Here is a 60,948-nt window from a genome sequence, read left to right as displayed (position 1 = left end):
TCAGCCCCCCCGGGGAGGGACGCAAGGATCCCCAGGAGCTCCAGGTCTATGCACAAGCTCATCACCTCACAGGTCTGACCACCCTGCAAGCAAAATACTGACTGCAAGTCCACAGCAGGACACCGAAGTGTGAGATAAGCGAGAGGAGAAGGGTGACTTTTATAGAGCAAGCCCTGCACCCAGGGCTGGAAGCCTCATCCACTCATCCAGACCTCAGCACAGGGATCCTCAGAGTGGGTTTCATTCTGCTGGCAAAGATTAGAGACAAAATGCTACAGCTCTGGGACATCCTCACCCCCAGACCCTCTCCAGAGGCTGGACAGAGCTGAAATCAAGTCGTCTCATCAAATAAGTTAAGAAAATGTAAAAAAAAAAAAATCAGATACGTGTTTCAAAGAAAACTGGTTTCTTTTAGCTGGAGCTGCAAGACACCTATTTTTTGACTTAAATGCAGTGGCTCAGGATTTCAGACTGTATTTCATTCCTGGGAATCTGACTGTCTTGGAGCAACACAACTAATGTTGGTGAGCAGGCAGGGCACATGCTGGTTTGGCAATCAGGACTGCCGAAACCCCATTCCCCCTTTCCCAACATATCCTACAAAGTTACTTTCAACCAGGAGTGTTTATTCCTAGCATTTAACACATTCTGATTAAAATAGATCCAGGAAAAACTTGACACCTCCAGTAAATATTGCACTTCAAGATTAATGTGTGTGTTGATATTAAAGACTGAAAGCAGAGACTGACATAAGACTTCCAGGCATAGGAGGTTAGCATCAAGGGCAATGGTCCTGAAAAGGATTTTAAAACCAGATTAGTTACCCAAGAAGGGACAAGCCGCAAGTTTAAAAAAAACTAGTACATTTTAATGCTAGTGCTCCGTGAAAAAGTCAACCCCTGTTGCAATTCCACCACTGCTGAAATGTCTCTGTTCTCCGCAGCACCGTAAAACGCCTTCAGGTGGGAAGGATCTGCAGGAAAGACAGCAGGAGCAGAGGTTCTCTCCTAGCGCACAAACAGACAGATTTAGTACCAAATGATCCAAAAGTAGATGGTAAAGAGGTGACTGGAGCTAGGGCGCTCAGGAATTGAAAGCACACACACGCACACGCACGCTCACACTCTAACCAACCCTAAACCCCTGATTCCAAACCCCAACAGAAGAGTTACACCTGCAGGGAGTCCTTGTGATGGCTCTGCACGTGGCTGGTGTGCCGGGGTCCCAGTCAGACGGGCTCCTTGGACCTCACATTTGGAGGGCAATTTCTGTGCTTTTTGACTCGCTAATTCTGGTAGCCATGAAAGACAGCCACAATTAAACTGGCACACACAGAATATCCTCATCTGTCAGCAAAAAAAAAATAATCTCTGACCAGCCGCGTTGGAATGGGAGAGGGGAAAAAAATAAAAATAAAGAGGCTGGTTTTTACAGGTGAATATTTTTATCCCAGAACAACTGGAAGATACATCCCTGAATGTGTTGCCCAGAGAGCTTTCAAAGTCTCATCCATTAGAGATCAGAGATGGGGACCGGGAAGGGGTGGGGGTTTTGACAATGCAGTAACGCTCCACGGTTCCAAGCCGCACACGCACACACACACTACACAGCGTATCCCTGAAAATCCACGGGCTGTGAGGTACCCTCCAAGCGCTGTCCATCAGAAGCCAGAGTGAAGAATTACTCCTCAGAAAAGTCTCTGTCAATGTCCATATACGCCTCGTCGATGTAGCTAACTATGGCACAGGGGGATGTCCGGTCTGGACTGAGCAGTATAGATACAGTCTCTTTCCAGTAGGTAAAACTAATACATGAGCTCTGCGGGAAGAGACGAAGAGGCTGGTTAGTGTGGTCCACAGGCACTGACATGCAGCAGAAGACACATCCTAAAGGCATTCAGCAGGGAGAACTGAAAGCCGCTTTCACACCTCTGATTCACCATCCAGCCCACCCTCCCTGGGGCATGGAGCAGGAGGGGTGGATGATGCACCAACCACCCCTTCTACGAGCAGCCTCCCGCTGCGCAGCTGTAGGCAGGGGCTACCAGCACCCTGTGGCAACTATAGCCCGGCTACGAGCAGCACAGGATGACCACCACCCCAGCAAGCCTGTGTGGGCCAGCAGGCAGGGCTGCCTATCAGCAGTACACACACACACACACACGCCCAAACTTCTCCTTTGCCCTCCAGTTCAAACACAAACTGGGACATCACGGTGCTACAGATCAAGCCAATGCTGGCTGTACCTCCCACTCCTAGGGAAGACACAAGGACAATGCACCCTCCCTGCTCGCATGCCTCCTGCATCATTCTCTTAGGGCCAAAAGACCTCTCTGACAGCCCTACACTACATCATCTATTACCCAAAGCCTTTACACACTGGACAACTATTTTCACCCCACCAGTGGCCCAAGACACAACAAGTACTGCAGCATGCATGCACAGCACAATGCGACCCTGAAATGCAGCAACAGCAGAGCGCTTTGGTCTCAGCAGTGTGTCGCTTTGGTCTCAGCAGTGTGTCCATGGATACGTGGATGTGTCAAACCATGGCATGAACGCTGAGACACAGTGCCCGGGTGTCACAGGCCCCAACCCACCCTGCCACTCCCCAGGTCCGACTGGCTCAGCCCAGCACTGACCCAAGCGTACTGCATCAAATAAGGCTGAGAGAAAGGTGTTGCAAGTCTGCACCATTCACTGCAGCTTCTTCCCACGCAGAGTCCCTCCATTGCACTTCTCCTTTCCGGGGAACTGAAGCTCCTTATTTTAACTACTTCCAAGCCACCACCCCTCTTCAGGTACCTCGTCTGCAGAAGACCACCTGCACTGCACTCATCACGGCCGTGGGCGGCTGTGTGCTGCAGAGTACATGCACACCAAAGAAGGGCTTTTCCATGAACACATTAAAAATCTGTTAAAGCTGCAACCCAAAGCACTGAGAAGTCAAGGAAGAAACCTGTGCAACCTCACTTTAGCCTTCTAGTGCATATACAAAGAGTCACCTTCTCATCACGGGTCAATTCTTCCTCTTCTCAGTGCCCAAGTGCTCTGGAGTGGAAAGTTGCAGGCTGCTTACCACAGGGCAGCTGCCTTGTCTTCTAGCAGCTACACCAGATACTTCTCCTGCACCATTTGCCACACCAGGAAGAGAGGGGACAGCCTGGTTAAGGTGCTAACTAGTCTGGGAGTTGGATTCTGTCCTGCCTTCACATTGCTGCCTCTCAAACCCACTCAGCATTGGCAAGTGTCACCTCTGTGTGCCAGAGCTAAGACCTGAGGTCTTGTTTGCAGGGAAACTCAGCACCTGCCTTGCTGTAGTCTGATCGCTCACAGAAAGGACCTGGCTGGGTAAGGGGGTGTGAAAAGCACTGCAGAAAGTTACACTGGGGGGCAGAACGCGTTCCCTTCTTTCCCTTCACAACCTCTCACTTCCCATTTTTGCTAGGTGACTAGTAGACAGATATTGCCATGATTGATTCTTGCTATGATAAGAGGTTCACATACATTTTCTAAGCAGGTGCTGTCTTTATCCTTGTTGAGGTAATGCTGTTGCCAGAATCGCAGGAGACTGTGGAAGTTGTTCAGGATGAAGCCTGGGTATTTTTCTGTATATTCCATCTGTTGCAAAGTGCGCAGATAAAAAGGTAGCTTTTCTTTCCTTCGAGCCAGCATTAGGATAACTAAACTTGTGTTCAAACAACTGACATTTTCCTAAAATTAAAAATGACACAGTAGGTCAAACAAAAAAACCCACAGAGACATCGGTGGTACACACGCCCTTACACAACGTGCTCATGGGAAGCACGCAGAGGAGGTGCTCCCACATGTATCAAGAAGGGACAAGGGTTTCCTCAAGAGAAACTGGGTTCCTCCTGGCTCCCAGCCCACTTCATCACTACACAGTATCAGCAAGATATCGGCAAAGTTACTGTCAGCTCTTTACCTGTGTAAGTGTCTGTACATGAATAATATTAATGAGACGGAAAAGAAAGGACATTCTCATGGACATCTGGGACATATATGATAACAGGCGGCACTCTGACAGGACTTCTGCAACTGCAGCAAGAGAAAAAAGACAATCATCAGGTGCCTAAAGTTCACATTGGTCCAAGCAATACGCCAGTAAGAACTGGTGCTCAGGCTGTAGCAATAAACCTTCAAGGTGGCATTTTTCTGTCTAAAACCAGAATTTTCAAAGCCTAGACATAAAACAACCATTATCACTACCAAACACCCCCACCCCCGCCCCCTCATTTCTCATTCTTTACCTTTAGCATCAGACTGATTCTCAAATCGGTCCAGGGACAGCGTAATGCAGCGTACAAGCATGTTTGAGTCAACCAATGAACTGTTAATCTGATTTAAAAATATCTGGAACTAAAGAGAAAAACTTTTTAGTGTTGCATTAGAAGAACAAACAAGAAAATTCATCCTACATGAACACTCATGGATGAGGTCTCACAGAACAGCATTTCATACCCCCTTCAGAAAGCTCGTAGCCAAGAGGTAAACTGAGCCTATTACTCTGCTGCCACTAGGGGAACAGGTCAGGGAACCCAAGTAGGAATTACTACAAACAGGGTTTGGCGAGTAGGGCAACAGTAAGTGTTCTTCAGATTTTCAACACTGAAACGGTACAGTTCTTGAAGGTTACTGGAGAAACCGCCTTGAGTTCTGAGCACACGCACCTAAATCATACACTTCAGCAACATAAGGCTTCAAAGGCATGGACAATTTCCCCTTCCCTTCAGAAAGAAGAGTTAGGTTCTGAATGCCAAAATACTCAGGGTCATTCCCTTTTTGTAATCTCTAACAAGAATAAAAGGAGATATACACTCTCGGGTCTGCCTCACCCAGTCCAAGCCAATACTGACACTGAGGGCTGACCAAAGCAACCCTATAGCAAGTACCTTAAAACCACTATGGAACAGAGAAATGCCAAAGTCCTGGCACCACTAAAATCTCTTTTGAAAAGCTGTGTCACTTCAACGAGACCAAGATTTCATACATTTTGTTTTGAAAGAGGGAGGTGAGACAGCATGGCTGCTGGCCTCTTCTAGTTCCTCCAGCTCCGTGTTTTCCTACACTTACTTTGTACAGCAGACAATGAGGGATTCATACAGAAAGAGAATTTTAAAAGTTATAGATCAATAAATAGGAAGCACACACAAAGTATAAAGACAGATACTCCAGAATGGGTGAGCTCATTTACCAGAAAACAACCTGAAATTAAACACATCTTTCTTTTAATACACCTCTGCTTCTGTTCTCCAAGGTCTGCCAGACTGAACAGCAACCAGAGAAAAATTACAGTAACATAAGCAGGAGTATGAGGTCATTCAAAACCTGCCCAACAGCTGACGTTACATACACAAAGTGCACAAGAGCATGAAAACACTTTGCATAAAGAACAGCCCATTCTTGAACTACATATGCAACTATGTTTTATAGGTAATTACATCAGCCATGACTTCTTAAAATGTCTGTAAGCTTAAATAAGATCAAACATAAGATATGTCTTTTTGCAGTATCGAATATTAATGAATATTTTAAGTCATTTCCATGAAGAACACTACCCCCACCAAGCTCCAGTAAAAGATTTTTTGGAGCCTGTCTCAATGTCCACAACTATCAGCTTAACGCAAACCCCAGTGACTTCACAGGAAATGTTCTACCATCTTTGATCCCTGACCTTAGACCTGATCATGTAACAGGACAATGTCTTCTGAACAGCTCAGCGCTTGCCAACTCGGAACAGCTGGGAGCACTTCTGAAAACACGAGTGTATGCAGCAACACACAGGCTTGTGAAGAGACTTTGGCAGCTCACTCCATAGTGTTTACAGCACACCGAGCTCAACGATCACACCAAAAATCAGCAAATGAACCTGAGTTTTAGTGCTACGTTTGGTTAGAAGAGCACGTCATTTGACCCATTGGGGACAGCTTTTACAAATATTTACCTTCTCATCTGTGTTGATGTACTTGTTGAACCTCTTGAATGCATCAATATTGAATTTCATCAGTTCTCCCAGAAGGTCAAAGTAACTCTGAAGCACATCTCGTGATTTGCACTCACTATCAACAATGCAGTAGAGAATATGCTGGCATGGGAGGAAAACATGTTATTGCCACAGGTTAGCCCAAGCTAGCAGTACAGCACAGACTTTGATTTAATCACTATTTAAAACATTTATCTGCAGGTTTAGTTCTTAGATGGCAGAACTGAAGATAACAATTCAGATGAGCCTTCTGTTAAATTAGCTTCCCAGTGATGCAGGCTATAGAAATGGCCACCCCACATCTGGTTGCCACGAGCAGAATTCAGAAATGTTTCTCAAAGATTGCCCTATTCCCAGTGAATATTTAACACTACATTTTTACCCCCTTTTGAATTCACTACAGATTAATCCTTCTTGGTTGCTACAGAGATAAGTTACAAAGGAAGCTTGACATTACCTCCAGGAGTCCTCTCTTCAGCAGGAACATCTGGTCTGCATAGGAGGTGGTGCCTCGCAGAAAACTTTCAACTGCCCTTGCTTGCCAAAACCTAAGAAATAGAAGAAATGAGGTTTTAATTTTGGAGCAAGGGGAGTATTTTATCACAACTATGATTTAAATAAAATTTCCTGATCAGTTTCATTCCAGTCTGAAGCTGGATTCAGACCCGTTGATCCTGCGGAAAATCACTGCTTTTACTGGGTACGAGGTTCACTAAAAGCTTTGGCATTCTCCTGCACCGGCACTGTCATTATAGCCAAGTGCAATGAAGCCAGATCTTTTCACAGCTTATGATTTTGAAGCATTTTCAACCGCTGTAAACTGTACGAAAACAAACTGACTTCTCAGTCAACTCAGAACAGCATGTTGCAGTGCAAAGTGAACCCACCTGAAGGAGGATTCAGCTGGTTCCTTCTTCATGACCTGAAGCAGTCTTGTCAACAAGCCTCTTTTCCCATCACAGACAAGACTCCTAGAGCACGTGAAGAAATTACAGCATGAGTGGAAGGGCTGGCAAGCACTGTACTGTGTAGAACACTGAATCCAGTCTCTTCTCTAGAGCTTTCAATGATCAAAATCACAGTGTTAAATATACAGTACAAATATTATTTAACTTTCATTGCTAGTTCTGCCAGTGGAAGAGTTCTCCTCACTGCCTTTGGTAAACACCTGCAACGTGACTTCCACATAAATCCTAAAGAAAAATTATTCATTTCCTCTCAATTTTAATGATTTCAGAAATACCAATTCAGAGCTTGTAGGAATTAAGAGATTAGAAAAAAAACCCAACATATACCACATTTGAGCTTAGGCATGAAAGAAAAACACGCCTTTTTCCTCAACAACGGAAGCTCTAAGTTCCATTTAGGAGGCAGAGCAGTATGGAAACCTAGATGCTACACGAGGTAGCTGCCTTCTGCACAAACTAGTAGAAGTATAGAGGCTGTAGAACTGCAATACTACTTGTATTAAATAGCATCTTCAGTGGACTATCTACCTACAGTAAATTTGTGCAGAAGCAATGCCTTGATCTCCTCAGGCATCAGGAAAAGCAACATGGAAACGAAATGCTAAGGGTGGAAAAGAAACCAATTTTCGGCCAGAAACTGAGCAATGCTGCCTGTCTGGCTATACAGACCATCCTGCACAGGTAGGATAGGATGCTCCAAGTGGCACTCTTCTACTCAAAACACACCCCAGCAGGCACGTTCAGCAGATGGTCCCAGATTAATGGCTACGTGCTGTACCAGCACCTTTGCTGGGCCTACAGTAGCCGGTTGACAGAGCCCTTGTAGGAAGCGGTTTTCTTACAGCGTAATAGTCTGTTCTAACACTCGAGAGGGATGAGAAACTTTGCAGGTTGGAAAAAGCTGTGTACACCCTTGATCCACTTCCTTTCAGTGTGCTCCCAAAGGGGGAATTTTTTCCCTCTAAATACTTACACTTTTTTTTGAACAAAGCGAGAAAGGTGCCTGTGCTTAGAAGGAAAAGATCTGAGTAATACAGACACAATTTCTTCCCAGTTAGGCACAGTATTATGATAATAACTATAATGTAGAAATCCTCTTAGAGAATTCCCTTTTGAAGTGAGGTAAACCTCCTCTGCGCCAACCAAGTCCCTGCTGATGCTCTGGAAGCATCCCGAGAACTAAATTCTGCAAACAGTATTTCACCTTGTGAGGTCTGTACATCCAAACCATGTATTAAAGAGCTTATTAAATCAAAATAGTCAATCTAACAAATACTCACATTTAATTCTAGAGATTCTGTAAGTGGTTTACCATGTTAATCTAATTTAGCTTATTCTAGTTATTAGCTGCTCTTAAAATAAAGACTCTGAGCAGACACACTTAGATCTATTTATGCAGACTGCAAATGGACATTATGTGTGCACAGACTGCTCCCGAATCTCAAAACTAAAATTTATTAGTAGCAGAAATTCATGCGTTAAAGGGATCCCAGTTTACTTTCCAGGTCTGTCTGCAATGCCTGCAGTGAGAAAGGCCAGACAAACAGACCTAGCACATCATAATGAAGTCTGGGCCATGAACCCAACCCCCCCATTTTAGGTCACTTTTGTTTTTAGAGTGCCTTACTACGAGCAGAAGCACACTTTAGATTTGCTAATGACCACAAACATCATACTAACCTAGACACTTCCTGCTGAAACATGTCACTGAAATTAAAGCAAGTGAGGTGGACAGAAGGACCTCCAATGAAACAGGTGACATCAAACCTCCGATGTAAGTGCTTGCAAAACACTAGAAGCTGCTGACCTAAACCCTCTATCCCTACTCACCTGTCTGTGTTGACAACTGCATCAACTTCAGGGATGTTGGCTTTGTGGGAGATTGCACTCAGCTCATTAAGTTCTTGGCTGTTTAAAAGGAGATACTTGTTCCTAAAGCAAGACAGTTGGGGAGTAGGGGAGAAAAACATGATTAATTCAAGAGGTAGGCAAACATGCAGTTTCCTGAAGAGTAAAGCCATGTGCCTACAAGGGCTACGGGACTTGGCAATCGGCTTTCACCTCTCCAGTTCTTTACAGCCATTCACACTCCTCTCCATCACAGCACACTCCCAAGCTAGGCCAACTAGCTGCTGTTTTATAAGCCTCCTCCAAAATTCGCCAAGTTTCAACACTGACCAGCTTCGAGATACTTGCTCTTTGTTGACCTGTTCAGGATCTTATGGTTTGTTTTGTGAATATTTACTTCCAGATGGCACTCGTTTTTGAAAATCTCAGCAACATTTTGCTTTAAAGTCTGCTGAAATTCAGCAAACTTTTTCACAGCTTCCTACAGTCTTTCTCTGCTATATAATGACTATGCTCCTTATCAGTAATAAACCTCAATTAAAAAGCAGAAACTGCAAAAAGTACTCAATCATCCTGGTATTTTATTACTCTGAGCAAATTGTTCAGTCTGGAAATATTTAAAAACTTCACGAAATGCAAAAATTAAAACAGGAATGGATATAAAACCAGAAAATTTGCATTAAATGCTTTATTCAAATACTGAACTTTTCATAATGAAACCAAATTTATCTATAAAATAAATTAAATGCAGAATAAGTCTGATAAGATAGAAATGTAGTCCGGAGGCTCACTTTGACAGACTCCCTGCCCAGTGTCAGTGTGCTGCCTCAGAGCCCTCCTACTTCAAACACTCAGAATCAGACAGCAAAGATTTATTTACAGGAAACCGAAGGGAGCATAGGATGCTGTGGTGAGGGTGAGGGTGTGCAAAGACTATTTATCAAAACATAGCAACTACACACAGGATAAATTATTAGACCAGAAAGGCGATGGGGATGCTGTCTTGCGTCAAACATTATCTTCCCAATTAGTGCCCACTGAGGCTGTCATGTGAAGCTTCTTTTGATCTGGATCAACAGGTTTCTGTAATGAAAATACAGCCTCTCTCTCCATGCAATAAACAGTTCTGCAAGTTTGGTTTATGCACAATTTTACTGAAGTTAATATTAGTATATAAGTACTCGCTCTCATCCTGTCCTCAGCTAACTCAGCTTATCTGCGATTTCATAGAATGTTCACGTAATTATTTGTTTAAAAGCCCGAACCAGATTCCACACATTCCACTTGCACAAATGCTACAGCTGAAAGCTGTTTTGTGTTTAAAGAAGCCCGAGATCTTTGCAGTAATGACTTAAGCAGGAACATCATCTAAAGAGATTTTATTGGAAAACCTGGAGTGATTCCTGAGCAAACAATGTCTTGCATGGAAGGTCAGCCTCTCCCTTATGTTTACAGTACTTCCCAATCAAAAAGGCTGATATGTTCAATATGCCTGACTAACAATACTAGATAAAACCTACACAAAAATATCACCCTGGCTGTAGATAAGACCAGCAAGGCAAGAAGTCAAGGCATATACATATTTAGTATACTCTACAAATGCAGATGTTTGTAGAATAGGAAACTGTCTTGCAGAACTGAATTAGAGCAACAGGACATCGATAGAATGCTAGCTATGATTCTGCAAGTCAAAATAGAGCAACGAGTAGCTCTGTTCCAGCAGAGGAGGTGTGCTTCTTCAGTAAAAGCATTAAAAAATAAAAATAAATAAAAAATCTGCATCACCCCTCAACTACCCCAGCTGACTCAAGCTTCATAAGTACGTCTTTTGAAGGCAAACAGAAGCTTTCTTCCTATTTCCAACCTAGGTTCCCAATGGCTAGCTGACAGATAATTGTTCCCCTAACATTTTCGCATCCAGTTTAATCGGGTCTTCTCCATTGCTGGCATTTAGACAGCATTCACACCTTCCCAGCCTTTTTACAAAGGTAAAAGAGTATCGATTAACCTCTCTAGAGGTACGCTGTCACCACCCTCATCTTCCAACAGCCTTTGTTTCATGCTTGTTCCACTCTGAATTAAACCTGAACAGGTCCCCACAGGGTAGATGTGCTCTTGCGAGCGCACTGGCTCACTACCAACTCTCAGGGAGAGGACAGATAAACAGCATCATGAAAGCTGCCTCCTTATTTCTTCAGCCAGAAAGTGTTGACTCATCACATAAATGTTTCAGTTCATTTTAACATGAAGCAAAACGGTCCATTTTTAATCATCAACAGACATACTAAGACATGCCTACTGGAGAGCATATCTGTAGCCTTTTCATAGTGGGAGCTGAAAGGCACGTGAACATCTGAATTGAGTTTAAGGACAGTACAATGTTCCATTCCCATGGAGCCTGCACCGTGCCTAGGACACCCGCTGTAACTGCAACCAGGCAAACAATGCCGCCGAGCCACAATCCACCACAGCTTTTCATACTCACTCATGGTGATCACTAAAGCTCTGAAGAAGCCTCAAGAACTGTATCTTTAAAGTAATGTCCTAAAAAGAAAGAAGAAAGGTCAGAAAATTTGCTTTAGTATTCTTGGATATCATTATTTACCAAGCTGACACGAAACAGCTGAATTGAAAACCTATCCAAATCCAACCCATCTGGACAGCAGAGCAAGTGACTTGCATAAATGGAGAAGGCTGCACTTTGCAGGCTACCCAAAATAGAACAGACCCGGAGACTGCTTCCAAGCCTATGCGTGTAATGGTTAATATTTTCTTCTCAGTGCAAAGGCAAAAAAGCTCATCACTGTATTGACTGATTTAGAATATCTAGGTTTGGAAAAAACAAAACAAAATGTAACAAACAAACAAAAAAAACAAATGAGAAACCCCCCAACAAACACACAAACCAATAAAAAGCCCCCCCCAATCTGACAGCAATCCATTTTCTGTTCTGTGCCTGTCCTTGCTAGACCCAGTAGTTATCATTTCCTTAAGTTTTGGTCATCTTCTACCTTTGGCCTCCAGGGACCACAGAACTTACTCCCTTCTCAGTTCCCAGAGAAGAGGCTAAATTGCCCACATGAGGCAAAGACTTAAGTGAAAATAATAATTCACAAAAACCTGAATGCTACCATTCATTTATTCATTCAATATTCATATTAATTCAATTCATTTATTGTACAAGCACCCAGTTGCTCAATACAACTCCTCAGAATTATATGATAAGATAAAAATCCAATACAGAATTTAGAAAGTTACTCACTGGGCTACAATCACAATTTTGATTGTGTCCATGCAGAACAAGGACTGATGCCGAATGCTTTCTCCAGATCAGTTTGTCAAATAAGTTATTGAGGCCAGGAATCAGTTTGAACTCTGCTATCATTTTATGAACCTGGAAAACAAAGAGAGGTACATACTCATTTGCTGCAGCCTCAAATATGGCTACAACATAGTCTGGTAAACAGACGGGCACAAATTAGGTCATTCTCTGACAACAGAAAGAGTGAATTCTTTTATCAGACAGCACGTGTTTGTGTTAACATGCACACTAACCATGGTGTATCATTAAAGTAGTTTCCATTTGGTGGATCTGGATAGAAAACTGACATTTTGGGAGAAAGCTGTAAGCCAGTGCCTCAACTAACCACTGTGCCTCTGGAAGCAGCTTTGAACATCTGGAGATCACTTAGAGCACACTGAAAATACTTCTATACCTAACTTCTATGTATCACAAAACTAAGCTGTGAATATTCCACTGCCAGGTGTCGTCCACTGAGCGTCCTTTGCCTTTCTGGTTCACACAGCTGAAGCTGAGGTAGTCCTCTGAAGACAAACAAACGATCGATACCGCTTTTGTTCAAGTGAAGGAGTTCTGAGCAAAGCAGAGTCCAGCAGTAACAAAACCACACTGCAGTTCAAGCAATGCTCCTTCAGGTTAAGAGGAAATTGAACTTCCTTAGAGAATGCTCAGAAGAGAAGAAAATGTCAAATTACTCAGGTTTATGTACCAGTCTGCCTGCCACGCTAGGACGTGGTACATCATGAAGTATGAGATGGCCTATAGAGTTACTCATGTAAAAAAGCTAATCATTTTGGTGTGTACAGCTGTTAATACCTTCAGTCCAAGTTTTAATACTTCTGATGTGAGCAATTTGGAAGTTGAGGAATAGGAGAAGTACAAAGCGGGACGAGCTCTCATCAGCTGTAGGCTTATGACAAGCAGCATCCTTTGAGATGTAGTGCAAATGAAAGCCATGCATGATTGGGAAGCCCAACATGGTGTAAAAATTAAGTGCCCAAAGCAATAACGGACAAATTCCTTAAAATCAAGTCACGTAAACAATAACCCAGGTCATCCCTGGGATGCAGAATTACAACTAGCAGTATTTCATGCAGATCACTCCATTTTGTTCTATTTCCTCAAATACCCAAATTAATCAAAAATATTTGAAACCAACACTATTTTACTGGTTTTCATTCTTATTGTTTGCAGCATAGCTGATGGCGTTTTGCATTCCTTTTGGCTACAGCCACCAACTTTCCCATCTATATGGAAATCACATTCCCACTGCTGGGCCATCTCCTAGTATCACACCTGAGAAATCATGCAGCTCCTTCCCATCTCACCCATACCACCCTGACAGATGGCAGTCCTTTGGTGCTCCCTTACTTTACAACACTCTCGGACACTTTGATCTAGTCACAAGCCTCTAACAAAAACAGCTCTGAGGAATCCGTGCGAACAAAGCGCTCCCTGTAGTGCCCCTGTCACTTGGTGGCCAGCATGGCACAAGCACAACAGGATGAAACCAAGCGTGCGAGCTGCCTGCAAGAGCCTTGGTGCCTCACTAAATGAGGACCTCTCTATGCTCATCCTTTTAACCTGTAAATCTGCTCCTTTCCACACAGAGCATCATCTGCTGACTCCAAATGACTCATCCCTAATTTCAAATGTGTTTAGTTTGCTTAACTCTAAGTTCTCACCTGATGGAAAGCTGCATGACAAAGCTCCTGAGTCACAGTCACTGCCTTTGGATCACGCTCTCTCCCAGACCCCAAACTCATTACTACTACTCAGCCTGGGCGGCCAAGACAATCCCTGCTCTACATTCACCCTTCAAACGCCTTTCATTTTTTCCTGTTGCTGCCCAGCTTCACATGAATTGCTCTATTGCTTTCTCACTACTAAAACTATTAGGAGCTTCTCCTGCGTGTAGTTTGGTTCCCTATAGCAGAAGCGAGTAAATCAGCTGATTGCTTTTCACCACAACACAGACACGAAAGACAGCCTAGAAAAATACACAAGGAGAGCAGTTTAGGGTGTGACCATAGTGAGAAGGAAGCAAAGGCACAGATCTGCAGTGAAACACCACTGAACCCCAAGGGTGCAATCATCCCCAATGCAGCAGCAGGTAGGAGCCGAGTCGCTGCTAGCACAGTTGTCAGTTTATGCAAGTTACCCAGCAGTCAAGTTTAAACCAAGGATTTAGAGTAAGCATTCAGCAACAGGTCGAGTTTGTTAGGAAGCTGCATCATGCTTCAAGCAAACGCCAGACCATTATGCTGATTATCATAGTGGACTGAAGCAGGTTTGTGATGCCCTTTAGAAATTCTATGCAGAATTACTCCAATATAAAACCAGTAAGACCTTTGGCTGCTCAGACTGAAAGACAGGTATCACAGATCCTGTGCTTTTACTCCCCCATAGAAAAAGAGACAACCATCACACGGGTGAAAAGCTTGTCAGCGAGAGTGCTACTGCAGACACTGCCATTCCCTGCTTATTGGAGCTTTCCATGTAGAACAGCCCAGCTCTAGTTCTTAATCTGACTACCTCTCAGGAAGGGGAATGGATTCGTGTCTGCCATATGACTCCTTGAAAACTTTACACAGATTAAGGAATGAAGGATTTATCATGTGCTTCAAAGGCAGTGGATTTCACAAAGAGAGCTGGCTCTGGACAAAAAAGTGTTTGGGAATGAAGTAACTCCAATCTTTCAAGAATTCAATTCCAGTCCTGAACCAGCCCCAGAGAAAGGAACTGCGTGCCAGCTTTATCCTTAAACAGTTTCTCCGTTTGCATGGGGGCAGGAGTAGCAGAGGAAGAATAAAGACTTGTTTTTCCAGGAAATTAAAAAAAAAAAGTCAGCTTCAAAGCCAGCCATTTCAGCAGCATACTTTCCACCTTGTCGCATTTGACAGTAACACACTGGAAGTGACCCAGGAAGGTAAGGAAGCGAGCAGCTCCAGCTCCCTGAACAGACAGCAGCAGCATGAGCACAAGCCTCAAGCAGTTTCTGCAGTATCTATAAAACTGCATTCCTGTGGTGAATCAGGCAGGGATGAATTATCTGACTTGATACAATGGAAACAAAAAAAATCCTCCTAACAGATCCATGTTCTGGTAGTTCCAGTTATGTCTTGGGCTTTTTTTTTTAAAAAACTTATTTTATGCCCAATCGAAACAGTACTTCTAAAAGGAATGACAACGGGATTATGAATTTCTTATGGTAGTGACTGTGGTTTCTGCAAGAATTGCTAGTTTCCTCTGGTTACAGCTGTACAGAATCTATTTCTTTTTAATGCCGAGCATCCATTTGTAGGTTCAGAGTGAACAGGTTAGTTATGTTCAGGACTGTGCTACAATTGCACTTCTATTTTAAATTCAGATTAAGACATTTAAGAGACTGCCTGTGGCAAGTGACTCCTATAGTGGGAGGTTACTAGCAAAGAACAAAATACTCAAGATAAATTTGCTCAAGCAACACCCCCCCCCGAACACAGCTACTCTTGCCTAATACAACAGCCTTCCAACAACTCTCAACAATTTGATCCTCCCACTCTCGAGGGCATCCAAATGCCCCTGCTATTCCAAGCTGCTCTGCTGAGCTGAGCAGACTGCCAATGTTGGAAACCTGTCAAAACTGCACCAACGGATTGCTTTTCTTTTCCCTTCACAATATGCTTTTGACCTGTTTAAATCAAACTACAGCCAAGCTGCAGCGATTGGTTCTCCATAAGCCTATGTGAGGCAGGGAACAAATTATTTTTCATTTTGAAAGCAAGAAACGCAAAAGGAACAGACGAGTGGGATTTCTAGGCAGTGCCTAATGCAGACAGCACTGAAGTGTATCCTCCCAGCCAAGAGTTTAACATCACACTCAGCCAAGACGTGGGAACCTACTGCAAAAATCCCCCATTCACAAATCACCCCAGAGGATCTCCAAAAGTGAAAGCAGCCAAAGAGGGGGAAGGCTTGAAGGGGCTCAGTCCAAGTGGGTAACCAGTGCACCAGGAGGGGAAAAAAAGCCTGGCTGCAGCATCTAGGTGCATCCAAATGCTTCCTCGCACACAGAGCCAGGTTGCCTCACCCAGGAGTCATGCTCCTGAGTCCATCTTGCATCAGAGCAGCAGCTCTGCAGAGACTGACCACCACCACCCGCCCACAGGTCCATGGCTTGTGACAAGCCCTGCCCGATGGCATACGGTGCACAGCAACCAAACACTGCCTGTTTGTTTGTGCATCGCTGCAATGATGGGATTTGCCCAGCTTTGTGCCTTGAGCTTTGTCCTTCACGTTTCTGTGTCCATGACCTAATTAATGAGCACTTCGGTTTAAAGAGACATCAACTTCTGCATGTGTGACCGTTTACAAGTGCTCACCTGATTCCTTTGTCTCCCCATGAGCAGCACGCAGAGAACATACAACACCTCCAGTTTATACATAATCTCGTGCATGATCTTCATGGACTGTGGAAGCTGTGTTCGTGTTGAGGTGTTGGCCAATCCACTTTCATCCGAAGACTCTGAACAAGATGGCAAAGATGTGAGCCTGAGGCAGCTTCAACGGGAAAGGATTTGCTACAGTTATTGCTTTTACACATAAGACCAGCATGTCTGCTTGAATCTTCTTCTCAACTAAAAATACTGACATACAACAATAACCAATTTGAACGAAATGCTACAGAAGAGAAGAAAAAATATAGCTGGAATTTTTGAGGAGATGAAATTAGATTTTTTTAAAAATGATATAATTTTTCTATAATAAGCTAAATGGTATCATCTACCTAAAGTAAGTAGGATCACCTATATGAATTAATAGACTACTGCACCAAGACAAGGCAGAAAAGGTAATAAAAGTAGGGGTGAGATTATCAGAAGCATTTACTATTATTCTACTTTAATTTCATGCCTCAGTATCACTACACTCAGGCCACAGTCAAATAGTTTTCAGAGCCCTATCTAGAATTATACTAAGGGCAGAAACAGGATATAACACACCACGATTGTAAGTGGAAAACATGACAGAAATCATGAGTGACACAGAGAAAGTAAATAAGGACACTGTGAAACTTGTAGGTTGCAGTTCAAAAAGTAGTGCTGTATTGCATAAAGAGCTAAGTGATGAACTGCCCTGCCACAGGATAGCGTGAATGCTTTTTGAACCCACGTGAAGAAACAGTAACTAGGCAAACATACAAAGAAAGGAAACCATCAAAGGCTAAAAAGCATAGACACCACCTCTGACTCACAAGTCCCTAAGCCACAAGCCACTGGAGACTGAGGCAGTATTCTGGGAAAGGACATCTAGGTTTGCTTGGTAACTGATGCTGTGGGTCAAGGCTAGTTTCCAACAACTTGGTGTGTATAAAGGTATGTGTAAGATTCTGTTGGAGCACTCACATACTTCATTTTTTGTGTATTTTCAGAAGTTTTAATAATTAATTGCTACAAAACTAATGAAGCTGGATAAGGAAGAAAGTTTTCCCAAGAAGCACAGAAGCAAAGATTTAGATACCAATATTTTGGGATAGTACTCGTTCCACTACTGAATGTTTTGAGTTAGAAGACATACACTGCATTTTTGTAATACTGAAGGGTGAAGAAACAAACCAGATGTTTGCTGCAAGGTACCTTCCTATGGTTTTATTAACGCTTCCATGCAATCACCTGGAACAATTACTTTTTTCTAATTAACTTATTTAGTTTTGATGGAACTCCCTTTCCTTTTTAAAGACGGGACTGCTTGCTTGGCATGAAGTATTTGCACCTGAAGCCATCAGCCTAATTTTAAAGCAAAATGCTGGTAAAGCCACTTACCTCAGATGCGTGTATTTTCGTCACCACAGGGAAAATTAGTTCTGAGGACGTACAGCATTACAGTGTTATCTAGGTGTGCAAAGGGCACAGTTTGCCTTAGGACATTTCCTTTTGCTAACTTTAGTTCACGAAAAAAATCAGTGCTACATGAGAACAAAACTGGAGTCAGACCTAAATGCTGACAGATCCGTCTTTCACGCAAGAAAAGGGGAATCAATACTGATTGAAAAGAAAAGCAAAACATGTCAAACACTGAAGAAGTTTAAGATACGCATCAGCTAATGGTGGCTAGAGGAACATAAGCCAGATACCTGTACTGCTCTGCTCTGCCTCTTCATTTGCCACTCGCATCAGTGCATCGAGTACTAGAGCGTTGTCCAGCCAGGTGTACCATTCTTCCAACTCCTGGAGGAAGCTGGAAGTACCTGTTGTTTCAGACACTTTCCGTGTTGCCAGTTTGCACAATCGCTCAATGAAGCCTGGAATATTCAAAAGCGTAGCTGAAAAAGAAAAAAATAATTTTATTATGATTTAAGGTCACCAACACAACAGTCATGAAATCCTCTATACCACAAGGTACTAAAACATTTACATTAATAATATAGAAGAGTACACAGGAACAAATTCCATCTCATTAAAAAGATCCAAAGATGGAAGAAGTCAGTGCGCTCTCTTACTAAGGACTGGAAGAGTGTACATACCCTAGGCATAATTCAGTTGGTGTTAAACCAGTTTGTGTTGGACTTACACTGGAAAAAAGTTAGTTCTACCCTACTCTAACTGCTTGTTTCCAGCCAATTCTCTTTTGCTGGTAGAGCTGTTTTCCAGTCCACAGCAAGTCAATATCAAGGAACCGATCTGGCTGAAAATTAAGCTGGCAGAAATAAAGCTTGCAAGGGGCAGCTCCACCTCCTTCTTCCTCTCTGCGATGCCACCTCCTTAATTTTACCTCCTGTGGTGCTTGTCTCATAGCAAATTGAACTAGCTAACTTCAGTAGCTGGGAAGAAAGCTGTTAGCTTTTTAAGTACCTGAATTAGTTCATCACAGAGCAAAACAGATGGGGAACACATGACAGCAGCCTCAAGTTAAAAGGTTTTAATTGTTGTGGAACTGCATCCCTTTGAAAGAGCAGTTCAAGGACAGAAGTCACTGGTTTGCAAAATGCTTGAGGGGCTTGCGGAGGTGCTAGGAGTGGCATTTTGTACTAAAGTTTTCACAGAATAACTTCATTACAGGACCTGTTTATTATAGATACATGGCTAAGTCTTCACTTCACTACACACTTGCAGATGCAAGTAGAAAAGGAGAAAGAATTTGGCCATGAATACTACAGGAAAGAGTTGTGAGATTCTGCCCTCTGGTACCACCTCTGAAAAAATAAGCTCCCTGATAACATTTTTAAAATGGAATATGTTTTACAGCCTTACATATAGTCTTTAATTGTGCAAACAAAAAATGATTAGTTAAACATTTGCTTGGCTAAGTTCAGCTCTGTGGGATCCAAGCTTATTCAGTTCAACTAAATTAAATTAAACTTTGCACCCACACCTACGCATACTTGTTCACTGCTCTTTACAAGCAAGCTCGTGTGATCACAGGGCAGAAGACAATACACCCCCCTTTAAAGTTTCTCAGCTTCTGCCTGCTGTATTATGCTATCCATCTCTCCCTAGATGTTGTAGAGGTGGCAGTGGTTACAAATGAAGCTTTGCTGTTCATGGCTAACATAAAATGTTAGAAGACGGGAGAACCAGCTCCAAAACACTTTTTTGCACTTCCCAAAATTGTTTGGCGTGAGCCTACGCAAACATCTGCTTCAGAAGCCCAAAAGCTTCTCAGCATAGCAAGAGCTGAAAACAGCAAATCCTACATTTAAGAGTACTTGAATTTAAATCTGTTAAATTCATACTCATCCTTCTAGACAAGACTTCTGCATCTGTGAAGTACTCAGCAAAACAAGGAAATCTGCACTGTGTCCTACATTAAAGTTGAGATCAGACCCACAGATTTCCAAGGCTGGTGTGGTAAGGATGGTCAATGTGATTAATATTCAACACACTTTCCTTGTTGATAAAGAAAGACATCCTGCTCAGGACAATGTCAGACAAAATCAGAGAAGGAACTGCTCCAACAGAAACCACACTGCATGTAGTTTTAGTTCAGGAATTCTTATTTTTAATGAGGACACAGAATTACTGGGAATTGCTAAAGGGAAGGCTGTGGAAGTGACTGACGGATAGAAAACAAACTGAATTACTTTAAGCAACTTGGTTCAGCCCTCTCTGAACCAACAGAAATTAACTCACTCTATTACCAACACCATATGAAACTGAAAGCTACAAAGTAAGTTTCATTAACAGGAAAGATTGTTTCCAGGAAACTGCTTGAGGAAAGTGAATGAAGAAAAATGCTTTATAAAAGACAGAATGCTTACAGTACCCTCTAGAAACATATGCGACAGATGTGACACTGCGAAGAGGGAAACTTTACACTGCTGAGATTCCTCTGTGTTTGTTCACATCGTAACAATTACCTTGATTAATTTCTGCTCGAGAAGGACCCAAGTTTTTTTTCTGCTGGGCATTTTTGGCAAGAAGCGTGTGCTTGTCATCGCTTCCCGTGTCAAGCTCAGAAATTGTCACAGCAAGGATCCTGCAGAAGTTCGCAAGCTGCTGTTGATCAAAACTGGACACAAGGCTTGCAAGATTGGGAATATCATCCAGTTGTATCATTTCCTGAAGGAGGCAACATCAACTGAGTAAATTGCATATGATATTCAATAAGGGAACATAGACATAGCTGGAAGGCTTCAGCTACAGCTCTTCCCTGGTGAGATCCGTATGTTATTTCAATGTTAGTAAAAAAGGAAGCAAACAGGCAGCGAAAAGTGAAGAGCCTGAGAAAAACTGTGACTTACAACTGGTGTCACTTATGTTTATCAACTCCAGAAGCATAGACAGCCATCCTTTAAAGACTAAGTATTAAAGTCAAATTTTGGGGGCTGTTTTTTTTTTTATTTTAAATTAATTTAACAGACAAATTGCATTTAGGTATTACAAAGCTTCAATTCAGTTTTCTACTTCTCTCTCTGTATTCTCTTTGAAGCTCACAGATAAGAACTGAGGAAAAAAATCTAGGGGTCAGGTTTTTTTCATCAAAAGATATTAAAAATATATAGCAAACATTTTTCAGAAAAAAAAAACACAAATATTTATGTTCAGATAAACTAAGCTTGCTTCCCATCTCAGGAAGTACATCATCCTCAACTTTACTCCAAAAAGAACCCCAACAGTAACGAGTTACAGAATCCTGATCCTCTCCACAAAACGTATGTAGACACATTTCATTCAGGGTTTTCACAGGGTTACACCTGCAATATTTTATTTGCATCACATCAGGGCACTGAACTGTAATGATGCAAGTTCAAAACCCTGTTTTGTGCAGAAGACCTAAGTGCCCTGTTCCCCCAACCTACAACTGCTCAGAGGGGTGGCAAACCCCAAGGCAAGAGGCACGGGAAGCCTTCCAGATGTTAGGAAGACTACTAAAATATCTGAAGTGTAATGAGAAGGCAAGGATGAAAAATGAATTTATATGCGGCTCATTTTCTTTATTTGAAATACTGGTTGTACTTTAATGACAGCTAGGCACTCACCCCCCATCATCCTCTGCAAGCTATGCAAAAGCATTACACGTACGATACCTCATGTGTAATTTGGCTCCTGTATGAAATGTGATTGAAGTTAATGATCACTGTAAACGGTCAGGTTTCAAACAAGCTACAAGAAGTGAGAATGCTAGAGGATTATCTTCAGCAACTCTTCAAGAAAGAGCTGTCTTTCCTCTACTGGCCTGAAAAAACATACAAACAAAATTAAGAAACCAGTAACTAACCTTTTTAACTCCCAGGATATCTTCAATGAGCGTCGCAGTTTGTAGGAATGTCTTTTTGTTTGTCATCAGTGTAAACAGGAACAACACAAAGTCATTTCTTTCTGCTAGTCGCCTTGTGACTCCTTCCGTCTAGAAAGCAGCAAGAAGCACACACAGACCCCGAGTCAGAGCCCACTGTGACAAGTCGTATGCTACAGGCACATGCAGGACAGTTTCACAGATGATGTGTTACTGAATTAGCTATTTCTGAAACCAGGAAACATTGTGTTTATGGTGACCAAAACTAACTCCAGTCCCTGTCTGAAGTTAACATGACGCTTGCAAGAACTACAGGCTCCAGGATGAGAGGCTTCATCTCAAGGCAGTTGTTTACTTGCCTGAATCAAAAGTAAACACCACATGCCTGGAAATACGTCAGAGGTGCTTGTCTCGGCTTTCCCATGCAAACTGTAACCAGCTCCATTTCATGGTATGTAAATGTAGTTCCCACATTCCTCCTAAACTGTCAGCATTGCTCTCAGCTGGGCAGAGTCTGAGGAACCAGAGTCAAGCATTTGCTACTGAAGTATGAACTCGGCTTCATCACCGAGTTCATTAGGGCCAGCTTTCACAATCTGATCGCTGCTGAGAGCGCAGCCAGTCCTTTCTGGAATTAAACACAACTTAAAACTACATCCTTAATGCTTGCACAGCTGTCTATTGTATGTGACTGACATGCAACCAGTGCTCACCAAACTAGACTAGCTCAGATACTTCCCAAATATTTACATATAAGCGTAAGAGCAGTTAATATTGCGCACACATTTCTGTGATCCTGAACACTTCTCAGTCAAGATAGAGCAATAATACCGAAGCAAATTAAAACAGCAGCTAGTCTACAAATTGCAGACTTGTTTCTTGGCACATTACGCTATTCACAGTTTGCTAAAGTTGCATTAACTACAGTTAAAACAAAAACATCATGTATGTCAAGAAAAAAAGTGTTCCTTCTCTTCCCCCTCCCATGTGTACACAGACACTTAGTGATGAGAACATGATCTATTAAGATTCAAACTCTCAAGATTAGGTTGATGTCTTTGGAAAAGCTTCAAGCCAGTAACTGCCTTTTTAAAAATTTTTGTTAAACAACACTCCCTAGGTTATGACATAATAAAATGTGTGACTAAGTAAGTAATCCTGAGGATGTTTCCTGAATGCATAATCTGAGGAATGCACTTTTAGCTTCAGAATTTTAATGGTAAGGTATTTCAATAGGCCTTTAACCCCAGCATCTTCCTTAGCGCTGATCTGCCTTCAACTAAACTGAATTAATATTCAGCACATAAACTAGTTGGAGGATCAACTTAAAATACTTTGCCAGCACCATTACTGAACAAGACTGGCTGTATCTCAGGTTAGTAAGCATCCACGTTCAGTTTCAAATTTTGACAACAAAGGCTGACACAGCTTTCCTATGGAAACACAAATAGAGAAAGATCCCAACAGAGGATTTAAAATTGACAATGTAGCTAAGAAAACAGAAATTGAGTAACACATAAAAAATTACAGGTTGGTCCAATATTTAATGAAAAGTTTCAGGGCAAGTTTAAAATATGCTTAGAATAGTCTGTATGTTGTTTTATCAAGTGGCACATGTAAAACGTGACCTACAGACCACCCTTCCACAGTAGTTGTACTTACACATATACACGTGTTGTACAGTATGCTTAAACAGTCCTTGATGAGGTCATCGCTTACTGCAAAGGAGAAAACAGACATTCACTAGCTATACATTGCCAAGGAACACTAAATTCCACAGTAGTGATGTGAATAGCTATAAAATGGGAGAGAATTTCAGGCTAACTGCTACCTCAGTTCATATGTGGAACTGCCTTGGAGGGCAGAAACCAGAGGAAGAAACACTCTATACCCAACCTGTTCACATGATTTCTTCCAAAACTATCAGCACTGCCTAGGACCACAGACAGAGGTGTACTTGTGGTCTAGTGGACTTCTTAGTCACACACAAAAGGAAACAATAGGGGTGTAAAGAGTATTTTAGCAAAAAAATCACAGATCAGCCCAAAATTTGTCCATGTGAGAAACTGCTGAGACACATATTAGTTTCAATTATTAAGCGGGGGGGGGGGGGGGGGAGTTTTCTCCAGGCAGTAGTATCAGGAATTCATAGTAAAGCTTTCTATCTGATTTACTCCAGCATTTCGATATTTAAAATGTTTTCAGTACAGACATACAACAGCTGCCTCTAGCTCAAGTTCAAGTTACTTCACCTTTGAAGTTCCCTGGCTGGTGGGCATAGAGTGTACTGTGACATTTCCGTTCCTCAGAAGGGTTGAGGGAACCAGCAGAATCACAGGCAGAAGAAATGAAAACACTAAACTAAAGCTGCTCCAGCAGGAAAGTTGCACTGAAGCCACTGTGCCCCACTGGCAAATTCTCCTTATAGCGACTTGGAAATTAGTAATCACTGTGACTAGGGCAGGAAAACAGCATACTTTTAATTATCTCACAATCTCTATAACTCCTATTACATAAACAATGTTTTGTGGCTCATTATTAATAATTGTGAACCGTAACTATAGCCACGGTAACAATAAAAGTTTCCAGGGACTGCAGATTTACTGCATTGAGAGAAATATGTTATGCTGAGTGCATGAATACTCCTGAGCTGTGCTTTGCAACAGGTGACCATCCTAAATCCCATCATGAATCAGTACAACAGAGAACAAAGAAACCAATGATTCATTTAGGAACAGGAAATTGCTGGTATGGAAATACAGTAACAGAAAAATAGAATAATTTCTGTCTGAATAAGGACACAAGGCAAGAATAAAAAAAAACCAAAACATTAAGCACCTCTACTTACTTTTCTGTTTCTTTTTCTGTGTAATAAGAGTTGGTCTCATGAGAATTTCTACTAAAAGCTGTAACAAGAAGATAGAGAATTATCATTGGGATGCAAATAACCAATTATTTTGTCAGTGACAAATCCAAACTTAGTCCTGTCTCTGCTGAAGTCACAGAGGCGAATAATGGAAGCTCTACAGTCAAAAGCCCACTGGTATCAAAATCACATTGACAAAAAGTAGTTGTATTTACCCTGAAGAAATAATAACAGTTGAATAAAACAATCTCTCACTGGCAAGTTTTAAAGAATTTGAGTCTGCAAAGAACACAGTTTCATATGCATCCAGATAACATCAAGGATGGCTATCACACATCTCCCAAAATAATGAATCTTTAGCAATAATCTGCAAAGAGATGCATATTTTGCAAAGGCTCTCCCTAAATCTTGCTGGGCTTCAAAATACATTTCAGGTCCAGACGTAACAGAACTTAGTTGCTCCAGACTTTAATCTCATCAATAAAGAGCAAGCCACTGCTTGTGTACCTGTACCTTGTACATATACTTACATATATATTTACGCATATGTGAAGTGTTGTCTCATTTTCTATTTAAGGAATGTAACAGTCAGCTTTCCAAGTCTAGGACTATGGTTCTGACACACGTAGAACTGAACTTTTTTAGTCGTTCTAGCCTATACCACTGGTTTATTTTGAAACGTTAAAAAAAAATAGCAGTTTATTTAAAAATTAAGAGTTATCCACTAGAAGGAAGTGATGACTTCCGCAAGAAGTATTGCAAAAAGCACCTAGTTTTAAAATTCAGCTTAAAATTGTTAAGAGCAACGTAGGCATCACCCGGAGTCAAATCACTCCAACTGACAACATACTTAGTTTTACAACTTGCTCTGTCTATTTGTCCCAACTTAACTTTACCCTTCTTTTAATGAACTACCTATCCAAACACAGAGGAAAACATCAGATAGCACCAGAGGTGCTGCCCACATTTTAAGGGCTGACGAATAAATAAATGGGCAACTTTAAAGAGGAATATCCATTTTCCAGTAATACTTGTAATAGTAGCTGTAGCATCAGTAGCGTAGAGAAAAATGTCTGCAGCAGTAACGTAGTGCTCATATTAACGGCTTATGTCTTAGGAGAAGAATGCACACCTCAAGGCTCGGTACCCGAGATAAGCATCCAAAGATACCCCTATGAACTCGGGATGTTGGCCACCTGCTCTTCTCCTGGGAAAGAACAGCTACTGCAAAAGACTGTCTTTTAAGGGTGGCTGCAGTCATGATCGCTCCTGCCTTGCCAGAGTGGACCTTTTCAGCTAGTATTCATTTTTTCCTGGTCAATATTATAACCCACCACGTATTTATCACCTTATTCTTGCAGAACTGGTATGCTCCTCACATACCCTCCAGGGACTGGACTGCAGTGGTGTGAGACACTCCTTGGAGAGGGCTTTCTTCAGCCATCCTACTGAAACTGCAACAGTATGCAGCAAGAAGCAAAAGAGTCCAATGGCAGAAAGAGAACAGGTAAGAGGCTGCCTCACCAGAGGCAGAAGGAGCAGAAAGGGAGTTATGAGATCTTATTTCTTGGAATGGGGTTGCAATCAGGTCCAAAGTCCACGTGGCTCGTGTATCATTTCATATGTTTGCACTCTCAGGTAATATTTTACATGTATTCATATAAAGGGAGGAGACACAAATGTGCTTTTGTTCTTCCTTGATGCAAAGGCTGTCAGAATCCAAAATATTTTAAGGAATATACTATCACACACTATAGCACAGACTACACTGCAAATTTAGCATCCTTCAAAGTTACTCATGCTTCACAGTTCAAAATACTGCAATACAGAATCAGCACATGGCATACACAGAACCAGGAGATTAGACTACTTCCCTTTCAAGTCCTAGAGTAGGATTTTCAAAAACACATCGCACTGGCTTCTACCACTGCCTTTAACCAGATTAAACTCACTTGTATCAGCCAAATTTCTGGCCATAGTACCAGGTAATTACAGTGCATCTCAAATTCACCATCTGCAGCCCAAGGAAAAAAAAAAAAAAAACAAACAACAAAACCAACCAACAAACCCCAACCAAACAAACCAAAAACCCCACCCCAACACACACTTATTTAAATATGAAATGTAAAGCCATTTTCTGTGCATTCTTATGTTAAAAGCACTTCTACAGGAAGTATCACTATTTCCCTTTAAAAGCAAGGGAGATTTAGAACATTTTCATACAATGTTCTAAATTGCTTAGGTAGCTGTAGACTTTTGTCCTCAGCTGATAGAATACCAGCAATTAAACAAGTGCTAATTTCCAAACAACATAACCTAAATATAAGTTTTACTTAAGTAAAGGCAGCACGCTTAGTGTAATAAGAGAGAAGTAGCAAAGACACTGTTTAGTTAGATCAAATTATAAAAAAAAAAAAGGAAGAAAGTGTCGATTAGTTCACTGGAAAATACAAATCATACATTTCTAATGAAAGCTGCAATCCCAGAGTCTGTCACCGTAAAACTGATCAAACTTGGGTATTTGTGTAATGTAGAATTAAAACAAATAAACAAAAAGATAAACTGCCAGAGCGTCTACAGAACCCTTGCAGTTCTGTTTAAAATTTTTTCCATAGATGAAGTACTCTGCACTGGATGCCAGCAATAAACACAGACAACCTGGCTAAGAGAGTGCCCTAATGTGCTTAAAAAACCACCACATATCCTTCAGTGGTACATGAAATTCCCAGTGCTCCAGTACGAACTGTAGTATTTAATCTCACAACTAGAAATCATTTGAAACTGTTTTCCTTGGGAACCTAGAGGTCACACCTTTTTAAAGTTAAAAACAGACTACCTGAAGAAACAGACAGATCTTCTATATCAAAAGCATCTCACTTTTGATGATGTAATTAATACCTTGGAAAATACACCCTTTTCACATTTTGGTTAACAGAAACAGGCACAATACTAATGCTTAACATCAAATTGGTAAAGTCATTCTGTAGCCTACATTTAGAAGCTTTAAAGGTCTCAAGACCTCACTTACGGATTTCTCAGTGGTATGACTACCATGCAGAAAATCTTTTGATATTCTTGAAAAAACACACTTACATCGACTCCTCCAAATAAGTCAAATGTGTATGTGTTTGGGAAAGTGGACTCTTGAGCAGCTTTTCTATCTTCTGTAACAAATGCCATGGCTTCCATTGAAAGAAGTGGAGAAATTTCCTGCATACAGTAAAAAAAAAAAAAAAGTGGTTCAAAAAAAACACACCCAACTGTTCATCAGTATAAACACAATTGTCTCTGACTATCAGTGTGATCTACTGACTAATCAATTACATGAATTCCCAGCTCTTATCTACCGGCCAATTCACAGATACTATCATACAAACAGTTTCAAAAATTAGTTAAGAGTATAAAGTAGAGTTTAAAGAAAGCCACAACAAAATAACCCCCAGCTTTCAGGAAGAACAGTGTAGACGGTACCTTTAAGATGCTTTGGCACTGGGAGAAATCACTGTTTGGGTGGCTATGTTCATACAGCTTTTGCAACAGTAAGGGAATCCCATTCCATTTTGCTTGTTTATCTCTTTCCTTTAACAAGGCCTCTGTGATCTGCAAAGGAAGAATATAATTCCCCTGTGTCTGATGCTTCACAACCAGGAAAACATCCTTATCACCCACCCAAAAATATCAATATCAGAATATCACAGAAAAATAGTTTATTGTAGAGAGTACCATTACAGAATCCGGTACCTCTTTCCATGCAGCAATTTCTCCAGGACTGGTAGCTGCAGAATTTTACAGATGGTCAAAGTATCTTAAGCAGAACATGGCTTAAAGCAGATGTTATCATTTCCACTACTTAATCTCATTCCATATTTTTATATTGATCATGTATATAAGAACACATTAGTCTCTAAATAATTCCACTAGTAGAACTCCAATTGGCAGGTCAGTGAAAGAGGAAATGGGTGCCCTTGACACTATCAAAAATTACACTAATCTAAGGTAGACAGAACATTGAAGATGGAAAGGCTTCATTACTTGTCACATTCAGCTAGCAATGAGTATTTACTCAGCCAAGTCCCTGAAGCCATTATTGGTCATGGCAACGACCCAAACCACTAAGATTTACAAGCAGGTTCCAGGAGAACAAATCAAAGATACAGTAAAAATTTTCTCTTGGGCTGGTTATAAATTGAGACCACCAACTAAATCAGTAGAACAGCACTGGCACTGTCCTCTGGGAAGCAAGCTGCAACCACAAGAAAGAACACCCTAGCATTTGCTACTACATTTGTGCAAACTTTCTCCAATTTTCCTCTTCCACCCAAAATATAAAAAAAAAACAAAACAAAACAAAACTCAATATTCACCACTACACTTTACACCTGAAAAGAAATGAAGTAACAGCACAAGACAATATTCCACTTAGAGTCCACAAAAGATGTTTTGAAGCCTGAACACTTCCAGGTTACTGCCAGCAGATGCTGTAAAGGAGCAGCTCTTCATTAAAGTTCACCATCCGGTTAATGCAGACCAAAATTTAACCCCATTCCTTAACAATGCTTCAGACCAACCTCAAAATAGGGGCTTACCTTTGTACAGAAAGGTAAGGCAGACAACGGTAATTATAGCCAGCAGGATTTCTGGCTGGTTTTACAATATTTGTATGTGCCCTCCAAATAAAACAAAATAAAACAACCCTAAACCTCAGGCCAGCAAGACTGCATCTCAATGCAGCAGCACTTGTGGATTTTCTCTTACTCCTAGGTCTAAAGCTCCAAGCTGCTCTCATTCTGTGTAAGTCACTCCCCGAACCTTCCTGTGGTTAACTTGCATTGTTTCCCTCCAGCATCCTCAAATGTTCAATGTTAATAGTTAACAGCCAGGAAATCTTGCCTCTTATTGTTTCAGCCAAGACATCCTTCTCCTGTACGATTCTAAAGGGCCATTCAGTTCCCGATTAGACAATTATATGCAAATATACTCCAATTTCTGACTGAGAATTTAACCCTTTTCTCCGCTTGTTAGACAGCACACAGGAAGACCAGAAAGTGATGCAAGCACATGAAAATTCAGACCAGCAATGTTAGCTGCTACGGATCCTCACCCTTCTTCTAAGCTTCCCAGATACTTAGAGTTCTTTTCCTGATGAAATATCCAAACTTGTACATAACTAAGAATTTCAAGGCTCTTGAAGTATCAGGTTTTCTTGCTACAAGGGGCGACTGAAGAGGCATGAACAAACCTGTGACATGAAACTCTCTCCAGTTTTTAACTTTTCTCTGCTTTCTGACTTCTGAATAAGACTAATCAACCAGCACTGCTGGAGAATGACACACAGTTCCTTCTGAGGAGGCCACTCACACAAGAAATGGCAGGATGAAACTATAAAGTCAAAATGGTTTCTCATCGTTTGGACTGCGAGTAATGGGTCAGCTCCTTCAAATTTCCATTTCTCCCTGTAATACCCAGCCCAGAGAGAGGGAGAGAAGCTCTACCACTACCCCATTGCAGGTGTGGGAGGAGTACACAACCCCACAAGCGGCGGGAGGAACCAATTAATTGCTGGGTAAAGTGCAAAGAACGAGCCGCAAAATGCCAGGGAAAGAATCCAACTCTCCGCCTCCAGGTGATGTAGAAGATACCATGGGCAAGGATGACATGCACCGGCCGCAATCTGGGGTTTCAGTAGCACAGCGCAGAATTCAGCATCCAAGTGCTCTCACAAAAGGCCAAAAGCTCTTAATCGATGTTAAAACCTTGTCCCTAATACCACATTTGTTATTTGCAAATACGCTTCTTGGTTTGGGGCGAGATCCATCTCCATTCTCATTTCTCTACTAGTAGGTCTTCCTCTCCCTGTCCCAGACTGTGAGAGGCAGTCACTTGTGCTGATCTGCAGAAAACTTTCAGAACTGAAATTCTGAAAGAATGAAGCAAATGTTTCCTTGCTCTCATCTTCTTTTAACTGCTTTCCAAAAACAAAAAAAAAAAAAAAAGTTTTTCTTTCTCTTGATTTAATACATGTCTTTGGTTTCATTGCAAGCTCTAGCTTGTGGTCCCTATTCTGTATTTATGAGGCTACCCTGGCTCTGAATATTTCCATTGTGGCGGGGCGGTATTTGCCAACGCAAAGATTTTTGGATTCTGTGGAGGGATTAAAATTCAATTAGATTGTATGGAGCTGTCTTTTTTTTTTTTACAACCATTTTGGTTAAAAACTGGATCTCATGATTTCTGTAATAGCAGCTAGTCAACAGTTTTCATTTATATGCAAAGGCGGTTTCCTTCTTGCTCTTTTTGGGCAGACATTATTGAATAGTCATCAAAATTAGAACTGGGTCTTTCGGGGCCCCTTTCCCTCTCCAGCATTTTTTTTTGGTCTCATCCAAGCAGGGTAAACCCAATCCAACACTGATTTCTCAGAAAATGTCTTCATTGACCAAACAGCTCTGGATAAAATCTCTGAAATCCTGCACACAAAGCTTGAGAAGTTCGATACTATCTAGCAAGAAGGGGAGGTTGCAGAAGCCCAGCTGGAAACAGCATCAGTTAAAAGAAAGGGCCTACCTAACCAGTGGTTGCAGGGGTTATGAACCGTCACGCCTTACTGGCATTAGAAGATGACAGAGTAAGCACCAATTACTGGGAAAACAAAAGAACCAGCATCTAAACTTCCCTCCCACCCAGGCACAGTAAACCAAACTGGTACAAACACTGAGACTCCACACAGTCATTTCTCAGAAGTTTCCTGTAACACATCCAAGTTTTGAATCACAAATGGAGAAACCCAGAGGACGGCCCGTCGTGGCTCTCCGGCAGCCTCTGAAACCAAGCGGCACGCACTGGCTCCAGCCTGGGCACAGAGCTCCCAGCCGATGTCCCCGTCCAAAGCGGTCTGTACCACACCAGTTTTACATTGGCAGTTTCATGAATGCTGTTCACCAGCCAGGTGATCAGACACCTAACCAGCCATCTCCTCCTCCTCCAGCTGTGCTGCTGGAAGGGCAATCCGAGACTTCTGAGAGAATTGTAATACAGAGTTAAAAATGTGTCATCGATCCCATCCATGACTGCAAGATAGAGCAGAACGGAACGAGTGCCTTCTCTTTAAAGTCTCTCAAAGGACTGCAGCCCAGGATTTCCCAGGAGATTACTCCAAAGACTGATAACTACCATAGGAATACTTTCCCGCTACAGAGTTTAGGCAACTTTTGTGCATAATTTTTTCTTGAAAGTATACAAAGGGCTGAACAAAGACACTACACAGAAGTCTAAATATTTCTTTCAAATTTCTTTCTAATCCTCCTGTGTTATAAATCCTTTTAGAATGACCCAGCATCCACTAACATAATGGTCAATAAACAATTATGACTAATACCTAAATCTTTACTGAGTTCTATTGTTATGTGTTAATATTTACCTAAATCCATCCCTTGACCAGTTTAGTTCCCTTCTCCTTTCTCCCCCTCCACTTTGCTGTAATATTTGCTGTTGATGTTCCTACCCATGTGTCCTGGTCTGAGGTAAAAGAGAACCAATTTTCTTTTCAGTAATTTTACTTTTCAGTTAAGTCTCTTCTGTCAGTAACATTTGTTACCGGCCTGAGATCTCTCGTGGCTATGATTACTTCAAAATCCCTTCCCCTTCCAGTGAGGATTTTCCTTTCCATTTGTGTTTCTGGGTTATAACAATTTTCATTGCCCTACAAAGTAAACCTCTTACTTTCCCAGCCCTGTCTCCACTGCTTTTCTAAGCTGTGGTCAGTGACACATCTCCATGTCTTCCCATAGTTGCCGACAAACTGAAGGCCCAAGAGCACATGACAGTAAGAGAAATACCATGAGCCAACCCTCTCCTTTGCTCTCCAGCTTTCTAGTAAAATTTTGTCTTTGTTTCACATTTTACCCTTCAAACCTTCCACTGTCTTGCTCAACACTCACTATAGGAGGGTGTTTTAGAAGTGTTTTCTGTGATCTTTCAAAAAGCGAAAATAGTGACTCAGGTGTCCAAGCATCCTTTACAGCACTAAAGAATTCATGCCGTGACAGACTCTACAGCTATGACGCATCAGTTGTAATTTTTCTTAATCCAATCTTTTGTTGCAATCATGCATTAAGCTAAGATTGGAAGCCCTTTAAAAAAAAAAAAAAACACCAAAATTTCCATTCCCGGTATTTTCCATCACCACTTCTGAAGTATATATTCAAATGTTCTGAAAGTTTAAGAGAAAAAAAAGGCACAAGGTTATGGATCTCAAGAAACAGATGCAAGCACATGGTCTCTACATATTTTTAATAAAATCGAAGCCTTTCCAGATCCTTTCCTTCAAACCTTTTAGGCCGTACCTTTAAAAAACAGGAAACTAATATTTGTGCAATTAAATATTTAATTTTCCTCTGAACAATAATAACTTAGGAAGTCATCTCTGATAGCCTGCCAGGAGAATGATTGTTCAGTATTTTGGGGAGTGCCCTGTCATCCCAGCTCTTCATTACATTTGCCTTTTCAGTTGCTAACAAACATGCATCAGTCTGGCCAAGCTGTCTCTTTCCTCACACAGCTTTTCACTAAAAAGCCTAAAACCAAGGTAAATGACACCCTCCCCCACCCCCCCAAGTTTTCATTTTAACACAATGGCACACTACAGAAACACAACTTGTGGCCTACACAGCGATTCTGTAAAGCGTTCCAAGGTGAACTGCTACCCTGCAGCTGAGGGGCAGTAAACAAGGTGGCCAATCACCAGCTGGGTCTTCTGCACATAAGCTCTGATCAAGAACATTTCAGAGCCTCCAAACTTTTATTCCTAAAAAGAAACCCTGCTGGTGATGTTAAGCTGGGAGAAGTCCACACAAGAGCACCTATTTCCAGCCCCTAGATTCTTCAAAGTGTGGATCAAGTTTCCCATAACCACTGTTTCTCCACAATCCTGGATGGAGCCCGTCATCCTTTCTCCTGCCAACCCAAAAGCCAGGCATGAACCCAAGGACACGGCATCCTAGGATAAAACCTGCTGTACCTTCTAGCCAGGTCTAACCATCTCCATGATGCCCAAACCACTCATTGTCACTCGAAGAAGAGTTACTCTACCAAGACACAAAACAGGTCTCGTGAACCTCAAAACTCCACAGTGCTCCTGAGAGCGGAACAACTCCAACACAGATCTTTAACACCAGCAGCTCTACAAAAATACTACAGAATCTACCCATTAGTGATAACAGCTACTAATGTTTGTTTTGATGATCTGTCAGAGAAAAATAAATCCACTAACATGTAAAATTATATAAACTTCTCAGTGATTACTTTCTCCTTGGAATTGACCAAGTTTTTTCTTTAATTCATTTTGAAAGCAAGCAAAATCTGTGGGGATATCTAGGAAAAAGCAGAGGGGCAAGAAATATCACATCTACTACAGTTTTCTTCCCGCTCATCTTTAGTCACACAAAATAAGACTACTGAAGTCCAACATGACAACTTTTGAGCATTTCTAGTGTATGACAGAGCTCTGGTCCCTGTTATATAAAAAGCGTATCCAGGCTTTCCCATACTCGCTAGCTGTCCTCTGCTGAAGAGGTGTAAGTCTGCTAAGACCCATACAATTAGAGCTACTGAAGTGGATTATATTCACGTGAATGTTTTTTGGTGGTGGTGGTGTAAGGAAGAAACAAAACTGATTAGAAAACAAAATATTTTCTCAGAGTTAGGTAACTACTACAGACTACTGATAACCTGGATGGTAGGAACTGGAAATCTGGAATGTCTGGATGTCTGAAGCAGAAAATGTTTTCCTTTCACAGAGAGATTTTTTTCAGAGTGGATAGGGACGATCCTGCTACGGGAAGCATCTATTCCTAGGGATAGCAAATCCTGAAATACCGCTGGAAAAACGGGCTCTTTTTTTTCCGTTCTGATTGTTCCAGCTAAGCTTTGGCAATCGTGTGAGAGTGAGACCAGTGCTGACGATCTGCTCTTGGGACTGCACCAGAAGCATGCTGGTTTGCCAACAAGTCACTGGTTAGTCCATTATTATGCTGCTCCGTCTACAGGGATTCACATACCTGCACCTAAATATCATCTGGTTTCATGTTATATACATGCTTTTCACAGTTGGCTTGCAGCAGATGAAGTGTGTGCCCTCTTGCTACAGGAATTTGAGCTTGATCAGCTGAGCCAAAATATTCCTTTGCCTTCAAGGAACCGCAGCATAAACCCTGTCAGGTCTTATTTGCAGTGCCTGTGTGCGCCCAGCACCGCTGTGCCAGGAGAGGGACTACAGACCAGCCAGTTCACCAGCAATAATTTTCCTTATTAGAAAACGTGTGTCGCTTCTGGAAAGTTGTTCTGCTTCTAGTTTACCAATATCTGAGTAGCCCCTTTCACCTGCTCTGTACTCCGTGCTAGGGCAAACCTCAATACAAGGCTATGCAATCCGATACCAATGATTGAGGCTTGCCCAGGGCAGCAGCTGATGATAGCAATATGGCTAAAATGGATATAAGAACAGATAATGACAGTATCTACTGAAATCTGCTTTATCCATCAACCTCCTTCTTATTAATAATAAAGCAAATAGACCAACCAGCAAGAAAGCTGTGGGTCCTAGTAGGCCAGTACAGCAAGAACACACAAGGATCCAGATTTCAGAGCCTTAGATGGCCTCAAAACTGCCAGATATTCGGGCAGCTGTTGCCGTCAAAAGTATTTTTATGTCCCTGTAAATCAGACTGATGAACCTTCAGATGTAGGCCTGTCAACAATTATCCTTACCAATGCAAAGATAAGCCCCTGCTTTCCTCATACAAAAATGGATCTTGAGATCACCTAAAAATAGTATGCAAAGCTTTGTTTAAGAATAAATGCCACTGCTGCCCACAAAAGGGTACTAATTGTCTCCCAGAGATCAGATGCTGAAATACAGTGACAACATTGTGGGAGAACACTACTCAGATGGCAGGCAAAACAGCAAGGAACAGCGTTCCCCAGTCTCTCCGAACTAAGATCTTGAAAATGGTTTCTCTTCCTCATGGGATACCAGTGGTGCAGTCCTTGCAGCGTATGACCCAAAACTTCCTTGCAAAGAATGGGAAGAAAGAGCTTGAAGGACATTCTCCTGACTTGTTCTAGACCCCAACACAGCAGCTTGGAAACTTGATCTGCTCTCAGGCTTTTCAGGAGCAAATGAGTTTGAGAAACTTAAGCAAGGGCTAAGTTGCTCCTGCTGCTGCTGAGGACTCAACTGCAGGAAAACTGTGAACGTTTCAATAAAAAATAGAACTTAAAGAAGAGCACTCAAAACTGCCTCACACTTCTTTAAAAGTTACATCAAAGTGTTTTATATTTAGATCATCTACAAACAAAAAACTGCTTGAAGGTAAAAGTACAGAGACACATAATTTACAAAGTTCAAAATCATTCAGGGAGTTGTTCCCCCTGCACCACCACCCCGCCCCTTAGACTAAGTGATTTAAAAATCTATTCCTACAGTGTTTATGAATGGCTGGGAGCCCGAGGAATCCAAGCTTTAAGTCTTTCAGGGCAGCACAGTGATACTGAAATTGATAAAGTAAAGCAAACAAACAAAACCCCAGCAACAAACAAAACCACCTCAAACTTGGGCATTACAAGAAGGAGGATGTAACTAGCAGAAGTTTCCTTGATTACTGTAAAAGCCTGGTCATTTGCTTCAGCAGTTATTTCCAACAATTCATAAAAACCCCAAATTAAAACACAGTACCACTGCATTTCTCAAGCAAACCAAAGCCCAGAGCAGAGGTACCATCCTAACAGATTACATTGGTGCACAACATTGTTACAGGTTTATCTGACTTAAATCGCTATGGTTGTAGGAGCGAGCAAGCAAGAGCGTAGAGGTGGACAGGCAAGTTACTGTCTCAGTTACGTGGTGCTTTGTCTACAAATACACTCCTAAAACAATCCCACAGAAATAATGCCCTTCGAAAGAGGTTTAAATCCATGCAAATGAGTTGCTTTCTTAAGTATTAAACAAACTAGTAGCTGAGCAAGCAGTACAATAAGGACAAAAGAGCTGTTAAAAATCACCTCCTGCTCTTTTACCTATCTCAGCTACAGAGCGAGGCATGGACATTTATGATGAACAAGTCTTCTCTTAGTAATTGCTCAGAGTCCTTGTTAATCATGGAAAATACTGTCTGCACTAGTGAAAACCACTTATAGAAAACCCTTTTCTTAATTCCATTTCAACTCTTTTAAGATACTTTAGCTCAATAAATCATCACCCGAATGAATGCAAGTTCTTTATCCTATGCTCCAATTTCCAAGTCTTTGCACCATTTTGCATTTAATCTGTAAAATAAATGCTAATTAATGTTTATAAAAAGAAATGAATACTCCATTATCTGTGAGCAGCTTCTTAAAAAAGCCAGCACAAGCACAGGATAAGCGTAAGTCTATGTTAACAAGCTGATTTCATTTCTCAGTATTTCCCAGCATCATCAACTGGGAAAGATGACAAATTGGAAATAGACCTGGAATAGTTTCATGGAAAACCATCAGCGTAAAGCCTACCCTATTTCAGAGCTAAAAGGTCTTCTGAACTCCCATATCATGAGGTTGCCTTTGTCCATCAAATACGCTTAAATTTTGATGCTACGTTGTTAGGGTTCCAAGCAGAGCTTCCATTCTTTGCAAGAGAAAACCACAACCTCTACCGCCAACCAAAGCAAGAAAGGAGGACGGCCCTTTCACAGCATGGCAAATGCTCGTCCTGCTCTACAGCCCTTCTACAGGGAGACCCGAGGATGGGAAGGAAGGAGAGGGAGCACGAAGACACAGAGGCATCCTTCTTCCCCACCGCGTGCGGCTGCAGGGCCATCCCTCCGGTGCCAGGGCCGGTGCCGAGCGGGCAGAGGAGGACGGGGAGCCGCGGAGGACGCTCCAGACCGAGCGGAGAGAGGTGGTTTCGCCCGGTGCTGCCTCCAAGCAGACCTGGCGGCAGGCCCCTCTAGGCCGGCCGGGCTCTTCCCGGCCTCGGAACTCCAGGAGAGGCCCGACATCCCCGAGACGGTGCTCAGCCCCGCCGAGGGGCCGCTAAAGCCGGCGAACACCCGCTCCCAACCCTCGACGGAGCGGGGCCTTGCGGACCGGGCTCGCAGGCCCTGTTCGAGGCCGGCCGGGTGGGCTTGGTTGTTGGGGGGGCGTGGGGGCCGCAGGCCTGCGCCAGCCCAGAGCCCCGGCTCAGAGCTCTGCCAGGCCCCACCAACCCCCAGGCCCAGTCAGCCCTCACCGGGCTCCGGCCCCCCGCCGCCCCGCCTCATCCCGTACCTGCGCCCCCCGCGTCAGGCCGCAGCCGCTGAGCTGCCCGCGCCGCAGCTGCGCCAGGATGTTGGTGGTGGTGGCCGCCGCGCGGGCTCCGCGCCGGCTCCCCCCGCCGGGCCCGGTGCCCCCTGCCGCCGCCGCCGCCATGGCCGCTCCTCCGCTCGGCCGGAGACAAACAGGAAGCGCCCCCTCCCCCCGCCGCTTTGTACCGAGCGGCGCGAGGGGCGCCCCCGCCCGGGCCATGCGCGCACCGCGCCGCCCCGCGGGGGCCGCTGGGAAATGTAGTCCGCGCCGGATGGGGTGCGCATGCGCAGAGCAGCCGCAAGCGCGCGGTGCATGGCGGGGAGGAGGACAGCCCGCCATCCTCTGGCGGGGACACGTGTGTGTGTGTGGCCCTGCCGTTGTGTGGGGCGGCTGCTGCGGGACGGCAGGGCTGAACGCCACCTCCACGTACTCGCCGACCCTTCCCCAGGCCCCGGGCTTCCTCCTGCGGATCGCTCCTGCGGGTTGCTGAGGGGGCAGGGCCCTGACAGGAGCTGCCTAACCTCCAGGCCCAGGTTAATTTCCATTAAAGTACCCACATGTGCTTTGTTATTAATTTTTTTTTTTTAATTACTTTTCCTATTAATTTACCAGCTGAGGTGGGCAATTCAGACGTGCAGGCAGAACTCGAATCCACAGCACGGGAGGTGAGGAGCTGTTTGAACTGAAGGAAAGCACAAAGCAGAGATGGGTGACAGCAACTGACCTCCGCCACAAAGCTGCTCAGCCTGGGGGAGATGGGGAGAAGGCTGGACACAACGGAACCTGCCAAAACACAGGCTGGTCTCCACACCAAAGCTAAACAGTGTAAAAGGCTCCAAGGGTTTAAAAACAAACAAACAAACAAAAAAAAAAAACCCACAACAAACCAAGCAAGTCAAAGGAGACACAGCGTGTTGGGAAGATGGACACTTGGGAGCCAGTTCAGTACAGGCAGTAGCTCCAAGGGGCCCCAGAGGGGATGATGGCCCCAAAGATGCAACTCACCAGTGGCCGCCCTCCCCTCTGGAGGCTTAGAGCTGCTGCTGTCGCCTCCCCCATTCTGATTCTTGGTGAGACAGAAAAGAATGCAATGTACAATATGGGTGCCTAAAATCATGACCACTTTTAAAATAGAACATAGATCCAAGGTTTGCATTTTAATTCCCTTTGTTGTACAAGGAACAGAAAGCAAGAAAAGACAATAGGGATTAAGATGATCATAGAATCATAGAATGATTTGGGTTGGAAGGGACCTTAAAGACTATCCAGTTCCCACCCCCCTGCCCTGGGCAGGGACACCTCCCACCAGCCCAGGTTGCTCCAAGCCCCGTCCAACCTGGCCTTGAACACCTCCAGGGATGGGGCAGCCACAGCTTCTCTGGACACTGCCCTCAGAGTAATGAATTTCTTCCTAATACCTAATCTAAATCTCCTCTCTTTCAGTTTAAAACCATTCCCCCTCATCCCATCGCTCCCCTCCCTGATCAAGAGTCCCTCCCCAGCTCTCCTGGAGCCCCTTTAGGGACTGGAAGGGGCTGTAAGGTCTCCCCGGACCCTTCTCTTCTCCAGGCTGAACACCCCCAACTCTCTCAGCCTGTCCTCACAGCAGAGGTGCTCCAGCCCTTGGAGCATCTTCGTGGCCTTCTGGGGACCCGTTCCATCAGGTCCATGTCTCCTGTGCTGAGGCCCCCAAGCTGAAGGCAGCACTGCAGGGGGGTCTCCCCAGAGCAGAACAGAGGGGCAGAATCCCTCCCTTGCCCTGCTGGCCGCACTGCTGGGGATGCAGCCCAGGATGGGGTTGGCTTTCTGGGCTGCCTGCACACCTTGCCAGCTCATGCTGAGCTTCTCATCCCACCAACCCCACAATGCTTAACAGCACTGCCTTACCAGTGCTGTGACAGCATCCAGGCGATATATTTGAAAGGTTTATAGCATCACATCTTACATCAGTTCTCACCAACACGAATAATATATGGACCTCATGACGACCAGAGTTTTATCTGTAAAACTCAAGATCTGCTAATGGATGACTTACTGTTTAGATAAATTGCTGTTCAGACAAAGCCACTGCAATTGAAGAAATGCAAACATGGCAATCTTTTCACTCGCACTGCCTTAGATACAAAAGGCTGCTCTCAACCACCTTTCATAGGGCTTCCCCTACACCCCCTCCCTTGTTTTTTGGTAATTTTTTTGCCATTTGCCAGCAATTCATGCGAGGTCTGACTCTTTTTCCTCTATTTTCTCCTTTATAAGCTCCATTAAAATAGTCTTTCACAAGATATTTTTCTGACCTTTCATCAATCCACAGCCTCTCCAAATCCAAACAATTATTTCTGAAATGCCTCAGAAAATCTGACTGTATGTTTTGGGCTTTGCAGGCTGCTTAGAGGAGAAAAAAAAACCCCAAACAATTACAAGGACGGCACCAACAGCAATGCTAAACTTGATTTCTGTGCTATGTTTCACAACTCAACCAAAATCCACCATTTCCTTCCAGCCTTTGACAGATGCCACAAGTATGCACTGCAGGTGGCACCTTTTGAGTGCTGACCTGCCTTGTTTGGAAGCCATCCAAACTTGCCACTACCCGTCTGTGTTTCACACACATCTCATTTTGGATTCCTGACAAAACTCCTCTACGTTCTGCTAATGTGACCATACTGCTCGATCGGAGCTCTCCCTCCAGCTGGAATATGCCAAAATAGACCTGCCATCTCTTCCCACAGATGTCCTTCACTGGGAGGCCCTTGGGAAGAGAGGCAGCAGGAGACCATAAGTTTTAGCATTTTTTTTTTTTCTTCCCCAGCTGACTTGTGATAGTAATTTTGAATCCATCAAGTTCTCACTAACAGCAGAGCCTCTTACGTTATACATACATGGAATGGAATCTGATCTCTAGCGGGACAGCCAGCCACCACCGATTTCATCCCGCCATCCCTCAGAGATTCCCAAACATCTGTCCTTCATCACTTTGCCTGTGACATAGCACAACTTGTACACGTGTCACTAAGGCTCAAGCATGCTCTCTGCCCTCCAGCAGTTAGGCCAAGGCATACAGTTTTCCATTTAAAGAAAAGGCTTATTAAGGATCCTAAGAAATCAAATCACAGTTCTTTTTGTTAAAAGTCTTAGTAAGATGGCAGTCACTCTCAGATACTGGAACAAACCAAATGTAAGGATGTCTTGTGTTATTCTGACTCATCCATCCCATAGCACTAATCAAGATCCATCTAGTTACTCGCAGTAGAAGAGTAGCTGTGGACAGATGAGTTCTTTCAACTCCAACTCTGCTGAAGAAAGATCTTACTTCCTAAGGTTACTACCCCTTGGTTCTAGTACTGGAGTCTCTTAAGTGAGGGCACCAAAATGCCGTGGTTAGCAGAGATCTACTGTGTTGGTAACCTGCAGCCCATCCCACAAGTCTTTCATTTTCCTCTACTTCACGGGTGGGGCAATGCTGAGAGAATCAGGACCAAATACCAAGTTAAATCACTGGGGAAGGCCTGCATTTTCTTGTTGTACAGACTAGACAATGAATAGCATGTGAGATATAAATAACTGGAAAAGAAAAAGATAACCTTATGGTTACAACAAAGAGCCACTAACAAGAGCTCTATCTCTGTCTCACAATGCCTCAATTTTAGGGTGCTTCTCTCTAAGCACCTCCCCCGCAAGAGGTTGCGTCAATGCAGTATTTCTAGAACCGCAGCTCTCCCACCTGCTAGAAGGAAAGGAGAAGTACAGAACAAGAAGGGCCCGTACAGGCTACCAATCCTTTCAATATGTCTGTCTGTCCACAGTTGCAAGTGTCTCTTACTGTAGTTTACTCACAACTGCAACAGGATTTCCATCCTGAAGGGCAGGAGTGAAGATTTTATGTAACTTTATAGCACTAGTACAGATCAAGGCAAAAAACAATAGTTTCTCAAAGCAACCCCTGATTAGCAAAGACTGGGCATTGACCCAGTTGTATTTAAGTATTTCAGTGGCCACATGGATTTATTTATCCTGTATCTGTAACCCACTCAAATGACTATAGCTTGTTTGCGCTTGCTCCAGACTCCTCAACTTCCAGCAGGCTTGAAGAAAGCCCATAATTTTTCTCCCCCTGCCCCCTTTTTTTCAAATGAAAAAACTCTTTGTAACCCTACTGATTTCTTTCTTTCTGATCACTGCATACACTTGTTGAAAAGACACTAATAACACATTCAAAGGTTTGGATTTGTGAAGTCAGCTGAACACCAAGAGGTTACATGCCTTTCACCCATTAAGAAATGCAGAAATGCAGCCTGGGTTCCATCCGAGGAAAGGTCAGGAGCTCGCTCTCCCCCTGCTGCAGGGAGCAGCTTACGAACATCTGTTCAGCTGTCTACTGCACCAAGGGAGAGTTCCATTTCAGTCTGAACCAAGTCTCCTTCCATCCTACCCTCCTACATGCTACAGATACAGCTCAGCTGGTCCACTCTGAGGCCAACTTCACTGACTGAGGTGGCTGATGCCGAGTTAAGCAAGTGAGGCGCCAAAGGGAAGTTTAAAAGAGGAAGGAAATGAGGAAATTTCATAGGAAAAGCATGTTAGAATCTGCAAAAAGAATGCAAGCTCCACTGCAGGGTAAATCAAACCTTTGCTAGTCAATGTTCCGTCTCAGCTTGCAGATGACATTACCTGGATGCTTACTAAACTGGTTTCAGGCAGGTGGTACTGACCCACACTGGTTCTACATACAGAGGAACCAAGCAATTTTCTATGTTGTAACTGTTCTCCTTTCCCCATGCCATCCTTCATGCTTGACACACACGCTACATCTACAAATCTGAGCCTCCACCTCAAAATCAAAAGGTTTTCCTCGACGGGTCATCAATCTCTCAGGCTAACCCCATATTCATAAGGAGGCTGAAGATAAAAGGTGGAGCACGTTGCAGAGGAGACTTTCAGTCTCAGAAGTGAAGCTACAGCTAATAATCCCTGCTTTTCCCCTTATGACAGGGAACCGCTCAGGCTCATTTTTATAGAACAAAGCAAGTTGTGGACTCTGCATAAGCCTGTAAAACTTCAAAACAAACTCAGAATGAAATAAACAAGGTACCTCTGACCTGTAGACTTTTCTTTCTCTCTCTGAACAGCTGTTGGCTATTCAGGTAACCAGTCGGTTTGAGATTGGGAACTTTACAGCATTAACAGCTGATACCTGAATCACATTTTATGAACCAGCAGAATTTAATGGGAAGCTGTTTCACTTCATAATACAATTCACATTGTGAGGTATGACTTTTCCATTAGGAAACTATAAAAATATATTCCCAGTCTGAATCAATAATTTAAATTGATAATAAAATTCTGTAAATCAGGTGTTATCTAGGAAGACCTGTCCCAGTACTGCAAGTTTAGAGTTAAAGGACTGACTTGGGCAACTCAGGAGGGAGTGTGAGTTCTTCTTAGAGTTTCTTTTCTCTCCACCTTTCTCTGAAGAGGCATCTTCAGGGTCTTTTACACTTTCCCCTTCAACATGGTCAGAAGCTCTTTTTAAAGTTAATTTCTTGTTTTTCTTCAGTGAGTAAAATTCCCGCATCAAGTCTTCTACCTCCCACTGCTCTTCCTTACGCTTCCTACAGCAGTGCAGTGCAGCAGGGTCTATAGGATGAGCTTCAGTGTTGAAGACGTATCCTCCAGCATTCAAGACGCATTCCCCGTATGGTGTAATCACCACATCAAAGACTGATCCATCATTGTGAATGAAGTTGTCTGGGTCAAACAGCAGGTACAAGTATTTTACTGTTTCAGCCAAAAAGAAGGATTCCATGCGATTATCCAGTCTGTGATCTCTCAAGTCTTTGATCTACAAGACAAGAAACACAGTGGATTACATTTATATCAAATTCAGTAAGCTACAAACTTACGGGGAAAAGTAAAACTAGTTTGCAATTCATTTCAATTCATTTCTCAGGAGAAGGGCGAGTAAGCTTCCCGTCATTCCCCCACTAAAAAAATCATAAGGCTTTTAGCTATTTCCCATATCATATTCCCATATCATATTCCCAATATTTATGAGGAGGGTTGTTTTTTTTTTGTAAAACAGAGCTTGCTAGTATGCTTGAAATCTTCTGTTAAATGATTTTAGAGAAATCACTCACTGCAGTTCTCTTCTGTTTGATCAGATTTTCAAGGCATAGTGGGAAAGCAGCATCACACAACTGGCAGGCAGAGAGCCTGCATATATATGAGCAGGCTTCCCGCTGAGCTGCAACATCCAGTACGGACCAAGATACAGGAGGCAGGAGAAGATTCTGATGCTTTCCCATGTTTTGGGCTCTGGTGCAACAGCCAGTGACTGAATTTGTCCCACTGTTCAGGCTGTGGGGGAAGTTACTACCAGAAACATGACCAGCAGTTACCAGATCAGCTTCACAGAGAAATACAAGGGCTTTGTTTGAAAAAGAAGTCATGTTTCAACCAAAGTGATCACTTGACTCAATAGCAAAACATCATTCATGAGAACGCTTTCTAAAAGCTGATTTTAGCAGCTATTTAGCTGACTCAGCAGTTGATTTAGCACTTACAGTTGCAAATCCACAGTCCACCTTGCTGATTTTCTCTATTGACTCCACCGCATCTCTTCCCAGTTCTAAGAGTGTGGGATCTCTTGTAGCACGGTACAGATACATTGCACTCTCAATCAGCTCTGCAGAAAAAAACCCGAACGGTTGCAAGTATAAAGATTACCAAATCATGTACACAGGGAAGATAAGATATTCCTCAAAATAATTTAACAATACTAATTTAAGATGATCAGGTGAACAGGCTAGCTTAGCTTCTATTTCCTCTGGCTTAAAACACAGATATCACTTTTACTAGGGATGTGCTACAAAGAAAGTCACTCTAACCAGATTGCATCAGCTCAGGTAAGAGTGAACAATGCTTCCCTCCCACATTCAGAAAGTAGGAGGGGAGCAAGAGAGAAAAGGATTAGAACTCAGTTGTCAAAGAAAGGAAAGATGATTCTAGAAAGTATTACAAACAAGAAATTCAAGCCCCCAAAATACAGTTTTTAAACAGTACCATAAGCCTCAAACAGGGTTATCTAAAACACCAAGTAAAACAGGCACTACAGAAATATTCTATATAGGCAACTGGTCTGTGTTTACTTATTAAAGAAACAAGTCTTTGTGGATGCTATAATACATTTGAAAGTTAATGCTGAGTATTTTTGTTAGAAGTATCCAATGCGGATGTCACCCGAACACTCAGACCAAAAGAAAATTAATTATTCTCATTTACAAAGTTTTACTGACCTAATAATAGGGTGTGAATATTAGTTTTGGTCAGAGTTGTAAAAAAAAAAACCAAACACCGAAAAAAAGACAGACCATTTCATTGCAGTATCACAGACAACACATAATCCCTCTTGCAGGTTGAGCTTTACTAGTGCAACTGGAATTAGTTTATTTCAGAAACTCAACAGAACCAGAGTGGTCTATTCATACGCACTTTCACTTCCTAAATTTAAAGGACACAGGCAGTCACATTAACATTTCGCGTGACTTTAAAACATCCCATGTCAGACAGTTTAACACTTAAACATGTCAAATCTTACACTGTGAATCCAATTAATTAACAGCCCCCCTTTATATAGTAATGCTACAGTTTACTTCCTTTAAAAGGTAGCCCTGCTTTTGTGAATGGCAGAAAGCAAAATGTGTAGCTTTGACTATGGATATCACTGGTAAAACACATGCAGGAACTAAGTCAAAGCAAAACTGGGGAGGAACTTTTCGAGGGCAGGTGTTGCTAACATTTGATCTTACCACCAGACCAAAAGCAGGACTCCATGCTCCCTTTTATTTTATTTCTGCTTACCAGGCCTGAGTGGATATCCTTCTCTTTTGTCCACCGTATAGCCCTGGGGAATGTTGTAGAACTCTGGCAGCCCACCAAACTGCTTCCAGACAGTGTAATAGTTGAGGAAGGTTCGCATGGCATTATCTACATCCCCAATTAGGCTCTGAGAGAGAGGAAACAATGAGCAAAGCAACATCTGGGTGAAGAAGAAACAGCACAGGAATTGATGCAATAACACTCCTAACAGTCAAAGCAAAAGATGACGGAAATGGGTTGTTCTGCAGGTCTGAATGGTGTAATATTTAGAAATGATGCCTTAAGAATAGATAGGACTAAGGAGATAGGTGCTGCTTTTCTGTTGGATCGCATTCCACGCACCTAAGTAACATGAAGTTTCTTTCATCTTTAGTTAACAGAAGGCTGGGTTTCTTCAGTCAACATTTCTTTTAGTCATCCAGTCTATTTTAGTGGGGATAGCAAAGTCCCAGACCAAATGTTAACTACTGATGAGAAAGCAAACCTCTCAATGGGAAAGTATTCACACAAATAAAGCATTTATGACGTGGCGGAAAAAGAGGTGTGATTTTCTTTTGCCTTATGTTCCCATCTGGATTATGAGACCACCATCAGTGGAATTTCCTACAACAAAACTGCCCTCCCATCATGCATAATGGGAGATCTTTTCTATAGATCACAGACAAAGTCAACATCTGCTCTTCTACAGGCTCAGACTACTGTAGATTTCACCAGATTAAAACAAACCGGAGCAGATGATGGTTATATTTGTAACTTTTATATAAGACTGACCCAAGACAGATGAACAAAATCACCATATGCTACTGGTATGACAGCTCTTACCTGTAGGCCTGGCCAGTAGGCCTCCAGGGACTGAAAAACAGGCATGGACACTGTTCCTTTGTACATCTGAACCCAGAGGTACCAGTCATCAAACTTTGTGTAATTTTTGATAGCTTTGTTATATTCTATAAAGAAACATAGATGGGTAGATAATCCAACAGAAAAAAAACATCTTTTTTTAAGACTGAGAGAAATCCCTTTTTCACTTGAGCCATGTCAAATAAACAGTTTCTCAGGATGCTCACTTTGGTAACTCTTTGTTATCATAGATTGTTCAAAAGTATTAAAAAAAAAAACAGTTCAGGAACAGTCTTGCATGCATCCTGTTAGATTCTTCATCTTCTTCCACAGTCCCACATGCAGAGTTTTCACAGGTGCAGTCCGGGAGGCATTCCTGGGATCGTTCACACAGAAAACTGCACACACACTGCTCACCTAGAAACATGGACATCAGCTCCTTGTCCTGCAGGAGAATGGCACCTTTAACAAGGTATTCAAAGTAGGAGTCCACCCCGGCCCCAATTCCAGCATCTTGGGCCACCCACTTGGCAGTTATCACATCAATGTGGTTACCAACCTGGAAAAAGTGAGGGGAGGGGGAAAGAGGAAGTTAAAGTGGAAATAAAGTTAATCTACTAAATAATAATTTTAAAAAAAATCCCCACAGCACAACCACGCAAGAAAACCTTGACCTTTTTTCAGGCCATCCATTTCACAGATTCACAATGTCCATACCAACCAACATTTTCTCCATTACAAGACACATTTATCAGTATCACAGAAGTACAAACTGTAGAAAAATTCCAAAGTTATATTTATGCTTTCAATATAAACTCTGCACTGGCCAAAACAAAACACCATTATGCTACTTTGAAAATGCACAATTTCAACATTAAGTACCTGGTCCTAATTCACAGCCCGCAAAGAGTAGAGGAGGATGAAGTGTTACAGATACAGAGATCGAGGTCAAGGATGTCAAAGGCATGAGAGCTGCCATGCTAATATTTAAATAGATCCTTCAAACCTGGGACTCTTCAGCCTAGAAAGAGACCCAGCTGATGGAGAGCAAAATACACAATCATGACTTGTTAGCAAAGATGAAAAAACCCCACGCTATTCAGTTGCCTTCTTGAACAAGGATTAGGGGTATAAACCAAAAATAAACAGATCCCAAAGCAAACAAAAGGAAACACTTCCTTATACAGCATATGAATAAATCTGTTCCATTTCACATATGCAACACCAGGACTTCACATAATTTCAATAGCTGCTTTCTGAACCTAACTGAAGAAAAATTGCCCAGGAGATAGTGAACACAGAGATAACACTTGTAGCTCTGGATACTCCTAAAACACCAGAGCTCTAGAGGCTGGTAATATCTTGTTGTACCTGCCATTCTCTTATTCTCTTCCATAGGCACACAAGGCATTAGAGAGACCTTTTATTTAATCTGTTAAAGCCATTGTTACAAAACTGCAATACCCAGTAGAAGGCATTTGTCTCCCAACCACAGCTGTTACGGAACAGAACAATGGCATAATGTTGGGGTGCACCACTAAAGCAGAGATGTGAATGCTGCAGGTGCTCAGGAACAATGTCAAACATGCAACTTCAGCCCAGTTAACAGCACTGTAGTTATTTATCTAGTGCTATCTCCTCTCTGTTTACGCTTTTTACACTTAGAATTGCATCCACGAAACTATACAAAAAGCAGGCCATCAAATTCAAAGTCCATTCCTGACTCACCAGCCCAATATCCGAGCGATTTTTCCACAGTGCCTTCAAAGCCTTCCTAGCAACATCCTCGAACACTGGGTCACCCGTAAGGTGGCTTAAAGTGGCAAATTCCACTATAAATGTACCAATTCCAGCAGTACAGGTAACTGGGGTCTCCCCAGGGTTTACTCCATGCAGCAAGTTCACCGTTCCATATGGCATCCCAGTTGGGGTCTGAAAAGCTGAAACATAGTATTTTCAGTTCACATGAGTGTTCACTCTTATATTTGACAGACTGTCAAGCAAACATGTGCCTCACATAACACTGCACACAGGCAAGAAGCATGACTGGAGCAATTGCAGTAACTGCAAACAACGAAATGAGAAGTAGAGTGTAATCCTGGGAGGGGCAGAGAGTGTATCCCAAGGTACACAGTCCTGGGAGGGTATTGCAGATCCCTTCCACCTTACCCAGAACAGCAGACTGCATCCCAACTTTGTTTACAGCACAAGCAGGGTAGTCAAAACAGAACTACACACGCTGGTCAGCAAAGTGCAAACACTGAGTTTGTGATTATTCAGTGGTAGCCCAGGGCGTACACCACACAAGGAAACAGTGCCATGCTATCAGGGCACACATCCCAGCAGCAGCCCACAAAGGGGTAGATAAGGCTGCATCTTCTTGTCTTTACAAGCTGCTGATTCACAGCCTTTATTTATTATTTATATTAAAAGTATTTCCCCTCATCAAGCAACAAACAACACTTGGCATGCATACATACAACCGGTATCATGCACTTCACAATGTTTTCCCCACAAGCTAAGCTTGCTTTGAGTTCAAGGAACGCAGGACTGTGTTGAGTTCACATATCAAGCAGCGCTATCTTCACCGTATACACCAGTCACCTCCCAAACTGCAGCACAGCAACACAAACCAGACAAGTTCTCACCCGGCAGGAGTTTGCGAGCTGCTTCCTCTGCCATCCTGAGGAGAGGTCCAGAGCATGGCCAGCCCACTTCTACTTCAACGCCAGCCTTCTTTGATAACAGGTGAGCCGAGAGGAGACCACCCACCACTGGAAGGTACACAGTAAGAATCTCATTAAAAAACGTGGGGGAGGAATGAAATCTGAAACCAGTTCTATTTATTTGTATTTATTATGAGGCAGAGGCAGTGTTTCTGGATGGCTCATCTTTAACAGCCTAATTCAGTGTGCCACAAAAGAACAGTGGTTTGTTTCTTGCTGCCTGTTTGCAATAGGTAACATATAGATCTTCCATTATTTTAGAAGCATCAGATCCCACTTGCTCTACTATACCTGCACTGCCTTGCAGACAATCAGAGAGCTAGCAGTATAATGAACACGAACCTCTATGAGAGGAATTGTTTCATTTCTTCAAGACAACTTAATACCATGTTTGTGTAAAGTAATACAGTGTACCTTCTTAAATTCCATGGAGAAAAATGTCTAGGCCAGAGTCAACAAATTCAGTGGGACAGAGGCAGAGAGTTATTAGCCCTTTTCACAGGTTTGTCTACTGTCACATAACAAGCACAAACAGAGAAATTACACTGCTGCAAAAGTTGGCTCAGCAATATTTGACAAGATAAATGAAAAAAAAAAAACATAACTAACAGTCTTGTTCCCTGTCAGTGTCTTTTAGCTGGATGACATTGAAGCAGTTAGGCGTTCACCTGGGTACAAAACTCCAAAGGCCTTTGCGATTTTACAAGAAAAAAAAAAAGGAAAAGTTTCAATTTATCACGCTAAAGTAAGAAATTAATAACCTCTATTCCAAAACAGTACGTAAAAAAAGACAGTATATAATTTGTACTATTTCAGTGGAAAAGGTGTTTATTCCAAAGCTTAAAACCTGGCACCACAATATTGAAACTGCCACGTCTATGTCTGTTTGTGTTGAGACAGGAAGCAGAACGGTGTGCAAAGACAAAAAGGAAGTGACATTTGTTTGGGATTTTTCTGTGAGCTTACGTGTCCTGTTACACTGCATTACAAATTCACCCTGACTGCTACCTCACATTAGCTTTGTGTACAGTTCAGAGACTCGCACAGGAAGGAAGTCCAGCATAAACAACACGGAAAAACCCAGCTCACCTCGAATGTTAGTTTCAAACACTGATGCATTGACATCAATATTAAAATCCACCCCTTCCTGCAGCACATTGACAACTCGCTGGAACTCGGAAACATTTCCCAAGATCTGCAGGGGGAGCAAGACAACAGAGAACAAGGCTCAGAGTTCATGTGAAAACAAAAGTACAAATCAATGTCAGTGGTTAATTCTAGTTTTGTTTTACTATTTTGTGAAATCATTAATTACAAATAGTACTAAAAAAGCAACTGACAGTTTCATTTCCTTTCAAAAAGTTTTTTTCACAGACTTCAGGTGTTTATTCCAGAGTTAGAAGGTGTCAGGGGCAGGGAGCTCTGGCCACCTGGCTCCCAGGGCTGGAGCAAAGTGAAATGCACAAGCTCCTTGGTCAATTAATAACTGACTTTCCGTCACTACCGCATGAAAAACAGATGTGGAGGAGGCCGACAGCGGCCCTGAGCAGGCTGAAGGCCGCGCTACACCGGGCCAAGCCCCAGGGGTGCGGGACAGCTCGTACTCACCAGCAGGGTGTCCAAGGCGTCGATCAGCGTGAGGGAGAAGCTGTGAGGGGAGAGAAGCGAGGTGAGGCCGGGCAGAGGAGGCCGGGGGGCCCACCAGCGGGGCGCCCCGGCCCTACGGCGGGCGGAGATGATGCCCCGTCCCGGAGACGGCCCCTACCTGCCCCAGGTGTCCTGCCCGTCGCATGTCAGCGGCCGCAGCTCGTCGTAGGGGAAGGCGCTCTCCAGGTAGTGCTCGTAGGCATGGTAGAACATAGCGCGCACCCGCTCCCTGAGGCACAAGCACAGCCCGGCTCAGCCCCGGTCCGCCTCGACCCCGCCCGGCCCCGGTATGCCTCGGCCCCGCACTCACCGGTAGGAAGCGACATCCAGGCTGCGGGCAGCCGCGCCGGAGCCGAGCGGCGGCGCCGGGAGCCGCAGCGCCCACAGGCAGAGAAAGGAGCCAAGGGAGCGCAGCATAACCGCCACAGCCGCCTCACCGGCGCCCGCCCCCAGTCGCCAGCCAATAGGAGCGGTCGGAGTGGGCGGCGCATGCGCACACCGCCGGAAGTGCTCTGCATTTCTGCTTCCGGGGCGCTGCGGGGAGGTGGCGGCGCTGCGGGGGGGCCGTGGGGCGCTCACTGCCGTCGTCGCCGAGACTGGAGGCGACTGGAGTTATCTGCGTACAGAAGGGCGAGGGTCTTGCCTTACTTCACCGGAGGCCGTAACTCCCCGTCGCAGGGACGGGGGAGACGCACAGGGCAGCATTGAGCCTCCTGGGCGGGTCGGAAGGCCCTGAGGGAGCTGGCAGCACTGGGGGTGTAATTCTCTGACCTGAAAATAAATGTAACAAACGCTGTGACGTTTTTATAGTAATGACGCGTTACCAGCCATGGTGCCAGCTGCCCGGGAAGGCGCTTGTCCCGTGTGGGAGGAAGAGATGGTTCCTGGCATCACTTCTGCGCAATTCCTGCCTGGAAGTCAGGCTGGAAACGGCCCAGAATATTTGTGAATCACCTGGGAGGACCCTGGCCCATAACCCTTCCTCCTGGTAAACCAGCCTCATACTCTTTCTCCCTCTAATTCAAATATAGCATTTGGTGGGTTTTGGTGTGATGCATCAGGAGCTGCTTTAGAGAAGCCGGTGTCCAAGCCCGTGTGTGGAGCCGTGTTGTGGTGTCACCCTTCTGTGCTGGAAGTGGGCTTCAAATCCTGGCATGTTCCCCCATGTCAGAGCAGGACTGGCTCCGAGGCAGCTGGGCTTGTGGCAGCCTGGTTCCCTGCAAGAGGAATGAGTCTCCTGCAGGTATTAGTGCTGTGGATCAAGTCGAGGAAGATTTCTGAGCCTGTACTCTAGTGTGATTACACTGATTTTAGCACCCAGCCTTTTAACCAGCAGGTTACATTTTACCAACAGAACAATTAGCAGAGTGCTCTCTACACCTGCATCTTTAGGCTTTGACTGATGCACAGTAAATCCTTTCCTTCCTCCCCGATCCGTGCCCATAGATGAGGAGGCTAAGTGGGATGGGATCCTGGCAGGGAGAGCAGAAACGATAAGCCAATGATAAGCCAGTCCTTTCCCTGGCGAAGGTGCAGTGTGTAGGAATCAAAACTAAAGCAGCTCACTGACAGGAGAGGAAGGGGCACAAATAACCCAACGTTTTGTCATCTTGTGCTCGCGTTTAGCATCAGGGAGCGCTGGCTGTTGATGTTCTTTACTAAAATAAACCCACTTTACCCCAAGGCTCCTCGCCCACGATTGTCCCACTAGGTGTCAGTGCACGCTCGTATGCCGGCACGGGTGCCCACAGCTCTTCTCGGTGGTGGCAACAAAAAGCCACAGAGTAATTTCGACATATTGTTCATTTGCTGCAGCTGTGATTTAGGTTTCTAGGGCCATCTATCATAAAGCTGTCTGCTTTCTTATTCCATGGCTCAAGGCTGCTGGAGTATATCTCTGCGTTCCTGGGAGAATCAAAGTATTGGAGTTGATTTCACTAAAAGCTGTCACAGTACATTACTGGAGCGCATTTTATTAAAGTTCATTTTCCAGACTTAAATTTAACAGTGTTCTAGACCACTGTCATTTACCATATACTGGAACAGTAATTTCTCTATCAAAGTCAGTTATTGAATTCTGAAAGTTGACTGAAGTATTTTTGAAACAGATAGAGTATGTGAGTTGAAAGAAAAACAGGACAAGACAGAGGCAGAGCCGTGCAGTGTCTCTCCACTGGCTTCTGAGGGAGAGCTGGGAAGGTGGGAGCTCACTGCCAGCACGGCCATGGAGGAGGCTGACTGTGGAGGCAACGTCACGGGCACTAATTGCACTAATTTAAGTGTGGTAGTTAGTTGCTGCCTATCCCTAAGCATTTGTAAAATTTTTTCATGGACAAAAATGTAGCTAACTATAACAGAGTGGAGCTTTGCAAAAGAGCTTTCCATCTCTTGACCTGCAAGGGCTGGTGAGCAGCAAAGACCAAAACAAGAGATGGGCAGAGGATGGTGTACATGGGACTGTATTGCGGCTCCAGGGACTGCTGGGCGAGACAGCAATGGCTGGGAGAGCCAGCTGGATCAAAACCGAGCTGGTTGTGAAAAAGCCGCTTTTGGTGCAGCGCTCATCACCCTCCTTACTGTTTCTGAGAGTGCTCCAGGCAGCTGAGCACCCTGGGGCGGATTGGGAGCCAGACAGGGCTGTCTCGACAAGTGTTGGCTGCTCTGCTTCCTGAGATAGCCGCACTGAAGCACGGCGACTTCGTTGTTGCCACCACAAACCCCACCACAGAGGGGCTGAGGAGAGCCGGGTGGGAACAGCTGCCGTTGCCGGAGAGGAGCGCGCCGTGCCGTGGCTCAGGGTGTCGGACAGGCCGGGCTGCTGGTGCTGCTCAGCACCTGTGTGTAGGATAAACAGCGACTTCGAGGTGGTGTGGCAGTCGTCTGTGTGTTAATAAATACAAATACAGCTGGTGGGATGGAAATTATTTGGGGGGAAGGGGGGTTTTCAATGTGTCTGTAGCATACATTAGAGGAATGTTAAACTGGTGTGGACATAACATCATACAAGTTACATGGGCTTTGATGCAGTAAATCAAAGAAGATGCAGCGAGCGGTGCTTTCAAATGGACAGAGCACATTACTAAAATATTTAGGCCGCATCAGAGTTAAGTGCTTCTTCAGATGCCTCACTCCAGCTCGTCAGGCTTTCTGTCTTTATGAAAAGGCCACTGGCAAAATAATATGAAGTTTCATTTGAATGTGGGGGAGGCTGTAATTATAGGGGCGTTTAACACTTTGGTTTATGACATCTTTAGGCTGAGGACTTGTTTACTACTTGCTATTACCATAAGTGGTGCTGTTGCCCTGCTTGCAATTTGGATGCCCATTAAGATGGAAACTGTATGTAAATCAGGATCACCCATTAATATTTATAATTCATGGTGGAATGTAGGAGTTTGTCTGTTATGAGAAGAACCGTAAACAGGAGTTTTATGAACACTGAAAACTGTTGCTAAGGTGGTTCTCTTGAAATAATTTTCCTTTGCAGCCGAACATCAATTCTTAATTTTAGTAGCACGCATAGCAGGATGGAAACGATGATTGATTTTTCTCCAAGTGCTGTGGGCTGCTTCAGTCGAGATTTCACTATAAAAGACTAGACATTTCCAATTGCTTTTTATAAGTTCAGAATTGATTTTATTTGTTTAGCACCTGACTAACATAATGAAAGAGAAAAGAAATACAGCCAAATACAAGACACAGAAAACTGGCAGGCTACGTGGTTTCTGCCCTTCCTTTTGGTGCCGTGATTTTAAGCCATGGTGCAATTTAAAAAAGAAAGAGCCGGACTCCCAGCTGCCTGGGTGTTAGCAGCGAGGTGTCCCAGAGCTGCACAGCCCTGCTCTCCCAGGCAGCGGGTACGAACAGATACATCCCCCTAAGACGGCGCTCAGCAAGCAGAAACACCGGCAAAAGATGAGAAAGGGAGAGCTGATGTGGCATCACTCCACCGTGCAGCTTCCCTGGCTTCAACCGCTTCTCTTTAAACCTATTCCTACTTTGTCTTTCACCAACTAACTAAAGTAGTTGCAGGAACTGTTGGTTAGGCAGCAACCAGAGAATTAATGCAGTGATGGCTCCCGTTCCAAACAGATCTCTTCCGAACAGGGTCATGCAGAAGCCATTTGCACTGTCTTCACAAAGAATCGTGGCTCTATATAGAGTTTGAATATTTTATGCAAGTCTGGCTTGCTGTTGGGATTTTGACAAGTGAGAAAGCAAAAATAAAACCGAGTTAGCATCAATGTGTCTTGGTTTTTAGTTTGGGGATTTATGGCACCCATGTTACGTGACATCGATAGAGTCCAAAGCTGCCACGCTAGTGTGAACGAGGTTTCATTTTCTTTATGCGAGCTAGGATGTTCCCATAGGGATTGTGGCTTTGATATTCTTTTACCAGGAAGATTTAGAGGTGTTTGGATGATTGGGGTCTGTAGGATACAGACAGGCAAACAGTGGACAGGCAGTGTTTCCCTTTTCCATTAATTCCTCATGTCCCCAACGGCCAAGGGGCAGGTGTGAGTCTGTCTGCAGTCAGCCCCCTACGCCGCGAGAGTCGGGGGTGTCTGCAGAGGAACTGCCTTCTGCATCCCTTCATTTTCTTGGTGGGCTTGCAAAGGTAGGAAAAAAAAAAAAGGGACAAGTTTCAACATTAGCCATGGTGAGAAAGGGGTGGGAAGTTTGGTTACCAGCTCCAGCGCAGCCAGGATTTTGACCTCAAAGTTCAAAAAATGTGTATGTCTGGGAGAATCCCTCACCTTTCACACTCGCACGGTGAGCGTGGTGAGGAGGGCTGAGTTTCCAGCTGGAGAGAAGCAATGAGAAAACCCTCCTGTGGCTCTCTGGAAACGCAGAGATGGCAGAGACATTCTGTCCCCTAGTTTATGACCGTGTGAAACAAATTCGCTGAAACTTGTCACATAACAAGGGTCTCCTGCTGGTAGGTAAAGGTCAGAACAGAGGTGAGTTTGTGTCTCAGAGCAGAGAGAAGGGCTGTGTGCAGGAGTGTGTAACTGCACCAGTAACCGCTGCCGAAGGGGGTGTGGGACCAGGGGGAGGCGGGTTTGGAGCTGCTGTGGGGGTTTCCCTTGGATTTTGGAAAAGGGCATTTTGTCTGGAGACAGGGGAGGAAGGGGGACACCCCCAGCAGCCGCCCAGGGACCCGGCTCAGGCTGGGGCTTGCACAGGAGCCGGGTGGCAGAGCACGCAGCCTGCTCCGGGCTGACACCTTCCTGCGGTGCGGCATGAACCGCACGGACATGCAGAACAGATCTGGATGAGCCACTTCTCTCCAGCATTCATCTCATTTTTGCCTTTTTACTTTTGCTTTCGACCTAAAACTACTTTATTGCCGCTACGCAAATTATGTCGTGTATATAAAACATATATTAAGGCCAGTCATGTATGTCATATGTATAACATATTAAGGCCAGTTGGGTGACCACGCTTATGGCTACCTTCTGTGCCTAGACTTATTTTTTGAGTAAGCTCCTCCCTGGGAGTGTTTCAGTCTGCTTGGGGTAATAACCTGGCCAACACTGAAAGGCATTGTTGTCTGTAATGGATGTTTAATAACTGCCAATTTTGTGACGTAGGAATTACTGTGAAGACAGCACAATCAATCTCCGTAAGCGGTCATCACCGGAAGCGACCGCCCTGCGGTGGTTGGGAAGGGGATGGTTTGCAGTGGGCAGCCAGAGCAGAGGGAAGCCCCCTCCCTGCTGGCATCCGTAGGGTTTGGTGACAGGTTTCAGTGACGTCTCCCATGGGGATGCCTGCTCAGCAGGGCTGGCTCACAGGACCTCTGCACAGGAGCCAGAGCCACCCAAAGAGCATCAATGCCTGGTCCTGGCAGGATTTGCGGGAGACCCATGTGCCAGCCTCACCTCGCTCCTCCCTGCAAGAAGAGTGATGATCTGGGCAACTAAAACCAGCCCAAACGCAGTTCAGGCTTTGTTATCTCTCTGTTTTTCAGGGATCCCATCAATTGGCTGAGAGAGAAATCCCAGCTGGGTTTTCCAGAATAAATACCTGCTTTTTTTGTCTATGCCATTGGTGCCTTCAAAACTTACATCTCCCTTTCTGCAGTCTCACATTGTGGAGTAACCTCCTCTTTGTGAGGTCTTGGCCTCCTTTCCTGGGGATCCCATAACGGCATTTTCAGTGTCTCATCCATGGTTGAGGAGAAGAATTCAAGCCACAAGCTGATTTTGTTGAAAGCTCTCTCCTCCCCGCCGGGTAGAGGCCTCTGAAGAAGAGGTGAGTTCATTAGCAAAGCTGGATCTTTGCATGCCCACAGGCTCGGCTGGACCCTCCTGGAAAGCGGGTGAGATGTGCATTTCAGGAACCCCCTCTAGCATGGCTGAGGGTCAGAGCAGAGCCTGCGAAGCAGTGAGGCATGGGGACCATACCCATCGGCGCGTTGGCCCGTTTGCAGGGCTGGCCCATGCCTTGGAAGCTGAACACATGGGATGTGAAAACAAAACACAAAGGTCCCTGAATTAATCTCAGTTTAGTTATCCCAGTGGCAGTCTGTAGGAAACGCAGAGGGGTTTTCTGGCTATGCTATGGAGGACTGCTCTTGATGGGGACTGTCATCTGTATGCATGTATAACTGTTGTCCACGGTGGGGTTTGGCCTGATCTTTTGTAGGCTGATCTTGTGGCCTTGTCATGCTGCCATGGCTGTCATGCAGCCCCGCTCTGCAGGTGAGGAGATATGGGCTCCTGACCTCGTCCCTCCTGGCGCTTGTTCCCGCAGAGCCATTTTCCCCTCCTGCAGCGTGGATGGAGATAGAGGGGACCTCCTTCCTCTCCTCTCTACATCCCACTCACCAGGCTCCAGCTGTGACTACGATGGCCAGATGGTTATGGGTCTTGCAGCGGGACGCTGGCCTTGACTCCCACCCACTGTATGCAGCAGACTGGGGTCTCCCTTGGTGCACTTATGGCTCCAGAAGGACCTTGTAGTAGCAGATCAGCTTCCTGAAAGCTTCAGCCTCCATCCTCCGTCTAGAGAGTCACCCATGAAGCCGTGTCCGCTCCATTGCTCCTGACCCAGATAGGAAAGGGAGAGGGGCATGTGCAGGGTGGGTTTTCTTAGGAAGGGCCATCTTTCTTTCTGTCCTGCTCACATTGCATCTCCTGACTTTTCTGTGCAACCCTAAAAGCTCAGGAATTGCAATGTGTTTGTAAGCAGGCTGAGATTCTTGGAGTCCCACAGATTCGGAGAATAGAGAATGGGTTTTTAAGGAGGAAAGAAACCCACTGCCCAAAAATTGCTTAAAGATCTCCAGTGAGGGAGGGCTGAGGCCCTCTCCCAGGCCTGGTGTGGGGCAGCACCATCAGCTGGAGGGTGCTCCCGTACACCCCCAGTGACTCAAGGAGAGCCCCGGGTGGTGAACTGTGGGTGGGAGTGAGCTGGCAGGGGTGACATCTCCTGTCCCAGCACCCTGCGGCATCTCGGCGCTGCTTCTGCATTCACGGGCTGTCACCTGAAGTGGTCCCTTGAGCCCTCGGCTATGTAGCTCCCAGTGGGACCGTAGGAACATTTTGATGTCCCCTTTTGCTGCCTGGCAAAGCCATGGACAAGGACAGTTTTCGGAGAACCAGCCCAGAACTGACCACCTCTGCGGCAGCCAGGACAGAGGTGCCAGCCAGAAAGTGCGGTGCTGGCGAAGATATTTGTGTTGAAACATCTCTGGCAAACATTTGGTGGTTTGTAGAGAACGGAAAGAATGAAAACTTTACTTTAAAAACAAAACTTTCAGTTTTCAGTTAGTTTGGGATTATTGATAAAAATCAAGCATGTTTTCACTGGCAGTGACTTTTCAGAGTAGGGTTTGGTGGCTAACCACCTGCTCCCTCCGCAGTCAACCAGAACTGTTTCGAAGGCGGTTTTATACCCCTGGGTCCCTAGTCTGTGTCCCCAGAGAGCTCCTGCCCCTCTGGACAGTGCTGTGAGACACAGCCCTGCCACCACGATGGCATCACAGACATTCATCCGTGTCTGGCACGGGAAGGGTTGCCATGCCTTTCTGTCTGCTTCTGCTCTGGACCTCTTCAGTGATGGGGCTGTCCAGTGACCCACCCCTCTGGGTTCCCAAAGCTTCACGTCTTCTTTCATTCCTCAGCTTTCACCTGTTCTGCAGCTCCTTTCCGTCAAGAAAGGGCATGGAGCTTCTCACTGGACTCCCCATAGCAACACTTGGGAAAACACTTTGCTGTCCAAACTGGGTGTAGACAACCACCCTGTTGGTCCCTGTGCCCCTCTGCTGTCAGCCGCCCAAGGTAGCTCCTGTGGCCTGGGGACCATGGGAGACCCTGGGAGGGCAACTGCTTCTACTGGACCCTTGTGATGCTCTGATCTCCTCTTCTTCCAGGGAAAGCCTGTTCTGCTGCTGGCTGTAGTCAGACGATTGCCACAGTGCTACAGAGGAGTCAGGCAGCTGACAAAGCTGCCAACATGGAAATTATTTAAAAAAAAATCTATGTGCCTTTTTTGTTAACAATTATTATGAGTGGTCAAATAGCGTCTGTGTCGTGAGAGGACTGTTTTCATGGCTGTTCTGCTGCTGCCGTCTGAATCCTAAAATGTCAGTGGGCTGGAGGGCTCCTTCCTCTCTTATTTGAAGATACCATTTATTTCTCCTCTGCTACTGTATTTTAGACCCTGCCAGAGAGCTTTGAAGACAAGTGCTGGCTCCGCTTTCATGTCAGACAAAATGCATGTATTGAGGCATTCTTCATTGCTCCAGCTGTGAAGCACCTTTGAGGCAGTGAGGTGACATGAAGACGATGGACTTTGAAAGGACAGGCTTCCAGGTCAGGAGGTGACAGCGCAAAACTCCCTGCAATGACCTTCCAGCTCCACCAAAACAGAAGCAGGTTCCCGTTGGTGTCAGCACAGCAGGAGATCTCCTGAGATCCAGAAGTGGACATCCACTCTGGGAGTGAGTGAGCAGAGGACAAAACAACCACCTGCTTCTGAGGTTCTTGTCCCTGGTGAACCCAACTGCTTTGTTTACAAACTGTTGTACAAAGAAGAAAACAGTGGTGGTACAAAGGGACAGCCTGGCCATTTCTCCATCATGGCATGGTTATCTGCAGCTCAGCGTGGGCAGAGGATGCCACAGTTGGTGGGTGCACAGGACCTTCCCTGGGACCCTTCCTGCAGCATTTTGAGGGTCCGACGCATTTATAACTGGTCGGTTGTTGCATTCATGAGTCCCCATTTCAGCCTGCGTCACATCTGCTCTCAGTGTCAAACATATTAATGCCGTGGCTTGTGCATCTCAAGTTTTTGGTTGTGATTTCTCAAAAATTGGATGAGTACCGACAAGCAAATAACAACAGAAGGTACCACCCTGCCACAGAAGTACACTGCAGTTTTGGGACCAGGTTTGATAGGATTCTGCCAATGGATCTGAGTTGAATTTTGCTTATTGCAAGACCTAGATGTTGGGGCTTGTTTCCTGTCTTTTCCCCTTTCTTGTTTGTTTTTTTTTTTGTTTGTTTGTTTGTTTGTTTGTTTGTTTTTGTGGTGTAACAAAACTCTGTGAAACATTAACATTAGAAATAGGTTAGGATTTTAATAATCCATGCTTGGATATTTTAAAGGCATTTTGGAGAACATCCGCCTGTATCGTTCACTCAAAAAATGTAGTGAACCAAGTAAAATGTAGTTAAAATTCAGATGACTAAACTTATCTAGATTTTAATCTAACAAGTCTTTGTGGGTAATATCTTATACCAACACACACTTTCTGAATTTGTATACATGTATACAGGTGAAAGAGCTGTTTTCATAGTTGGAAGGGGAAAATATGACCTTTGTGAAATTCTG

General features: G+C 44.0%; 2 protein-coding genes across 6 annotated transcripts; both read right to left on the bottom strand.

Moving 5' to 3' along the window:
* Window positions 1-846: 846 nt before the first annotated feature.
* On the bottom strand, window positions 847-38,158 carry TRPC4AP (transient receptor potential cation channel subfamily C member 4 associated protein). Of its 5 annotated transcripts, none has more exons than XM_082491286.1 (20): window positions 38,000-38,158; window positions 28,172-28,300; window positions 27,794-27,910; window positions 24,683-24,740; window positions 23,497-23,552; window positions 21,817-21,945; window positions 20,456-20,657; window positions 18,233-18,421; window positions 16,485-16,627; window positions 12,082-12,213; window positions 11,305-11,363; window positions 8,802-8,903; window positions 6,891-6,974; window positions 6,461-6,551; window positions 5,965-6,105; window positions 4,271-4,379; window positions 3,946-4,058; window positions 3,507-3,713; window positions 1,644-1,818; window positions 847-1,007 (listed from the first exon to the last, which is right to left on the bottom strand). In XM_082491286.1, exons 1-19 carry the CDS (start codon window positions 38,138-38,140, stop codon window positions 1,681-1,683), a joined length of 2,340 nt encoding a protein of 779 aa, XP_082347412.1. In that variant the 5' UTR covers window positions 38,141-38,158; the 3' UTR covers window positions 847-1,007; window positions 1,644-1,680. The 5 variants fall into 5 exon arrangements, with proteins under 5 accessions (XP_082347412.1, XP_082347413.1, XP_082347411.1 ...); XM_082491287.1 differs by having other exon boundaries at window positions 847-973; XM_082491285.1 differs by having other exon boundaries at window positions 847-1,818.
* A 5,061-nt stretch (window positions 38,159-43,219) lies between these two features.
* Window positions 43,220-51,522, bottom strand: LOC309678307 (ER degradation-enhancing alpha-mannosidase-like protein 2; the record flags this gene model as incomplete). The annotated part of the gene is made up of 11 exons (XM_082491305.1): window positions 43,220-43,856; window positions 44,578-44,699; window positions 45,875-46,019; window positions 46,715-46,839; window positions 47,150-47,291; window positions 48,461-48,672; window positions 49,381-49,506; window positions 50,548-50,653; window positions 51,067-51,106; window positions 51,224-51,334; window positions 51,416-51,522. 11 exons carry the CDS (start codon window positions 51,520-51,522, stop codon window positions 43,365-43,367), a joined length of 1,728 nt encoding a protein of 575 aa, XP_082347431.1. The 3' UTR covers window positions 43,220-43,364.
* Window positions 51,523-60,948: the final 9,426 nt, after the last annotated feature.

Source organism: Vanellus vanellus (assembly GCF_965231255.1).
Source record: "Vanellus vanellus genome assembly, chromosome: 15".
Lineage (NCBI taxonomy): Eukaryota > Metazoa > Chordata > Aves > Charadriiformes > Charadriidae > Vanellus > Vanellus vanellus.
Note: the sequence above shows the minus strand (reverse complement) of the source record. Positions and strands in the feature narration are given on the sequence as shown.

Coding starts and splice junctions, on each gene's coding strand:
- TRPC4AP (XM_082491285.1), bottom strand. CDS start 38,140: ATGGCGGCGGCGGCGGCAGGGGGCACCGGGCCCGGCGGGGGGAGCCGG. Junction 28,301..37,999: donor GCCTGACGCGGGGGGCGCAG/GTACGGGATGAG, acceptor CTTCCTTTGCAG/ATCACAGAGGCCTTGTTAAA. Junction 6,975..8,801: donor GCAGTTGTCAACACAGACAG/GTGAGTAGGGAT, acceptor CACGTGCTCTAG/GAGTCTTGTCTGTGATGGGA.